Below are 72,089 nucleotides of genomic sequence, written 5' to 3' on the forward strand. Positions count from 1 at the left end.
CAGCAATGAAAAGACATTGGCGTTCAACATTAACTTGGTAGTAGGGTTGTTGTAATGGGTGACTTTAACTTTCCCAATATTGATTGGAACCTCCTTCGAGCAGAAGATTTGAATGGAGCTGTTTTTGTAAGGTGTGTTCAGGAGGGTTTCCTAACTCAGTACGTTGACAGGCCAACGAGGGGAGAGGCCATTCTAGACTTGGTGCTCGGAAACGAGCCAGGGCAGGTATCAGATCTTGTGGTGGGAGAGCATTTTGGTGATAGTGACCACAACAGCCTCACATTCTACATAGCTATGGAGAAGGAGAGGATTAGGCAAAATGGGAGGATATTTAATTGGGGAAAAGGAAACTATGATGCGATTAGACACGAGTTAGGAAGCATGGACTGGGAGCAATTGTTCCATGGTAAAGGCACTATAGACATGTGAAGACTGTTTAAGGAACAGTTGTTGCAAGTGATGAATAAATATGTCCCTCTGAGACAGGCAAGAAGTGATAAGATAAAGGAACCTTAGATGATGAGAGCGGTGGAGCTTCTCGTCAAAAGGAAGAAGGTAGCTTACATAAGGTGGAAGAAGCTAGGGTCAAGCTCAGCTCTAGAGGATTGCAGGCAGGTGAGGAAGGAGCTCAAAAATGGTCTGACGAGAGCCAGGAGGGGCCACGAGAAAGGCTTGGCAGAATGCATTAGGGAGAACACAAAGGCATTTTACACTTACGTGAGGAATAAGAGAATGGTCAAAGAAAGAGTAGGGCCGATCAGCGATAGCATAGGGAACTTGTGTGTGGAGTCTGAGGAGGTAGGGGAAGCCCTAAATGAGTTTTTTGCTTTTGTCTTTACGAAAGAAACGAACTTTGTAGTGAATGAAACCTTTGAAGAGCAGGTGTGCATGCTGAAATGGATAGAGATAGAGGAAGCTGATGTGCTGAAAATTTTGTCAAACATTAAGATTGACAAGTCGCCAGGCCCAGACCAGATTTGTCCTCGGCTGCTTTGGGAAACGAGAAATGCGATTGCTTTGCCACTTGCAAAGATCTTTGCATCCTCGCTCTCCACTGGAGTCGTACCTGAGGACTGGAGGGAGGCAAATGTAAATCCTCTCTTCAAAAAAGGAAATAGGGAAATAGCCGGCAAGTACAGACGTGTAAGTCTCATGTTTGTCATCTGCAAGGTGTTAGAAAGGATTCTGAGGGATAGGATTTATGACCATCTGGAAGAGCATGGCTTGATTAAATGCAGTCAACATGACTTTGTGAGGGGCAGGTCTTGCCTCACAAATCTTATGGAGTTCTTTGAGGATGTGACTAGAACTGTTGATGAGGGTCGAGCTGTGGATGTGGTGTATATGGACTTCAGCAAGGCATTTGATCAGGTTCCCCATGGTAGGCTCATTCAGAAGGTCAGGAGGAATGGGATATAGGGGAACTTAGCTGTCTGGATACAGAATTGGCTGGCCAACAGAAGACAGTGAGTGGTAGTAGAAGGAAAATATTCTCAGCCTGTTCAACCTCTCCCTATAGCTCAAATCCTCCAACCTTGGCAACATCTTTGTAAATCTTTTCTGAACCCTTTCAAGTTTCACAACATCCTTTCGATAGGAAGGAGACCAGAATTCCATAAGTGGCCTCATCAATGTCGTGTACAACCTCAACATGACCTCCCATCTCCTGTACTCAATAATCTGACCAATAAAGGAAAGCATACCAAACACCACCTTCACTATCCTATCTACCTGCGACTCTACTTTCATGGAGCAATGAACCTGCACTCCAAGGACTCGTTGTTCAGCAACACCCCCTAGGACCTTACCATTAAGTGTATAAGTCCTGCTAAGACTTGCTTTCGCAAAATGCAGCACCTCGCATTTTTCTAAATTAAACTCCATCTGCCACTCCTCAGACCATTGGCCCATCTGGCCAAGTCATAATCTGAAGTAACCTTCTTCGCTGTCCACAACACCTCCAATTTTGGTGTCATCTGCAAACTTACTAACTGTACCTCTTATGCTCACATCCAAATCATTTATATAAATGACCCAGCACCGATCCTTGTGGCACTCCACTGGTCACAGGCCTCCAGTCTGAAAACCAACCCTCCACCAACACCCTCTGTCATTTGTGCCAGTTCTGTATCCAAATGACTAGTTCTCCCTGTATTCCATGAGATCTAACCTTACTAACCAGTCTCCCATGGGGAACCTTGTCGAATGTCTTACTAAAGTCCATATAGATCACATCTACCGCTCTGCCCTCATCAATCGTCTTTGTCACTTCTTCAAAAAAACTCAATCAAGTTTGTGAGACCTGATTTCTCATGCACAAAGCCATGTTGACTATCCCTAATCAGTCCTTGCCTTTCTAAATATATGTACATCCTATCCCTCAGGGTTCCCTCCAACAACTTGCCCACAACTGATGTCAGGCTCACCGGTCTATAGTTCCTTGGCTTGTCCTTACCACCTTCTTAAACTGTGGCACAACGTTTGCCAACCTCCAGTCTTTCGGCACCTCACCTGTGACTCTCGATGATACAAATATCTCAGCAAGCGGTCCAGCAATCACTTCCCTGGCTTCCCACAGATCACTGGGTATATACAATCAGGTCCTGGGGATTTATCCACTTTTTTGTGTTTAAAGACCCCCAGCACATCCTCCTCTGTAACATAAACATTTTGCAAGATGTTACCATGTATTTCCCTACATTCTATATCTTTCATGTCCTTTTCCATAGGAAATACTGATACAAAGTACTTGTTTAATAGCTCCCCCATCTCCTGTGGCTCCACACAAAGGCAGCCTTGCTGATCTTTGAGTACTCTAGTCTAGACTCTGATCTCCAGCATCTGCAGTCCTCACTTTTACCTCATTGATTTTAACCTTACTGTGAATCCTCTTGCAAGGATGCCTAACTTGAAGAAGTTCTCCTCCTCTCTCCACAAGAATCTCAGGGAGTCTCTCTCTCTCGCTGCAACCCCCAGGTCATTTCCTCTGCCCTGAAGCTCTTCAACCAGGCCTCATTTCCTCTCCCCCACCTTACCCCAGTTCCAACCTTCTAGCTCGGCACTGTCCCCATAACCTGTCCTACCTATCCACTCCACCCTCCCCATGACCTATCACTTCCATCTCCATTCACCTACTGTACTCTTTGCTACCTTCCTCCACCCTCCTCTTTGACCTATCACCTCCATCCCCAGCTCCATCCATCTATTGTACTCTTTGCTACCTTCTCCCCACCCCCACCCCCTCCCATTTATCTCTCCACCCTGGAGGCTCCCTGCCTTCATTCCTGATGAAGGGCTTTTGCCCAAAACATTGATTTTCCTGCTCCTCAGAAGCTGCCTGACCTGCTGTGCTTTTCCAGCACCACTCTAATCTAATCTGATGAAGGAACGACACTCTGAAAGCTAGTGTGCTTCCAATTAAACCTGTTGGACTATAACCTGGTGTTGTGTAATTTTTAACTTTGTACACTCTAATCTAGACTCTGATTTCCAGCATCTGCAGTCCTCACGTTTGCCTGATCTTTGAGGGACCCTATTCTCTTCCTAGTTACCCTTTTGTCCGTAATGTATTTGTAAAAACCCTTTTGTTAGAAAGAAACTTAACAAAATTAGCCAAGACCATCAAAACTGGAAATAAGACAATTTATTTTACGATCTTGCAAGAAAGGGCGACAATTGCTAAAGCAAATGAGCAATGAGCATTGAGACAAGTATACAGTTATACTTTTGAGCTGCGTGAGGTCACCTCTCCCGACTCCTACAGTACCCAATCACCCTAGTTCTCTGCCTAACTTGTGACCTGACTGCCCCTACGTGACTTCTCCTTATCTTGAGTAGATTTTTTTTAGATTAGATTACTTACAGTGTGGAAACAGGCCCTTCGGCCCAACAAGTCCACACCGACCCGCCGAAGTGCAACCCACCCATACCCCTACATTTACCCCTTACCTAACACTACGGGCAATTTAGCATGGCCAATTCACCTGACCCGCACATCTTTGGACTGTGGGAGGAAACCGAAGCACCCGGAGGAAACCCACGCAGACACAGGGAGAACGTGCAACCTCCACACAGACAGTCACCTGAGGCTGGATTCTACTTCTATCTCCTTGGACCGTTAGCTGCAACCGTTTTGTAACTATATTAACACTTGCTGTGCTAGTGTTTTCTATTGTTCTGCTTTTCTGCCTGCACAAACTTGTTTTTCCCAGAAGTTTGCTAACCTGATCTTTGCCTGCAGCTGCCCTTTATACTTGTTTGGCAGCGCGATGCTTAAGCTTATGATCACTACCCTTTTTGCTACATCTGCGAAAACAACACCCTTCCCCATTTCTCACAACTCCCCCATTTCTTTTCTTTTGCAACTTGTTGTTTTTGCAATTTCTGCCCTCTTTACACCCTAAGGTGCAGAGATTCACAATCTCATACACGGTATCACGTTACCCCTTTCGTCTCTCGAATTCTAGGAGCATTCTTTGACTTTCCCTCTGTTGCACATCACCTGTTGATTGTAAAAGCATCTGATGATGTATTTGAGTCCCCTCCCCAAGGGACGTCATCAATCGGCTCATTATCCCCTTGAGGACATTGAACCCTACTACCAGACCCACTAATATCAATAATCCATAGATAGCTAGATTGACTAACCGCTTTTCCCAACCCATCAGTCTCCAGTCACCCCATCCCCATCCTGTTCCTTTATCTTTCCGAAGTTCATCCCCAATTTCTCTTATATCTTTTATCTTTTTCCTTATTATCTCTGCCTTTTCTTCCACCGTGGGAGAGGTGTCTGGGATGAAAGTGCAGCATTCTTTACCGCTTAAAGCTCAGTTTCCCCCTTTTTCGGCCAAGGTATAGACTAAAGCCATTCACTGTTAGTCTCGTGGCCATCATTTCGGTGGTTATGGCCACTATTTGGGACTCAGTTTCTCTAAATGAGTCAGCGGTATCATTAGGAGAAAGTGAGGACTGCAGATGCTGGAGATCAGCCCTGAAGAAGGGCTTATGCCCGAAATGTCGGTTCTCCTGCTCCTTGGATGCTGCCTGACCTGCTGCGCTTTTCCAGCAACACATTTTCAGCGGTATCATTAACCAATTTTTCAAGGGTTACCGCCAGTTTCTGTATTTCTCTCCCCGCCATTGCAGTGCCGTAATCTGGGAATAATGTCCACCAGAAACGGTCCCATTCAGAGACCTCTCGGATTTTACAGCTTATTGCCTTTTCTTTTTTCAGGGTGTCATGTGGAGGTGGGGGACTTTATCAGCGGGGTATCAGCAGCCACTCCAGCTTTTTTTTGTTTATGTGGTAATGTCTGAGTTTTTACTGGATTGTCCCAACATTTACTGCCAGCGCAACCACCCGTCCACACGTACTTTTTGCCCGGCATATAGGGATATGCCTTGGACCCACATATCCAATAGGTCCCGTTTAATAATGGGGGAATGTTCATGGCCGTGGCTCGGTTAGTGTAGATGCAAGATGATTTTCCTAATTGGAAGGGGGCAGTATCATTCTGATTACCGAAACAAGTGGTGTTTCCTGTTCCTGTTGGCAGATGAACGCTAAGTCCATTAGTAGGACCCAGGGTTTCAGAGGCAGGTCACATTGGGAAAGCTTCCACCCACCCGGTTAAGTGGTCTACTAGGACTAATAAGTACTTTTGTTTCCCTACCAGGGGTAATTCTGTATAGCCGACCTGTTTGCCCTGAAAAGGTCTTACCCCGGGATTCCTTCCCCCTTTTTGCCCTCCTCTTGTTACCATTTTATTAATCTTTTGGCAAATTGGGCATCCTGAGCATACCTGCTTGGCTAATGTGTATATCCCTTTACATCCGTACTTCCTTAACACTATTTCACACATTGCTTGAGAGCCCCAATGACTGCCCTGGTGCAGGGTATTTAGAATGTTTCTCATGACTGGTTTACTCAACATTTCCCTCCCATCCAGGAGAATCCATCTTCCTTCACTTGTCTTAGTGGCTCCAAGCTCCTGGAATTCTTTTTCCTCTTCCTTTGTGTACACGGGGTTCACGGAAGGAGACTCCACTAGGGGTGTGAGAACCCGTATTTTTGTTATTGTAAGGTTCATAGCTGCCTCTTTGGCTGCTCCATCTGCTAGCCTATTTCCTCTTGCTTCTAGAATGTTCCCCTTTTGGTGCCCCGGTACATGAACTATTGCTATTTCTCGTGGTAATTCCAAACTTTTCAACACTTGTCCTATTAACTCTTCCTGTACTAATTCCTTTCCCCGGCTATTGAGCAGTCCATGTTCTTGCCATATTTTTCCGAAGGTATGGACCACCCCATAGGCATACTTAGAGTCGGTGTAAATTGTCCCATCCTGATTTTCTAGTTGTTTTAAAGCTTGGTTTAATGCATACAACTCACAAGTTTGGGCCGACCACATGTTAGGCAACCGGTCAGCCTTACAGCGCCTGAGACCCGGGTTCAATTCCCGACTCAGGCGACTGACTGTGTGGAGTTTGCACATTCTCCCCGTGTCTGCGTGGGTTTCCTCCGGGTGCTCCGGTTTCCTCCCACAGTCCAAAGATGTGTGGGTCAGGTGAATTGGCCATGCTAAATTGCCCGTAGTGTTAGGTAAGGGGTAAATGTAGGGGTATGGGTGGGTTGCACTTCGGCGGGTCAGTGTGGACTTGTTGGGCCGAAGGGCCTGTTTCCACACTGTAAGTAATCTAATCTAAAAAAAACTGTTTGGTTCTTTTTACCGTCCACTACTGCATATCCATTGTGTCTTTTTCCTTGTACGACTCTTGATGACCCGTCTATAAACAGTCTGTCCCCATCATGCAAGGGAATATCTTTTAGATCTGGTCCAACCTTAGTCTGATACTCAATGATGTCTAAACAATCATGTTCTAATTCTCATTTGTCCAGAGGTTCTCCCTTCCATAAGTAGGTAGCTGGGTTTAGACAGGTATCTGTTGCTAACACAAGGTCATCTCTCTCCATCAGGATGGCTTCATATTTCAAGATTTGTGAGTCTGTCAACCATCTCCCTGCCTTTTGGTTTAGCACAGTTCTGACTTGATGGGGGTACTAACGACTAGTGCCCCTCCAAAAGTAAGTTTACGGCTCACCTCTACCAGTATGGCAGTGACTGCCACTGCCTGTATACATTCAGGCCATCGTCTCGAGACAGGGTCCAAGATCTTGGACAGGAAGGCTATGGGCTGCCTCCTTCCCCCTCCCTTCTGGGTTAACACTCCTAAGGCTGCTCCATCATTTACTGTCAGAAAAAGGTGAAATGGTTTCTCTAGGGAAGGAAGGGCCAGCACCGGAGCTCATATTAGACTATGCTTTAACTCATGTAACCCTTCCTTTTCCTCTTCTATCCAGTGTAGTCTTTCATGTTCAGATTCTGTCAATTTATAATATAACCCCTTCGTTTTCTGGGCATATGCTTTTATCCATGATCTACAATAGCCCACCAGCCCCAAGAACTTCCATAATTCTCGTTTGATGGTCAGGAGGGGTAGTTCTACTATCCCTTTAATTCTCTCGGGGTTAATTCGCCGAGTACCCTCACTAACAAGGTGCCCTAAATATTTCACTTCTTTCTCTACATATTGCAATTTATTCCTAGATACTCTTAAACCTTGTTGCCCGAGGAAATTTAACAGCCTATTGGTGGCCAAGCTCAAGTCATCTCTCTTTCGTCCTGACACAAGTAGGTTGTCCACAAATTGTAACAGTGACATCCCTTTAGGCATCTCAAGTTGTTCCAGGACCTGTTCCAGTACTTGCCCGAATAGCTTAGGCGATTCTGTGAATCCCTGAGGAAGTACCCTCCATCGGAATTGTTGCTTTCTACCAGCGTATGGGATTTCCCACCCAAAGGCAAACATGTCACAGCTTTCTGGAGCCAGAGGGCAAGCCCAGAATGCATTCTTTAAATCTATGACACTAAACCAGCGGTGGTCACACGGTATCTTGCCTAGCAAGGTGTACGGATTGGGGACTACCAGGTGTCGTGTTCGAACCAATCGGTTCAATGCTCTGAGATCCTGCACTAATTGAAAAGGTCTTGGTTTGCGGACTGGCAGTATTGGGGTATTAAAGGGTGACACACAGGGTTCTAACAATCCAGTTTTTAACAAAGGATCTATAACTGGTTGCAGACCTTTACGACCTTCCAGTGAAATGGGGTATTGTCTAACCCGAACTGTCTTATTCTCCTGAATCAACATAATTACCATCGGGGTAATAGTTAGATGCCCTGTATCTATATCAGGGCTGATTTGTTTTTCATCGTTAGGTGTTAACATGGCCATCGTTACGGTCACTGTACTATTTTCCACCCCAATTTTTAAGCCTAACAAGATAATCAAATCCCTACCTAATAGATTACTTCCAATGTCGGGAATATACAATAATTGTCCTGTCACTTCCTCATTATTTACTCTCATTAGCGTTGGCTCAAAAATAGGCACTAAGAATTCTTCGCCTTTTACTCCAGAAATTCTGAGATTCTTATTGGTCAATTTAACACCGGTAGGTCTAAACCTTAGGGATGATCGTGCCGCTCCCGTGTCCACCAAAAACACTGCCTCATCCCCTTCAGGTCCCACCTTTAAATTTATCAAGGGTTCCCGGTGGGTCTCAGGAGGAAAGAACCCTTGATTCCCCTATTCCTCATCAAATGTCATTAGGGAAACAGTTTCCCTTTCCCGCGTTAGTCCAGGGCATTCTCATTTAAAATGCCCCACTTTTCCACAATGGTAACATCCCGCCTGTTGCCTCCTTCCCCGGACGTCCGACCTTTGTCTTTCGTGTCCTCCTCTATCCTTATCCTTTCTATTATTTCCCGATCCTAATCTCCTCTTTATTATTTCATCTACTGCTGCCACCATCATTTTAGCTTTCTGCTTCTGCTTCTCATCCTCTCTCTTCACATACACTTTTTGTGCCTCACGTAACAACTCTTCCATCTGTTTTTCACTTCATCCATCTATTTTCTGCAATTTCTTTTGTATATCCGGCCATGACTTTGTCACAAACTGGACCTTCAAAAGTCCTTGTGCCACCGGGTCATCAGGATTCATTCCCGAATATTTCCTTGTGGCTTCTTCGAGCCTTTGAAGAAACGCTGAAGGGATCTTGTCTTTCTCCTGCCTTATTTCAAAAGCCTTCACAAAGTTTTGTGATCTTGGCGCTGCTTCCTTAATTCCCAAGATCACAATTTCCCGAAGGTCTCTCATGCTTCCCCTATCATGAGCACTCATGCCCTCCCATCGGGAATCTGTATTCGGGAATTTTTGTTCAGCCGGAGTTACCTCTTCACCCGGAGGGTATCTCTTTTCCCATTCCCTCAGAGCAGCCCTTCTGATCATACCCCTTTCTTTTCCTGAGAATAACGTCCCCAATATTGCCATCATTTCCCCCCAGGTATACCAATTTGGCCCCCAAAACTGGTCTAACTGCTCCCCCAATCCCTCGGGATCCTCAATTAGATTTTTCATTTCCTTTTTAAAAGCTCTGACCTCCCCACTGGTCAGCGGCATATTAACATATCCAATTTCGCCGTTTCCGATGGGGACCTCTCTGAGGGGATATACCTGTGTTGCCCCGCTTTGTTCCCTTTCTCCTCTCCTTACTGCTGACCTAGTCTTAACCTGACTCACAGTGGAGTCCTCCTCTGGGCCTTTTTCAGATTCCTCTTCCGGGGGTCCCTCTGCTGGGAGGGGGGCAGAGGGCTGGGACGACGGTCGACTGTCGCTGGGGGATGGCGGACTGTCATTTCTATTGTAATAAGGGGGAGGTAAATTTGACAAAGGGTCCCAACGGGGCATTTTGGGTTTTTCATCCTTTTCCTCCCTTTCTTTCTTCTTTAAGACGAACATATTTTGGCTCCCTATCCAACAGGCTGCATAATCAGCCTCTTCTCGGCTTTGTTTCTCTTTGCTATTAACATATATATTTAAGTCTTGGCCCAGTCAATCTTCATCGGACCCATAGTTGGGCCAAAAGATATCAGGTTCCTTAATACTTTCTTGAGTCCAGACAAAACAACAATACCTTATCATTATAACTTTATCTTTCCCCCGGGTCTGGGAGTTGTGTTCCCAATTTCCCAACATTTTCCCCAAGGAACTGTCAGATGAAATTTCTTCAAGTTTAACATTATCTGTAGATCGATCTTAATAGAGACAACTTCCCTTGCCTCCCATTTTTTTTATGAATTTAATTGATCTTTTCGAGGTCCGGTGTCACCTTCCTCCACATCCACTTCAGGTTCCTGACCTTCACATGGGGGATTTCCCTTCTTAACAACCGGTCTAAGGCTGGCTGCTAGAATCAGGTTGACACCCTTTCCCGTTTGATCAATCTGGCTGATTATATGTTATTTTTAGACATCGCCAATTCCCCGTACTTCTCATACGTCCCTGACCACCAAGGCAATACTTAAAGGTCCTTTGCTTACCTTGGTCTGTGCACAGAGTTACCTGATCGTGTCAATTTGGCCGTTACCCGCGCGGCAATTCCCGCAACAGCTACTGTTGCAAATCCCCGGTCGCCCGGATATATCTCGAGAGACCTTTCCTTACCCGGGTCTTGTGCAGAAGAGTTACCTGACCGAACCCGCCGCATCTTCCCGTCTTGTTTCCAGGGTCTTTCCATCCAGATCACGCTCACCCATAGCTGCCGTGGCAACAAGGGGAAACTAGAGATCGCCGAAATCAGCGAGGTGCAGCTTCTCCATTTTTCCAAGAATGCCGAGCGACCGGAGCTTGGGATCCCAGATGAGCCCCCAAATCTGTAAGAAGCAAACTTAACAAAATTAACCAAGACCACCAAAACTGGAAACAAGACAATTTATTTTACGATCTTGCAAGAAAGGGCATCAAATGCTAAAGCAAATGAGCAATGAGCATTGAAACAAGTATACAGTTATACCTTTGAGCTGCGTGAGGTCACCTCTCCCGACTCCTACATTACCCAATCACCCTAGTTCTCTGCCTAACTTGTGACCTGACTGCCCCTACGTGATTTCTCCTTATCTTGATTAGATTCTAATTCTATCTCCTTGGGCCGTTAGCTGCAACCGTTTTGTAACTATATTAACACTTGCTGTGCTAGTGTTTTCTATTGTTCTGCTTTGCTGCCCGCACAAACTTGTTTTTCCCAGAAGTTTGCTAACCTGATCTTTGCCTGCAGCTGCTCTCTATATTTGTTTGTCAGCGCGATGCTTAAGCTTATGATCACAACCCTTTTTGCTACATCTGCGAAAGCAACACCCTTCCCCATTTCTCACACTTTGGACTCTCCTTAACTCTATTTGCCAAAGCTATCTCGTGTCCCCTTTTTGCCCTCCTGAGTTCTCTCTTTATACTCTTCTCATGGAAACTGAATATCCTTGAATATGTTTGAACACATTGTGTGGCTGGCATGTGATTCAGAAGAGATACAGTGACGTTGTGTCAGGTGGATGTTTTTAACAGAAATCATCCTATTGGGATATCTTATGGTACACCTCTGTGACGAATAGGACTTGAACTGGAATTTTCCAGCCCAGAGATAGGGACACTGAAATAACTCCAAAGAGGCTGGTATCCCATCACAAATTCACCCTTTATTTGCATGTGGAGAGTCCTTGACACTGATCCAGCTCCCTCCCTAAAACCAACTCTCAGAGTGAACGGGATGTCTGACACTCCTGTTCTTATCCATCAGCCAGGGCTCCCTGATTGGGACTAGATTGGGGCGGCATAGTGGCTTAGTGGTTATCACTGCTGTCTCACAGCATCACGGTCCCAAGTTCGATTCCAGCCTCGGGCGACTGTCTGTGTGGAGTTTGTACATTCTCCCCGTGTCTGCGTGGGTTTCCTCTGGGTGCTCCGGTTTCCTCTCACAGTCCAAAGATGTGCAAGTCAGATGAATTGGCCATGCTAAATTGCCCATAGTGTCAGGTACTTTAATCAGAGGGTCTGGGTGGGTTACACTTCGGAGGGTCAGTGTGGATTGGTTGGGCCGAAGGGTCTGCTTCCACACTGTAGGGAATCTAATCTAATATAATCAGATTAACAGTACCAACCAGGGAACTCATACTCTGTGAGGTCGACCTGGCTAACCTCATTATAATCACTGCATCCTTCCCCCTGGGAGTCTGAGGACGTAGCGCCTCCTGGGCATTATAACACCGGGTCAGATTCCTCTGACTCTGCCTCGGATCTGGGCAATATGTAAAGCGCAGTAGCTCACCCCTTGTACTCAGAGCACCTCGGAAGAAAATCATTCTCCTCTTCAGGTGGCAAGGCTGCGACACCTGGTGTTTCCATCTCGGATTCCAAGGTTTCCTCAAAGCTTGAGGGTGAGGGGGATCCCATGGGTTCCAAAAGCCTTTCTGACTGTTCTGAGGACAGGGCACATTTTGCTCTCACACTGTTTTGGAGTTTGCAGCCTTCACATGGTCCATGTACTTGTTCAGGGCCATCGCACCAACCCGAAGTTTTTATGTCACCGGAACAGACTTTGCGTAGACCATAACTGTTATCCGTGGAGGGCCATTCCTGTGGTTCCGACACCAAACTTCCTCCCCTGAAGTATACCGTCCCTCTCACTTAGTGGTGCCTGGGGCTTGGCATTGGTGTTCCTGCTGCTATTTCACCTCTCCCCCCAGCTCGGGGAAGATCAGGTTTAACCTTGTGTGGGCTCGTCTCTGCATTAGCAACTCTGCTGGAGCTAGCCCTGTAGTTGCATGAGGGCTGACTTTATCAAGGTTTATAAAGTCCCGAGGGGCATGGACAGGGTGAATAGCCAAGGTCTCTTTCCTAGAGTGGAGTGGGGGAGTCCAAAACTAGAGGGCATAGGTTTGAGGTGAGAGGAGAAGGATTTAAAAAGGACCTGAGGGGTAATTTTGCCAAGCAGAGGGTGGTAAGTAAATGAATTGAGCTGCCAGAGGAAGTGGTGGAGACGGGTGCAATTACAGCAGTTAAACAACATCTGGATGGGCATATAAATGGGAAAGGTTTAGAGAGATATGGAGAAAGTGAGGACTGCAGATGTTGGAAAGTCAGAGTCGAAAAGTAAGGTGCCGGATAAAGCACAGCAGGTCAGGCAACATCCGAGGGGCAGGAGAGTCAATGTTTCAGACATGAGTCCACCAACAAGAATGTCAAATGCTGGCAAATGGAACTAGGTCAGATTGGGATGCCTGGTTGGCACAAATGAGTTGGACCAAAGAGTCTGTTTCCACGCTGTATGTCTCTATGGCTGAACTGCCTACTCCCTCACCCAGTTCTTATGCAACATAGGAGAAAGGGGAGGTAGGCCATTCAGCCCTTCAGCTTCAGTAATATCGCAGCTGAAATTCTATTTCAATTTTGATTTGATTTATTATTGTCACATGTACAAGGTACCTACGTACAGTGAGAAGTTTTGTTTTGCATGGAGTACAGGCAGATTATATCATACAAAGTGTGCTAAGGTAATAGAACAGAGCGAGGAATACAATGTGACAGCTGCAGAGAAGATGCACAAAGAGCAAGCTCAGCATTAGACTTAAAATTTGAGAGGTCCATTCCCGAAGTCTAACAATAGCAGGGAAGAAGCTGTTCTTGAAACTGTTGGTACATGTGTATAACCTTTTGTATCTCCGCCTGACGGAAGAGGTCGGAAGAGATTACAACCGGGGTGGGAGGGATCTTTGATGATATTGGCTGCCTTTCAGAGGCAATGAGAAGCATAGGCTGAATCGACCATCGCGAAGTTGGCTTGCGTGATGGGCTGGGGTCACAGCTTTGTATAGTTTCTTACAGTCCTCGGCAGAGCAGTTGTCCTACCAAGCTGTGATGCATCTGGGTAGAATGTTTTCTGTGGTGTATGTGTAAAAATTAGTAAGAGTCCTTTGGACATGTTCAACTTCCTTAGCCTCCTGAGGAAGCAGAGGCGTTGTGGTGCTTTCTTGGCTGCAGCATCAACATGGTTGGACCAGGAGAGATTGTTGGTGAACATCACTCCCAGCAACTTTACGCTTTTGACCATCTCCACCTCAGCACCATTGATGCAGCCAGGGCATGTCCTCCACAATGCTTCCTGAAGTCAATGACCAGCTCCTCCATCTTGCTGACATTGAAGGAGAGTTTCTTATCTTTACACCCTGCCACCAAGCACTCTATCGCTTTCCTGTGTTCTGTCTCATCATTGCTTGAGATCCAACCGACAGCTGGTTAGGTGAATTGGCCATGCCAAATTGCCCATAGTGTTCAGGGATGTGTAGGTTAGTCAGGGGTAAATGTAGAGAAATAGGAGAATGGGTCTGGGCGGGTTGCTCTTCAGAGGGTCATTGTGGACCTGCTGGGCCGAAGGGCCTGTTTCCACATTGTCAAGATTCTATTCTATCAAAAGGATTTGGCCAAGCAGTCATGAGTATGTAGGGATTATAGTAGGGGGCTGAGTGCATAGGCTTGTGGGGTTCTGGTGTTGAGGAATCCCCCATTTCATAGAATCCCAATCAGCCCATCGAGTTCACTCCACCCCTCCAAAGAGCAGCCATCCCCATTATCCTATTACCTGTAACCCTGCACGTCCCATGGCTAATCCACCTAGCCTGCACATCCCTGGACACCATGGGCAACTTAATATGACCAATCCACCCTAACCTGTATGCCTTTGGACTGTGGGAGGAAACTGAAAGAAACCCACACAAACATGGGGGAAAATGTGCAAACTCCTCAGACAATAACCAAGGATGGAATTAAACCCAGGGCCTGGCGCCATGAGGCAGCAGTGCGAACCCTGAGCCACCATGCCACCCTGACTTTGCTTGCTCCTTTAATTTGCTTCGCACCCAAAGATCACCTTGATTTGAATTTACTCAACAACTGAATATCCACAGCTCCTTGTAGCAGAGAAAGCCAAAAACGCTCAATCTTGTGAATGAAGAAAGCTCTCCCCATGACAGTATGGAATGGTTACTCTAATCATGTAATCATATGCCTTCATTCTACATTTTTTCACCCAGAGGAATCAGCCTCTCAGCATCTAACTTATCAAGATTTCTAAGAATGTGGTGTACTACCATGACATCGCTTCTTATCCTTCTATATTCCATGTAATATTGGCCCATTCTACTCAGCCTTCTTATTAGACGAGTCTCTGGTCACAGGGATCAGTCAAGTGAAGCCATCACTAAGACCATTATATCTTTAATAAGTGTGGAGACCAAAACTGTACAGGATTCCAAGTGTGGTCTCACAAAAAGCACACACAAAACTGCAGTAATTGCTTTGATTAATTCATGGAATGTGGATTTCACTGGCTGTCCCATCCCTAATTGCCCTTGAAATGGTAGTGGGAAGTTGTCTTCTTGAATCTCTGCAATCTATTTGATACAGGGTAACCCACAATACCCTTAGGGAGGGAATTCCAGGATTTTGACCCCATGACAGTGAAGGAATGGCAATATCTTTCCAAGTCAGGATGGTGAGTGGTCTGAAGGGGATCTTGCAGCTGGTGTTCCCATGTATCTGCTGCCCTTCTGGATGGCAATGGTTGCGAGTTGGAAAGGTACTGTCTAAGGAACCTTGTTGATAGATAGCACACACTGCTGCAACTGACTGGCGATGATGGAGGGACAGGATGTTTTTGGGATGCAATGCCAATTAAATGGGCTGCTTTGTCTTGACTGGTGTTAAGCTTGTTGAGTGTTGTTGGAGCTGCAAGAATCCAGGCCAATGGGGAGTATTCCATCCCACTCCTGACTTGTGCCTTGTAGATGGAGAACAGGCTTTCGGGAGTCAGGGGGTGAGTAACTTGCTGCAGGATTCCTTACAGGGGACGCGGTTGTGTAATGGTGATATCAAAGAACAAAGAACATTACAGCGCAGGAGCAGGCCCTTCAGCCCTCCAAGCCTACGCCAATCTGTATCCTCTATCTAAACCTGTCACCTATTTTCTAAGGATCTGTATCCCTTTGCTCCCTACCCATTCATGTACCTGTCTAGATAATCTTAAATGATGCTATCGTTCCCGCCCCTACCACCTCCACTGGCAATGCATTCCAGGCCTCCACCACTCTCTGAACTTTCCACGCATATCTCCCCTAAACTTTTCCCCTCTCACTTTGAACTCCTGACCCAGAGTAATTGAGTCCTCCACTCTGTGTCAGCATTTCACTGGATGAGCAATTGATTGATTCATTGTCATGTGTGCCGAAGTACAGTGAAATGCTGAATTTACGAGCAATACAGACACATCATCGTAAGCAAGGACATACAGATCAAAAAGCCTTAGACAGAGGCATACAGGTTACATTGCTCAGGGCATATGCTAGACAAAAGCAATGTTAACAAGATCAGCATTATTTGAGGCTAAGAATGTCCATTCATCAATCTAATAAAGCTGGGAAGAAGCTGTTCTGTTGGTGCATGTGTTCAGGCTTCTGTATCTTCCGCCTGATGAAAGAAGATGAAAGAGATCAATAACAGGGTGGGAGGGGTCTTTGATGATATTGGCAATCTCTCCATGGCAGTGAGCTGTGTAAATGGAGACCATTGATGGGAGGTTGGCTTCTGTGATGGTCTGGGCTGTGCACACCACCTTCTGTGGTTTCTTATGGTCCCAGACAGAGCAGTTTCCGTACCAGGCCGTTATGCACCCGGACAGTATGCTTCCGATGACGCATCTGTAGAAGTTGGTGTGGGTCTTTATGGACACGCTGAATTCCTGAGCTGCCTGAGGAAGAAGAGGTGTTGTTCTGCCTTCTTGACCGTTGTATCGACGTGGGAAGTCCAGGGCAAGTTGTCGGTTATTGTCACTCCAAGGAACTTGATGAGCTTCACCCTCTCCACCTCAATTTTGTTGATGCAGTTGGGGATATGTTCTCCTCCTTTGTCCCTGAAGTCAATGATCAGTTCTTTAATTTGCTGACATTGAGAGAGAGATTGTTCTCATTACATCACGTCACCATATCTCCTTTCTGCATTCTGACTCATTGTTAGATATCTGTCCAACCACGGCGGTATTGTCAGTGAATTTATGGGTGGCATTTGTTCAGAATTTGGCAACACAGTAGTGGGTGTACAGGGAGTACAGGAGGAATCATCCTTGGAGGGTTCCAGTGTTCAGTGTCTTGGAGGAGGTCTGTCTTCACTGACTGCGGTCTGTGGGTCAAGAAGCGCACAGAGAGGATGGAGCCAAGACCAAGGTTACGGAATTTTGAGATCAATCTGAAAGGGATAATGGTGTTGAAGGTAGAGCTGTAGTCACTGAGCAGGAGTCTGACGTAGGTGTCCTTGCTGTCCAAGTGTTCCAGGGATGAGTGTGGGGCTAGGGAAATGACACCCAATGTGGACATGTTGTGTCAGTACACAGATTGAAGGGGTTCGAGGCAGGCTGGGAGACTGGAGTTGATGGGAGCCATGAGCAGCCTCTTGAAGTACTTCATGATTATAGAGGTCACAGCCACTGGGCAGTAGTCATTCAGAAGTCCAGGCTAGTGCACGGGGACTGGGTTTACATGGGAGATAGTGAAATTGTTGAAAAAAACTAGCCTATTGTCAATCAAAATTACCACAGTCATAAGTCATAAAAACCTAACTGGTACACTCATGCCTTTTAGGGAAGTAAATTTGTCATCCTTACCTGGTCTGATCTACATATGACTCCAGACCTACAACAGTGTGGTTGACTGTTAATCGCCCTCTGACTAATTAGGGATGAGCAGTAAATGTTGGCTTAGCCAGCATCCCCACATCTTGGGAATTATTCTTTTTAAAGAAGTCTCTGATGTACTCCTGTAGTGACAGTGTTTGTATGGCATCAACCCAGGATGCTGATGCTGATGTGGACTCAGTGATGGCAATGCCATCAAGGCTGTCAAGGTGGATGGTTCGATTTATTCTTGTTGGAGATGGTCATCATGTCGCACTTGTGTGACGTGAATGTTATTTGAACAAAAACAAAGAATTATGCACGCAGGAAATCTAAAACAAAAACAGAAAGTACTGAAGAACCTCAGCAGGTCTGTCACCATCTCAGGAGACGCTGCCAGGTTTGTTGAGTTTCTCCAGCACTTTCTGTTTTTTTTCTTGTGACGATGCTGCTCCTTTAACAAGGTTATGTTGTCTTTCGTTTTTTTTTAGAAAGGAGTTGTGAATGGCAGAGGTTCTGATTTGTCTGGGGTAAGGCACGTTGATTAAGGCTAACTAATACTGCCTAAGGCAACAATCAGGGCAAAGGCTTTTAGGTTTTTTTTAAAAAATCAGTAGTACAAAGAAAGGGGAGTGGCCAGTTCTCCCAGTTCAGAGATTGTTTTCTAGTTTGGTTTAGTTTTAGCTGGGGTCCCCGAGATACTGCTAGGGACCGAGAAGCAGTCTGTTCAAAGCTGCTGGTAAATGAAACAGCTACAGTAAAAAGATGTTCCTTGCTGATTTTCTCTCTCTCTCTCTCTCTCTCTCTCTCTCTCTCTCTCTCTCTCTCCTGTAAGAACTTGTGTTTGAACTTACCTTTCGGTCAATGGGTGTGTTCATGGGATGGTATAGGTAATCAGAACAGCTCTTTGTTAAGTTGTGGGGGATATCATGTCATTCTTAATAAAAGAAAATCTGGTATTAAGGGTCTAGTGATGATGAAGCAATTATCAGAAAAGACCATCTGGTTCACTAATGCCTTTTAAGGAATGGAATTTACTGACCATGTCACAAAATAGCTAACCTGGTTATTATCACTGCTGTTTGTGGAGCGTTACTGAGTACAAATTAGCTGCCCCCATTTCCTATGTTACAACGATGACTCCAAGGTAACACAAAATTGTGACTGATCAAAATGGAGAAGGTTCATTTCTGGGATACAGAGAGACTTCAGGAGCACACAAAAAACCGATGGCAAAGGATAAGACCATTTAACCCACAGCAAGTACCGTCCATTCTAATACCATCTTCCAGGACTTGGACTATCATTACCTGGTCTGGCCTACATGTGACTCCAGACACACAGCAACTTGCCCTCTGGGTAATTAGGGGTGGGCAATAAATAATGGCCTAGCCTTCCACATCCTCATCCCGTGAATGAGTAATAATAAAAAAGAGTTCCCCGATTGGGACTGTTAATCTGATCCAGTCAGGGAGCCCTGGCTGACATAAAAGGATGACTATCAGGGGTATTGGGGTAAAAAAATGAGGTCTGCAGATGCTGGAGATCACAGTTGAGAATGTGTTGCTGGTTAAAGCACAGCAGGTCAGGCAGCATCCAAGGAATAGGAAATTCGACGTTTCGGGCACAAGGGCTTGTGCCCGAAACGTCGAATTTCCTATTCCTTGGATGCTGCCTGACCTGCTGTGCTTTAACCAGCAACACATTCTCAACTATCAGGGGTATTGGGCCTGGAATGCCTGACTCAGTGAGAGGCAGGTCAAAGGCTATGCATTTACAAATAAAGGTGATTGGTGATGGGGTGCTGGCCTCTAAAGATCATGTAACCATCAGCAAGCATCCGGTGGAACAATCAATAGAAGATGTCCAGGGCCCAAGCTTACTCATGCATTAAGATCTGAGTGATAACGGGTAATAATACATTTTCTTTCATTAGTGCTTGTGTATTATTCCATATCCCACACTCCAACTTCAGTCCTACCATCTTGAAAACAATCCATTTACTGATACCGTACACCTCTGTCTTCTTTCCGTTAATGAATCCTAATGTATTACCAGCAGTCCTTAATCTGTGTGATACCCAATCTTCTGAAATACAAATGCCCCACATCCACTGGTTTTATTGTTATTACCTGGGATACGGGTGTCACTGGCAAGACTAGCATTTGTTAACCGTCCTGAATTGCCCTTGAATCAAGAGACTAACTAGTCCATTTCAGAGGGCAGTTAAGAACTACGTTGCTGTGGGTCTGGAGTCGCATATAGATCAAACCTGGTAAGAAAGGCAGATTACCTTCCCTAAGGGATTGTTAGTTAATCCGATGGGCTTTTATGACAACGGATACAGGGTCACCATTACTTATCATATTTCAATTCCAGATTTTATTCACCAAATTCACCTTGCACCAGCTGCCCTGGTGGATTTTTAACCCACTCCAGTGCCTCCAGGTTGTGAGTCCAATATCACCACAGTACCAGCTCCCTATTATCTATTCTCTGAGTTGTAGATGACAGAACTCTAATGTTTGTCATATATGATTTCCCTTTCATATAATCTTTTTGACTCTACCATAATGCATTTTCGTTTTCTAATCGCGTTATAGATTAATGATCTGAATAAGGGACTGAGGGCATTGAGACTAAGTTTGCAGATGGCACAAAAATAGTTGGAGGGCCAGGTGGTGTTGAGGAAGCAGGGAGGCTGCAGAAGGACTTGGATAGGGTAGGAGAGTGGGCAAAGAAATGACAGATGGAATACGATGTGGGAAGGCGTGAGGTTATGCACTTTGGTCAGAAGAATAGAGACGCAGACTATTTTTTGAATGGAGAAAGATTTTGGAAATGTGAAGCACTCAGGGACTTAAAGTCCCAGTTCAGAATTCTCCTGAGGTTAAAATGCAGGTTCAGTCAGCAGTAAGGATGGCTAATGCAATGTTAGCATTCATTTTAAGGGAACCAGAATGCAAGAGCAGAGATGTACTGCTGAGGCTGTATAAGGCTCTAGTCAAACAGCATTTGGAATATTGTGAGCAGTTTTAGGCCCTGGATGTAAGTGCTGGCATTGGAGGGGATCTCTGGAATGAAGGGCTTGTTATAGGAGCAAATGAGGATTCAGGGTCTGTACTCAATGGAGTTTAGGAGGATATGGGGGGGCAATCTCATTGAAACTAACAGAATACTGACAGACCTGGATAGAGTGGAGATGGTGAAGATGCTTCCGCTCGTATGGACAGCATGGCGGCTCAGTGGTTAGCACTGATGCCTCAAACCGGGGACATGGGTTTGATTCCACCCTCGGGCAACTGTGTGGCATTTGCACATTCTCCCCGTGTCTGCGTGGGCTTGCTTTATGTGCTCTGGTTTCCTCCCACAGTCCAAAGATGTGCAGGTTAGGTGGATTCGCCATGCTAAATTGCTCATAATGTCCATGGATATGCAGGTCATGTGGATTAGTTATGTGAAATGCAGGGTTGCAGGGATAGGAAAGGAGTGTGGATCTGAATGGAGTGCTGGTTGGAGGAGTGGTGTGGATTTGATGGGCTGAGTGGCCTGCTTCCACACTGTAGGGATTGCACATTTCTAGAAAGAGACAAGGGCACAAACTAAGAGTAAAGGGATCCTTTTGAACTGAGGTGAGGAGGACTTTCTCCCACCAGAGGGTGGTAAATCTGTGGAACCCATTGTTACAGAGGACTGTGAAGGTAGACAAGCAGGAGGCTGGAAGAACACAGCAAGCCAGGCAGCATCAAGAGGTGGGGAAGTTAATGTTTCGATGTAACCTTACACTGAAAACATCCACCTTCTGATGCTGCCTGGCTTGCTGTGTTCATCCAGCCTCCTGCTCATCTACTTCGGATTCCCATATCTGCAGTTTTTTTTGTCTCTAATCAAAAGGGCTGTGGAGGCCAAGTCATTGAGTGCATTTAGGACAGAGATAGATAGGTTATTGATTAGTAAGGGGATTGAGGGTTACAGGGAGAAGGCAGGAGAATGGGGTTGAGAAGCATATCATCCATGATCGAATGGCAGAACAGATGGGCTGAATGGCCTAATTGTGCTCCTGCATCTTATGGCCCTATGTCCATATAATGTGGCCTGAATCATTGGTTCTCACATTTCCCTGCAATCCAGGTGGGCAGTCTGTCCTGTAGTTCCCAGGTTTCTGTCTCCTCTCTTGAATGTGGCGTTACATTTGGTCCATTCCAATTCGCAGGCATTATTCTGGAATCCAGAGGTGGATACAATGCAGACTCCCTACCTGCAGCCACCACTTTTAAAATGGAGTCCACCAAGTTCATGTGATTGGGTGAATTTTCATCCTGTTCACTTCACCATTGTTCTTCATTAACTAATTACTGCCGTTTCTCGGTTGGTTCAGTATCAGACAAACATAAAATATTTGATTCGTATCTTTGCCATTTCCTTATTGCCTCTGATCATTTTGACTGGCTCCACCATTAAAGAATTCACATCTGATTTCGCTGATCTCTTTATTTTTACAAACTTCTAAACTCTCTTGCAATTTATTTTTATATTTCTTGCTGGTTTGCTCTAACAGCCGCCTTCTAGTGCTTGCTTGCTTGCTGAATTTTAAAAGTCTCCCCCTCTTTAGCTTTACTAATTATTTCGCAAACGTGATAAGCTCTTTGTTTTAAAAGCCTGATACTGCCCCTGAACATCTCTAGCCAGACACAGTTGTCTTACCTTTCTGATCAAGTTTGTATTCCCGGAGGGATTTTATGTTCATTGTGATGTTGGGGCCTTGAAGATCAGCAGAGTTCCTCACCTGTGCTGGTGACAGCCATTGAGTGCTTGGCTGAGAGCTTAGAGAAGATGGTTCCATCAGTATTTATCAGTGTGGTTTCTTTCAGCCTTCAGCCCAGCCCTGCATTCAGGCATATCCTCTGTTGCTGGAATGCACACCATATGTTCGAGATCATCTGGAATGCTGCTCAAGCCTCCTTAACCACAGCTCCAAATAAGACATAGAACATAGAAAATAGGAACAAGAGTAGGCCATTATCTTCAAACCTGTCCCACTATTCGATATGATCCTGGCTGAGCATCCAACTCAGTCCCCTGTTCCCACTTCCTCCTCATACCCTTTAGCCCTAAGAATTCTATCTAACCCCTTCTTAAAAATATTCACTGATTTGCCTCAACCACTTTCTGTGGCAGAGAATTCCCCAGGCTCCCCACTCTCTGGATGAAGATATTTCTCCTCATCTCAGTCCTAAATGGCCGGCCCCAAATCCTAACACTGCGACCTCCTGATTCTGGACTCCCCGGTCAGCAGGGACATCTTTCCAGTGGTTACTCTGTGTATTCCTGCTGGAATTGTATTGATTTCTGTGAGATGTATTCTTCTGAACTCCAGTGAACATAATCCAAACTGATCCAGTCTCTTCATTTGTCAGTCATCGAGTCATGGAGATACACAGCTTGGAAACAGATCATTCAGTCCAACTCGTCCATGCTGACCATGTATCCTAAATAAATCTAGTTCCTTTTGTCAGCATTTGACCCATATCCCTCTAAATCCTTCCTAATCATATACTGATCCGGATGCCTTTTATAGGATTCTGGGTAATCCAAGATGGAGGACGGGAAAAATTTCTGGCTGTAACAGCTGCTCCTTTATTGAGGTGTTTGATGTGCTGAAGGTGATTTCCTCAAATTCTAGGAGCAGCATTTACAATTTTACATGCTGTTACATGGTTTGGAACTTGAGAGAAAAAAAAAGTCAAAACAACAGCAGTTTTAAAAGGGAGAAGAACAGACAAAGGCAGCACATGGTGAGGACAGTGCAGGAGAGAGAGAGAGAGTAAGAAATCCACATTGCTAACTGACAGAGTTAGCAGTTACTATCCTTGCCGTTGAATTCATGTATCGCTGGACACCGGAGTGCATCTGGGAAAATTAAACAGTGAAATTCAACTTTTTCACGCAGAGGGTGGTAAATGTATGGAATGAGCTGCCAGAGGATGTGGTGGAGGCTGGTACAATTGCAACATTTAAAAGGGATATGGATGAAGAGGAAGGGTTTGGAGGGATATGAGTCGGGTGCTGGCAGGTGGGACTAGATTAGGTTGGGATATCTGGTGGGCATGGACAGGTTGGACCGAATGGTCTGTTTCTGTGCTGTACATCTCTATGACTCTAACTGTTATAATTGCACCAGCCTCTGCCTGGCAGCTCATTCCACCCACGAAACACCCTCTTTGTGAAAACTTTGCCTCTTACATCCCTTTTAAATCTTTCCCCTCTCACCCTAAACTTACATCTTTTAGTTTTGGACTCCCCACCCTAGGGAAAAGACCCTGTCTATTTACCCTCTCCATGCACCTCATGATTTTATAAGGTTACCCCTCAGTCTCCAAAGATCCAGTGAAAATAATCCCAGCCTATTCAGCCTCTCCCTTCAGCGCAAACCCTCCAACCCTTTTCTGAACCCTTTCAAGTTTCACAACATAATTCCATGAATCAGTCTGGTAGACCTTTGCTGTGCTCCCTCCATCGCCAGAACAACCTTTCTCAAATAAGGCGATCACAACGTGTGCACAATGTGTGGCCTCACCAAGGCCTTGGATAGCTACAGCAACAGGGAGAAAGTGAGGACTGCCAATACTGGAGTGTTAGAGTCGCAAAGTGAGGTGCTGGAAAAGCACAGCAGGTAAGGCAGCATCTGAGGAGCAGGAGAGTCGACGTTTCAGGCATAAGGCCTTCTTCAGGAATGTGGGGCAGGGGAAAGGTGGGGAAGGGGGCTGAGAGATAAATAGGAGGGCAGGGATGGCAGTGAAGGGATGAAGTAGCTGCAAGACAATAGGTAGATGCAGGTGGGAGGTGGGGGAAGTCCTGTGCTCGAATACCCTCACTATGAAGGCCAACATACCCTGTCTCCTCCTGTTACAATTCTATGAGAATACCCCTTAATTCTTCTGAACTGCAGCAAAACCAATCCAATGTCTTATCAGTCTTGCCACCACAAGATTCTCCCAAACATTAGGCAATGGGCAATGAATACAGTAACAACTCTCAAGCGTTTTGCAGAATGCTTTTTGTTTTATTGTTCACTACAGTTACTTCTTAGTACAGGTTAGCGAGGAGGAGGCTGAGCAGCTCATTGCTCAGTGCTGGATTCGGCGGATAGACTGGAGCTGATTGGTATGGGCCTGGGTGCTGTATTCATTGTAGTTCTTGAACTCACCATTGTGTCTGTCTCTCTCAAAGATGTACTGGTAGCCCCTGTATCCTGGGTACTGGTAGCCAACCCACCTGTAACGATGACGTGCACTTATGTAGAACTTGTTACACCATGGAACCAGATCAAGTTCTCTTGAAGAAGTGTCATCAAGCAAAAAAACATATTGACGCTGAGCCACGCAACACGATATTGATCTCAGTCAAAGGTGGGGTCAGAATGGCAGGATATGAGAAAGAGTGGAGAGGTTTATTTAGGGTCAGGCTCAAGATACCTGATGTCATGATCGCCGGTGGGTGAGTAATGGAAATCAGGAGCTGTGCAGGCGGCCAGACTCAGCAGGAATACAGGCATCTCAGAGGACTGAAGGGCCGGGCAGATCACAGAAACAAGGAAGGGTGTGGAGATCAATGTGTAATTGGTGAGTGTGCCAAGACCACACTGTTTCCGACTCTGATTTCATACTCTGAACAGTATCTGTTTTAGCACGTAACAGATATACTCAGGGTGGGGGGGTCAAAATTGTGGAGGTACTTGTCCAGTGGGACAATGGGCTAACCAACTGATATCAAAAGGGAAAAACTCTTCCGGGGGGGGGGGGGTCGGGGATTGGGGAGAAGGGGTTTTGGGGATGAGGGGGGGGTGAACATTTAACCGCATGATAAAACATCAGTGTCGACGTGACCCAATGAGTACTTACGCTCCAGAGTTCACCTTGATGGAAGCAACCTCCTTGTTACACCAACCCATGGCCTGCAGGGAGGGGTAGTCATCACACAACTCAAACTTACGGCCCTGGAAGTTCTCATTTTCATAAAGAGTGATCTTGCTGTCACTGTGATTCTGGAAACAGAGAGAAAGGGTGCAAGTGGCTGCATTATAAATATATACAGCACCTCGAGCCCCTGTGAGGGCACCAAGTGCATGCTAACCTGAAACATTGAGTCCGTGGTTAAGAAAGCAAATGTAATGTTGTCATTTATCTCAAGAGAGTTGGAATATAAAAGCAGCGATGTGCTACTGAGACTTTATAAAGCCCTGGTTAGACCCCATTTAGAATACTGTGTCCAGTTTTGGGCCCCACACCTCAGGAAGGACATACTGGCACTGGAGTGTGTCCAGTGGAAATTTACACGGATGATCCCTGGAATGGTAGGCCTAACATAAGAGGATCCTGGGATTGTGTTTGTTAGAGTTTAGAAGGTTGAGGGGAGTAAAAAATGAGGTCTGCAGATGCTGGAGATCACAGCTGAAAATGTGTTGCTGGTTAAAGTACAGCAGGTTAGGCAGCATCCCAAGGAACAGGAATTTCGACGCTTCGGGCATAAGCCCTTCATCAGGAATGAGGAGAGTGTGCCAGGCAGGCTAAGATGGTTGAGGGGAGATCTAATAGAAACTTACAAGATAATGCATGGCTTAGAAAGGCGCTGGGAATTTGTTTCCGTTAGGAGGAGAGACTAGGGCCCGTGGGCACAGCCTTAGAATTAGAGACAGTCAGTTTACAATGGAAATGAGGAGACATGTCTTCGGCCAGAGATTGATGAGCCTGTGAAACTCATTGCCATGGAGCACAGTGGAGGCTGGGACATTAAATGTCTTCAAGGCAGAGATTGATAAATTCTTAATCTTGTAAGGAATTAATGGCTACAGGGAGAGTGCAGGTAAGTGGCATTGAAACGCCCATTAGCCATGATTGAATGGCAGAGTGGACTCGATGGGCCGAATGGCCTTACTTCCACTTCTATTTCTTATGTTCTTATGGTCATTCTTGGTATAGGCGATTCACTGACTGATTAAAGACCTATCTATCTCAGTCTTAAATTTACGAAGGACTCTGCCCCACACAGCTCTCTCTAGCAATAAGTTGCAAAGACTCCAACCCTCTGAGAGGAATAACTCCTCCTCATCCCAGAGTTAAATTAACATCCCTTTATACTAAGACTATGCCCTCGGGTCCTAGACTCTCCCATGATGGGAATCATCTTCCCAACATTCACCTGTCAAGCCTCTATATGTTTCAATGTGATCACTTCTAAACTCCAGTGAGTGCAGTCCCAACGTGTTTAGTCTTTGTTCATAAGACCATCCCTCCAGACTGGGGATCATCCAAGTGAACCATCTCTGATCTGCCTCCAATGAAATAATATCTTTGCTTATATAAGGGAACAAAAACTACTGACTCTATTCCAGATTTGGTCTCACCAGCACTTCAGAGATAGTTGATTTTACTAACTAACCTGCTCTGAGATTTTATTACACACCTCTACAAAAGGTAGGGCTTGAACCCAGACCTCTTGCTTCAAAGGCAGGGACACTACCATTGCATCATGTAAGTTGCAGGAAGACTTCCATATCCTTACATTCCAACTCCCTTGAAATAAAGGCCAGCATTCCGTTCACCCTCCTGATTACCTGCTGCTCCAGTGTCTGGTGCACGAGTCTCCTCCAACTCCCTTTGTGTTGCAGCATTCTGCAGTTTTGCTCCATTTAAATAATATTCTCCCTTTGACAGTGAATGTCACATTGCTCCACATTATGCTCCACTTGCCAACACTTTGTCCGTTCACTAAACCTATTGCTATCTCTCCATAAACTGTTTGCCTCCCTCTCGCAACCTGCCTTTCCACCTGTTCTAGTGCCCTCTGTAAATCTGACAGCAGTACACTCACTTCCTTCCTCCAAGTCCTTCATGTATATTGTAAACGGCTGTGGTTAGTTTTGGTTACTGGGGTGGAAGGATATCCACATTAATTGTTCAGTAGGTGGGTGGCACAGTGGTTAGCACTGCTATCTCACAGTGCCAGAGACCCGGGTTCAATTCCCACCTCACGTGACTCTCCCTGTGTGGAGTTTGCACATTCTCCCTGTGTCTGCTCTGGTTTCCTCCCACAATCCAAAAAAAATATGTGTAGATTAGGTGAATTTGCCAGGCTAAATTGCCTGTAGTGTTAAATGTAGGGGGGAGGGTCGGTGCAGACTTCTTGGGCCGAAGGGCCTGCTTCCACACTGTATGTAATCTAGATGTTGCACTGCTGGGATTGCAAGATCCTCAGGCCTGCTAAGCTGGCCCTCTGCTCCCAGTTTCCTCAACACTTTCACCCACTTTTCCCATAGATGCCGGGATACATTTCCATAAGCACCGATTTCATTCCAAAGCCAATCCGAGAGGAGCTTCTCCCATCTGAAGTCTTCGCAGTGAATTTCAACCGGCAGTCTGACCACGTGGGGAATCACAGCCAAAACCAAAGCTGTCCACAACTTAACATCTGTGCACCAGTGGTGTAGTGTGGGATACGTCCCACTAAGGGGCAGAAGACCTCCCTTTTTATTCACTCATGGGATGAGGACACCATTGACTGGTCCAGCATTTATTGCCCATCCCTAATTGCCCAGAGGGCAGTTAAGAGTCAACTACATTGCTGTGGTTCTGGAGTCACATGTAGGCCAGACCAGGTAAGGATGGCAGTTTCCTTCCCTAAAAGACATTAGTGAGCCAGATGGGGTTTTTCCAACAACATTACACGGTCATCATTAACTCTTTGTTTCAGATTTTACTCAGTTCAAAGTACACCATCTGCCGTAGTGGGATTTGAACCGGATCCCTGGAACATTACCTGGGTCTTTGGATTAACAGTCTAATGATAATACCACGCCGCCATCACTGTTTCCCTCCCTTCCCCATTATCTAATGGCTGTAAGACAGGGTTCTTTCTGGTGGGACAGCTGCCAAACAATATTTCTTCCTGCGGGGTGGGGGTCTTGCCTGGTCAAAACCCCACTTCTCTACCCCACCAACCACCCACCTCCTTACTCCTACACTTCCCATCCACCATCACAGAAGTCAGTCTCGAATGCAGCATATTCCAGACTGTGTATTATTGGATTTATTCCAATCCACCAAACATATTCCAGATTATATCATGTCATACCATGTGACACATCCTACCCCATGTATTCTCTCACGTGTCACACCTTTCACTCAGTGTTATCATAGAGTCATACAAACAAACAGCATAGAAACAGGCCCTTCAGCCCACCATGTCTGTGCTGACCAACAGACACCAAACTAAGCTAATCCCATTTACTTGCACTTGGTCCACAGCCTATTAAACCCTGGCAATTTGGTCTTAGATATGCCAGCCATGGGGAAGAGATTCTCACAATCTACACTGTCCGTGCCTCTCATAGTTTTGTACATGTCAGTCAGAACCCCCTCAGGCTTCTCTGCTCCAGGGAAAACAAATCCAGCCTATCCAGTCTCTCCTCATAACTGAGACTTTCCATTCCAGGCAACATCCTGGTGAATCTCCTCTGTATCCCCTCCAGTTCAGTCACATTCTTCCTATAGTATGGTGACCAGAACTGTGCTCTGTAGCCGAACCAATGTCTTATAAAACTGTAACAAGACGTCCTTGCTCCTATATCCCATTCCCCAGCTAAACAAGGCCTTCATCCCATTTGCCTTCTTTATGTAAGACTCCAAAGCCCAGGTACACAGTTAGTTGGTGATAAACATTGAAACACAGAAAATAGGGACAGGGGTAGGGTCTTCAGCCCTTTTGAGCCGGGTCCCTGTTTTAATACAATCGTGGCTGACCATCCAACTCAGTGCCCTGTTCCCAATTTCTTCCCATACCCTTTAATCCCTTTAGCCCTAAGAACTATATTTAACTCCTTCTTAAAAATAGCCAATGTTTTGGCCTCAACTACTTTCTGTGGCAGAGAATTCCACAGGCTCCTCACTCTCTGGGTGAAGACATGTCTCCTCATCTCAGTCTGAAATGGCCTGCCCCATACCTTTAAACTGTGACCCCACCCCCACCCATTCTGATCTCCCTTGTCATCGGGAACATTCTGAGTTTTTGATTTGATTTGATTTATTACTATCATGTGTACCAGCGTACAGTGAAACGTGTTGTCTTAAGTGTTTTATAGGCAGATTGTACTATACAAGTACATCAGGGCAACAGAACAGAGGGCAGGACACAATGTTACAGCTAGGTAGACTGGACGCCTCCTAGCAGCGCGCTTTAGGGAACATCTCAGAGACACCCGCACCAATCAACCACACCGCCCTGTGGCCCAACATTTCAACTCCCCCTCCCACTCTGCCGAGGACATGGAGGTTCTGGGCCCCCTTCACCGCCGCTCCCTCACCACCAGACGCCTGGAGGAAGTACACCTCATCTTCCGCCTCGGAACACTCCAACCACAAGGCATCAATGTGGACTTCAACAGTTTCCTCATTTCCCCTTCCCCCACCTCATCCTAGTTTCAAACTTTCAGCTCAGCACTGTCCCCATGACTTGTCCGGACTTGTCCGACCTGCCTAGCTCCTTTTCCACCTATCCACTCCACCCTCTCCTCCCTGACCTATCACCTTCATCTCCTCCCCCACTCACACATTGTACTCTCTGCTACTCTCTCCCCACCCCCACCCTCCTCTAGCTTATCTCTCCACGCTTCAGTCTCTCTGCCTTTATTCCTGATGAAGGGCTTTTGCCCGAAATGTCGATTTCGCTGCTCTTTGGATGCTGCCTGAACTGCTGTGCTCTTCCAGCACCACTAATCCAGAACAATGTTACAGCTGCCAAGAAGGTGCAGAGAGAGATCAACTTGTGCAGTCCTATTAGAATCTTCTTGGTTTGTATGCGATTCCCCCTCATTCTTCTCAACTCCAGTGAACATATCCCCAACCAATTCAATCCCTCTTCACACATTAGCCCTGCCAGCCCAGGAATCAGCCTGGTAAATCTTCGCTGCACTCCCTCCATTGCCGGAGCTTCCTTCCTCTGTTAAGTTGGGGAATTATGCTGTAGCCACTGAGTAACCGGTAACCTGATACTTTACAAAGGTAGTTGAGATTGAATTACAAGAGGATATTGTCCCTCACTATTGTCTCGTTTTGACTATTATAGGTTTGGGGGATTAGGGAACTGAGAGAGGCAGTCAAAGGTTATGATGGACTCACAGCACACTTGATGGGGCGAAAGGAGAGCATGTGCTCTGTTCTGTAGCCACTGTTTCCACTCCAAGCATCCCAGTGTGGGTAGTCACCTTTCTCCAGGATGAACTGCTGGCCCTGAAATTCTGGATACTCATATCCCACCCAGCTGCAAGGCAGAGCAGAAGAGAAGATAGTCAGTCAGATTTCCACATGAACAGACAACCTTTCATGAAACTGACATGGAGTCAGAGCTCTATAGCATGGAAACAGACCCTTCGGTCCAACTCGTCCATGCCAACCAGATATCCTAAATTAAGTCAGCACAACATCGAGGGCTGAATGGCCTGTACTGCGCTGTAATGTTCTATATTCTAATCTAGCCCCATTTGCCAGCATTTGGTCTATAGCCCTCAAAACCCTTCATATTTGTGTACCCATCCAGATGCCTTTTAAATGTTGTACCGGCCCCCACCCACCCTCTGGCAGCTTACCAATAACCTTGATCTATGTCCAGTTTCCTCACCACTCTCACCCATTTTTCCCAAAGATGCCAACTCATGCCAGGATACATTTCCATAGGCACGGCATTCATTCCAAAGCCAATCCAATTCCGAAGTCTGCACAGTGAATTTCAACAGGCAGTTTGACCACGTGTGGAATCACAGCCCAAGCCCAAAGGTGTCCAACTTAAAGTCTGTGCACTCGCTCCTCCTGGGAGTTCATCAGCAGACAGTCAGGTACCTGACCAACCATTCCCCTCTCCCCCTTCATTAAACTCCGTCCCCAGATACTGTCACATGTCTTGCACACTACAAGAGAAATCTGAACATAGGAGCATAACCAATTAGTCACAGCAATAGACCACACAGCCGCTTAAACTCCTCAGCCCTTCGAAAAGATCATGACTACACTACAACCCCATCTACTCCTGATAAATCTTTGCCATCTTACTTATCCAGAATCTATCTGCCTCAGCCTTAAAACTACTTGGACTCTGTTTCCACTGCCCTTTGAGGAAGACTGAATATGAGACAATAATTCTTGTTATCCCTGTTTTTATTTCCTTTAATTTGAAGCAGTGACCTCTAGTCCTAGATTTTCCCACTAAAGGAAATATCCTTTCCAAATCCACCTTGTCAACACCACTCTAGATCTTCAATCCCTTCACATTTCCTTCTTCTTAACTCCACCAGCCACAAGCCTAGTCTGCTCATTCCTGCCTCGTCAGACAACCTGCCCATTCCAGTTGTTAGTCCTGTAGTTGCTTCCACTATTTTTACATCCTTCATTAAATATTGAGACCAACACTGTGCAAAGTACCTCAGATGTGGTGTCATCAATGTCCTATACAGCCGAGGCATAATCTCCCTGCTTTGTTCAATTCACTTGGCAATAAACAACATCTCGTAATTATGTTGCACCCTGACCTACCACTTTTCCACAATTACCGATATTTTCAATCGATCTGTCCCGAGATCTTAGAGCAAATGGGACGTGAACCCAGGTCTCCTTACTCTGAGGTAGGGACATTACCACTGTGCTACAAGAGGCTCTGTTTTGCAACTGTTTTTAGATTTAATAGAATCTTTAAGTTTGCAGGGGCCAGGGTGACGTTGAATACTTACGGTCCGCATTCCACCTTAATGGATCGTATCTTGTTGAATCCTCGTTCCATGATGTTAGGACATTCCAGCATAAACTCACAATGTTTTCCCTGGAAGTTTTGCTCTTCCCAGACGGTGATCTTCCACTGGCCCATGATGTCCATTGGTTGGGTCGTCATCTTGAAATATCACCCTGTAACTTGTGTAGCTGCGGGCGGAAGGATATATTGTCAGCGGTAGAAACAACAAGCTCTGTCTCCCCAGCTGTTTCTGTTAGATGCACCGTCCTGTTCATTTTGGTGGTGCTGCCTATTGATTCTGCAGTTGGGAACATCCTCACTCAAGTCCCATCCACTTATCTCACTGACATCAAAGTGAGATATTAAGCTGTGCCCATCACCATCCAAAAGGGCAAGGCCAGTGGGTTCACAGAGGCACCCTCACCTCCATAGTGTCCTCAAAGTGGCACACCAACCCAACTTGGGCATCACTCCATCATAGAATCTGGCTCATAACCTGAGACCACCTTCCCCAACAAGCACCTGGGGAAAATCCTCACCAGCAGACTGCTCCAGTAGAAGTATTGTTATTCTGATCACTTTATTTTTATATATTTCTAATTTATTACTATGATGTTGTACTTTTGAAGGTCTGTAATGCTGGATTTTTAAAAGTTCCTTTATTTTTCTAAATCTTTCCCCACAGAATTTGTACTCAAGAATCTGTACTTAGGTACCTAAGATGGTGCCAGAAGGGGCGACTTGTAAACTTTTCACTATACTCAGGTGATTATATGTGACAATAAAGTTGATTCAAATCAATTCAAGAAGAAACCCCATTGCCTTCTTCTTAGAGGCAACTAGAACGGGAAATAAATTCCAGCCTTGCCAGCAATGCCCATAACCCAAGAATGAATTAACATGAAATGGTTTGGCCTACATTTGAATTGAGTTAATTGATTTCCCCAGTTCCTCTGAAGCAGGAGCTGGCTTCTTTAACAGCCCCGAATTGGGACAGGGTAAAAAACTGAGTGGACAAGGGGTCATCCAATCCATTCCACTTTATTTCTGTTGCCTTGCAAATGTATCCCTCTCAGGTGACTGTCCAGTTTCATTTTGAAATCATCTGACTCTGGGGTACGGTGGCTCAGTGGTTAGCACCGCTGCCTCACAGTGCCAAGGATCTGGAGTTTGTATCTTCTCCCTGTGTCTGTGTAGGTTTCCTGCCACAGCCCAAAGATGTGCAGGTTAGGGTGAATAGGTCATGCTAAATTGCCCATAGTGTCCAGGGATGTGCAGGCTGGGTGAGTTAGCCATGGGAAATGCAGGGATAGGGTGGGGGTGTCAGTCTATGTGGGATGCTGGTTGGAGTGTTGGTGTGGACTTGGGCTGAACAGCCATGGTAGGGATTTTATATCCACTATCAATACTGTGCATTGCAGAATCAGCTTGGGCGTAGACTGGTTGGCTGAGTGGCCTCCCCCTGTGCTGTCATCACACTATAACAAGCTCCACAGTAACAACACTCTACATAAAATATTTTCCCAACATCAGCGTACAGTTTCCTCCTGAAGTAATTGTAAATCTGTCTTCTGGTGACTGATCCTCTGGTCAGTCTTTTCCTTTCAAAGCACCTTTTCCTCTGATTTCACCGCCCTCCTCTCCTCCCTTACTCTCTCTGTCCGGATTTACTGTCATGCCTCAAACCTGCCATTTCTGGTGACCTCTGACCCCGCCCTCTTCCTAACCAGACTCGCTGACTTGAGAGGCCTCATGGTGAAGTGGATGATGTCCCTATTTCTACCGCAGCAGCTCCAGGTTCCAGTCCTACCTGAAAAGTGTATCATTCTGCAGCAAAAAAAACCACAGCTGGTTATCCATCTGCAAATCCTTCTGATACAACCAACGGCTGTCAATGAGATCAAGAGCGTCCTGAGCAGTCCAAATCACATAGTAACAGCTGCGTAACAGTCTCCATATGTCAAGGACACCGTGCGCAGGACCTTGCCTTGAGAATGTTTTATTTGATGCTTTGTAACCCCTCTATCCCCCTCATAATGCTACTCCCTTTTTTGTCTCCCTCCCTCTTATACACTCTGTCTTTATTGGCACCAGGCAAAAGTGAGGACTGCAGATGCTGGAAATCAGAGTCTAAATTGGAGTGGTGCTGGAAAAGCACAGCAGGTCAGGCAGCATCCGAGGGGTAGGAAAATCGAGGGGCAGAAGCCCTTCATCAGGACCAACTCTATCTGAATGATACTGTGCTTGCTTGTCTAAGGAGAATGTCCCTTAACCGTATGCACACCTTGGAACAAAGAGATTTGAGGAAGACCAATCAGTGAAGGACATGATTCTGACACATTTTGATAAGAGAGAGTAAGAAAAACCATCCCATTAGTTGATTGTACAAGGACCAGGGGACTCCAATTAGTGATTTTTGGCAAGATATGCTTAGGGGAATGTCAATCATGGACTCATAAAGATCTACAGCTCAAAAACACCTTCCCGCCCATCGAGTATGCACTAGTTCTATCCCTTGTGCCAATTTCCTGCCTTTTTCCCCATAGCCTTATGCAACATTTCTATCCAAGTAACCATCTACTGTCCCTCTTGAATACCTCCATTGAACCTGCCCTGCCACATGTCCAGGCAGTACATTCCGTATCCCAAATACCCACTGAGTGAAAAAGGTATTTTTTTTCTAACTTTTCTCTTATTTTGTTTCACTTTTGCTTCACTTGCCTGTTGCTTTAAATCTATGCCCTCTCATTCCATGTTCTTTTACAAATGGAAACAGTTTCTCCCTAACTACTCCAACCGGCCCACTGATTTTGCAAACTTCTAACTGTTCTCTCTCCAAGGAGAACGCTGTCAACTTCTTCAATCAATCCACATCGCTGAAGTTCCTCACAGCTGGAATGATTCTTGTTAATCATTTCTGCACTCCCTCTCAAAGGCACCTACATCTTTCTTGTAATGTGGCACCCACATTTTTTTTTTCTCTTTTCAGCATTTTGTCTCTGACTCTCTTTCTTAACCAAATCCCTCATTCCCTCTCTGGAGTTCCGGGTAGCTAGCTTGACATGGAATTCATTATTTCGAACTTACGCTGCACCACTCAGTGTTAGTGCAGTATGGTTCAAGACACTCTAGACTGCTTCAGGAGATGTACAAATGTTCATGCCCCATCTAGATCCCTCACAGAGTCATAGAGACATACAGCACTGAATTAGATTACTTACAGTGTGGAAACAGGCTCTTCGGCCCAACAAGTCCACACCGACCCGCCGAAGCGCAACCCACCCATACCCCTACATTTACCCCTTACCTAACACTACGGGCAATTTAGCGTGACCAATTCACCTGACCCCCACATCTTTGGACTGTGGGAGGAAACCGGAGCACCCGGAGGAAACCCACGCAGACACGGGGAGAACGTGCAGACTCCACACAGTCAGTCGCCTGAGAAGGGAATTGAACCCGGGTCTCTGGCGCTGTGAGGCAGCAGTGCTAACCACTGTGCCACCTTCAATCTGACTCATCCATGCCAAACAGATATCCTAAATTAATGCAGTCTCATTTGCCAGCATTTTGCCCATATCCCTCGAAATCCTTCCCATTGATATACCCATCCACATGCCTTTTAAATGTTGCAATTGTACCAGCCTCCACCACTTCATTCCACTCATTCCATACACACACCACCCTCTGCGTGAAAAAATTGCCCCTCAGGTCCCTTTTTAGTCTTTCTCTTCTTACCTTAAACCAGTGACCCCTAGTTTTGAACCCCCCTATCCTGGGGAAAAGACCGTGACTATTCACCCTATCCATGACCCTCATGATTTTATAAACTTCTATAAGGTCACCTCTGACGCTCCAGGGAAAACAGCCCTAGCCTGTTCAGCCTCTCCCTATAGCTGAAATCCTCCAACCCTGGCAACATCCGTGTAAATCTTTTCTGAACCCTTTCAAGTTTCACAGCATTTTTTTTTCTATAACAGGGAGACCAGAATTAAATGAGTATACTAAAATTGGCCTAACCAAGGGACTGTACAGTCTCAACATGACCTCCCAACTCCTATACTCAATGCACTGACCAATGAAAGCAAACGCACCAGTAGCCTTCCTCACCACCCTGTCTATCTGCGACTCTACTTTGAAGGAACCTACATCCCTGGGTGTCTTTGTTTGGAAAAAATCCCCAGGGCCCCACTAGTAACTGTTTAACTCCTGCCTTGTTTCTCTTACCAAAATGCAACACCACATATTTCTCTGAATTAAACTCCATCTGCTACTCCTGCCTATCTGATCAAGGTCCCATTGTACTCTAAGATAACCTTCTTCACTGCCCACTAATTTTGGTGCCATCTGCAAACATACTATTTCTCCTACATTTACATCGAAATCATTTACACGTAGAGGACACAGTTGTGGTCACCCACTGATATCAAGCTCTATTGCAAGACTCATGGAACGTAAACAGGCAAGAAGTAATTTCATTGACTGCCTCCAATACATCTTTTTTCCCTCTAACTTTTGTCTAAACTCTGAAGCGACTCACCTTGAGATGGATGAGCAGAGCACTTGCTGGTGTTTGCAGTGGGAAGGTTGAACAAGGAGGCTGCAGTTGTCCTGGTCAGAGAGGCAGCTCCACTTTTATACTGCTGCCTCTTGGCCAGTGTAGGTGCAGAATGAGCACAATCCCTGCAAGCTCAGCAACACGCAGCCTTGGAAGGGTCCACGTGAGACCGAAAGCTTTTGTGCGGAGGCTTGGTGGCCATTGTGGGAAGGATCAGCTTCGCCTTTCTCTTCAAAAGCTTGCCACAATAGAAAATGCTGTTTTCACTTTTGACCTGCAGCCAGATGACAAGAAAAACAGACTGACACAACACTCTAGCCTGACTGCCAGCACAATTAGTTACATGCCACTTTGCAAGTACAATGAGCTGGATACGCAGCTGTGATTTAGTGAGATTATATTGGTGGGAAGTCGTTCTCTCGGTCTTGCTTAGTTCTCAGGCATCACTTCTGCTCAGCAGAGTAACACCCCAGATGCATATTTTCATCCAAACCCTTCACCTTCTCTGTAATTTGGGTCCCAAGTTTATGACCAAAGGCCAAAAGACAAGGAGTGGCACAGTGGCTCAGTGCTGTCCCAAAGGGCCATGGGTTCAATTCCTGCCTGGGGCGACTGTCTGTGTGGAGTTTGCACATTCTCCCTTTGTCTGTGTGTGTTAACATTGGGTGCTCCGGTTTCTTCCCACAGTCCAAAGATGTGCAGGTTGGGTGGATTGACCATGTCCCATGTTGCCCCATGTTGTCCAGGGGTGTATAACTTCAGCAGATTAGCCATTGGAAATGTGGGGTTACAGGTATAGGACTGGGATGGAGGTGATGCTTTTCGGAGAGGTAGAGTGAACTACTTGGGCCGAATGGCCTGTTTCCACATTATAGGGATTCAATGAAGATGTGACAGATGGTATTTAAGTGCAAGGTGATGCACTTTAAAAGGAGAAACAAGATGACGAAGTATTTGATGAATGACAAGATACTGGGTAGCTTAGAGGGATCTCAGGGTAATTATTCGCAGATTCCTGAACTTGGAGCATGTGAATAGAGGACATATGGGACATTTGCTTTCATCCGTTGTGGCATAAAGTGTAAGAGCAAGGAGGTAATGTTGAAGTTGTACAGAGCATTGGTTAGGCCTCAGCTGGAGTATTGAGTGCAGTTCTGGTCACCTGACCATGGGAAGATTGTGATAGCATTAGAGGGGGTACAGAGGAGGTTCACCAGGATGTTGCCAGGGATGGAGACTTTGAGCTATAAGCAGAGACTAAATAGGCTTGGATTGTTTTCTTTAAAGCTAAGAAGACTGAAGGGGGACATGATTGATATGGATAAGATTGAAGGGTATGGATGGGGTGAGTGGGAAGCAACTGTTCCCCTTGGTTGAGGGGTCGATCATGAGAGGGCATAGTTTTAGGGGAAGGAGCAGGTGGTGAGAATCTAGAATGCACTGCCCAGGAAGGTAGTGGAGAATGGAAACCTTACAATCTTTAAAACATACTTGGGTGTGCACTTGGAATAACGTAACATTCAAGGATATGGGACAAGGGCAGGATTAGCGCACCTTTAGTGGTAGTTATTGTCAGTGCAGAGTTGATGGGCTGAAGGGCCTTTTCAGCACTGCGTGAATCTCTGACTCTCAGATTGGAGCCTCATCTTTTTACTTGTAATGAAACAGTTTAAGGCTCTTGTATGAGACACCATCGAAACGCAAAGATTAATGGAAGACAAAACTAATTTTTGAAAAACAAATTGCATTTATAAAAAGCTCTCCACACCCTGTGAATATCTCAAAGTGCCTTATATCTAATTAGTTGTTTTTGGTTAAAGTTATAGAGTCATAGAGGGCGATAGTGTGGAATCAGGCCCTTCGGCCCAACTTGTCCATGCTGTCCAGTTTTCACAATTTAAGCTAGTCCCATTTGCCTGTGTTTGGTCCCTATCCCTCCATACCTAACCCATCCATACACCTGTCTAAACGTTCCTTAAATGATGGAATTATGCTCCCTTCCATCACTACCTCTGGCGGCCGATTCCAGACACCCACCATCCTCTGGGTGAAATAACTGTTCCTCTGGACACTTTAATATCTCTCCCCTTTCACTTGAAACCTATACCCTCTAGTTTTAGACTCCCCTACCGTGAGGAAAAGCTGTTGACTATCTGTGTTATCTCTGCCTCTCATAGGGGTTGCTGTATTAGTAAGAAATGAAATTAAATCAATTGTAAGGAACAAAGTAGGGTCAGATGATGTAGAATCTGTGTGGGTAGAATTGAGGAACCACATAGGTTTAAAAAAAAGCCATAGCTGGAATTCTGCCCAGGCCTCCAAACAGTAGTCAGGAGCTGGGGCGCAAGATACACCAGGAGATAGAAAGGATGTGTAGGAAAGGCAAAGTTACAGTGACCATGGGGGATTTCAATATGGGAAAATCTGGTTCGTAGCGGATTGCATTGAAAGGAATTTGAGGAAAGACTACGAGATGGTGTTTTGGAACAGCTTGTGGTGGAGCCAACTAGGGAACAGGCAATTTAGTGTTGTGCAATGAGTCAGATTTGGTAAGGGAGCTTAACATGAAGGAACCCTTAGGAGGCAGCAATCATAACATGATTGAATTTACTCTGCAATTTGAGAGAGAGTAGATAGAATCAGAGGCAACGGTCTTACAGCTGAGTAAAGGCAACTACTGAGGCATGAGGGAGGACCTGGGTAGAATTGACTGGGAGCCGGTCAGGAAAGACAGTGGAATAGCAATTGTTGGAGTTTCTGGGAGTAATTCAGGAGACATAGCAGAGATACATCCAGAGGTAAAGGAAGCATAATTAAGGGAGAATGAGGCAACCATGGCTGACTAGGGAAGCTATGGATAGCATAAAAGCAAAAGAGAAAGCATATAATGTGGCAAAGGGCAGTGGGAAACCAGAGAATTGGCAAGCTTACAAAGACCATCAGAGGCAACAAAGATTGAAATAAGGAGGGAGAAAATTAAATATGAGTGTAAGCTAGCTAGTAATATCAAGGAAGACTGTTAAGAGTTTCTTTGGATATATAAAGGGCAAAAGAGAGGCAAAGATGGACATTGGGCTGCTGGAAAATGACACTGGAGTGATAGTAGTGGGGAACAAGGAAATGGCTGAGGAACTGAATAATTACTTTGTGTCAATCTTCATGGTAAAAGACACGAGTAATATCCCAAAAATTCAAAAGATTGAGAGGGCAGAGCTGAGTATGGTGGCCATCACCACAGAGAAGGTGCTAGAAAAACTGAATGGCCTGAAGATGGATAAATCACCTGGATCAGATGGGCAACACCTTAGAGTTCTAAGGGAGATAGCTGAAGAGATAGGGGCGGCGTTAGTGGTGATCTTTCAGGAATCGCTAGAACCAGGGAGGGTTCCAGAGGACTAGAAAATCGCTAACGTGACACTCCTGTTTAAAAAGGGAGTAAGGCAAAAGATGGAAAATTACAGACCGATTAGCCTAACCTCAGTTGTGGGTAAGATCCTGGAATCCATTGTAAAGGATGAGATTTTTGAATATTTGGAAGTATATGGTAAAATAGGGCAAAGTCAGCATGGTTTCATCAAGGGGAGATCAGGCCTGACAAATCTGCTAGAATTCTTTGAGGAAGTAACGAGCATTTTAGACAAAGGAGACCCAATGGATGTTATCTACCTGGACCTCACGAAGGCCTTTGACAACGTGCCCTACAGGAGGCTACTAAGTTAGATAAGGGCCCATAGTGCTAGAGGCAAGGTGCTAGCATGGATAGAAGCCTGGCAGAAAGCAGAGAGTGAGAATAAAAAGGTCCTTCTCAGGATGGCAGCCGGTGATAACTGGTGTTCCACAAGGCTCAGCGTTTGGATGACAACTTTCCATGTTATACATTAACAATCTAGATGCAAGGACTGAGGGCATTCTGGTTAAGTTTGCATACAATACAAAGAAAGGCAGAGGGACAGCTAGCATTGAGGAGGCAAGGGAGGCTGCAGAAAAAATTGGAGAAAGTGAGGACTACAGATGCTGGACATCAGAGTCGAGAGCCTAGTGCTGGAAAAGCACAGCAGGTCAGGCAGCATCCGAGGAGCAGGAGAATCAATGTATCAGGCAAAAGCCCATCATCAGGAATGGCTTGAAGGGCTGAATAAGGGCTTATGCCCGAAATATCGATTCTCCTGCTCCTCGGATGTTGCCTAACCTGCTGTGCTTTTCCAGCACTACACTCTCAACTGCAGAAGGATTTGGACAGGTTAGGAGAGTGGACAAAGAAGTGGCAGATGGAGTACAACCTGGAGAAGTGGGAGCTCATGCACTTTGGTTGGAAGAATAGAGGCATGGACTATTTTCTAAATGGGGAAAAGATTCAGAAATCTGAAGTGCAAAGAGGCTTGGGCGTCCTGGTCCAGAATTCTCTCAAGGTAAACTTGCAGGTTGAGTCAATAGTTAAGACGGCAAGTGCAATGATGGCATTTATTTTGAGAGGATTTGAATATAAAAGCCGGGATGTACTTCTGAAGCTCTATAAGGCTCTGGTCAGACCACATTTGGTCTTCTTAAGAAGAATCTACTGGTCTTGGAGCATGTTCAGAGGAGAATGGTCCCAGGAACGCAAAGCTTAACATGTGAGGAACGTTTGAGGACTCTGGGTCTATACTCAGTGGAGTTTAGAAGGATGAGGGGAGATCTAATTGAAACATAGAGAATACTGAATGACCTGGACAGAGTGGATATTGGGAAGATGTTTCCATTGGTAGGAGAGATTAGGACCTGAGGGCACAGCCTTAGAGTAAAGGGAAGACCCTTTAGAACAGAGATAAGGAGAAACTTCTTCAGCCAGAGAGTGGGGAATCTGTGGAATTCACTGCCACAGAAGGCTGTAGAGGCCAGTTCATTGAGTATATTTAAAACTGAGATAGATAGATAGGTTCTTAGTGGGCGGCACGGTGGCACAGTGGTTAGCACTGCTGCCTCACAGCGCCTGTAGACCCGGGTTCAATTCCCGACTCAGGCGACTGACTGTGTGGAGTTTGCACGTTCTCCCCGTGTCTGCGTGGGTTTCCTCCGGGTGCTCCGGTTTCCTCCCACAGTCCAAAGATGTGTGGGTCAGGTGAATTGGCCAAGCTAAATTGCCCGTAGTGTTAGGTAAGGGGTAAATGTAGGGGTATGGGTGGGTTGCGCTTCGGCGGGTCGGTGTGGACTTGTTGGGCCGAAGGGCCTGTTTCCACACTGTAAGTCTAATATAATAATAATAATATAATATTGTGCATCAACAGAATCAAGGGTTACGGGGAGAAAGCGGGAGAATGGGGTTGAGAAATGTATCAGCCCCATTGAAAGGTGGAGCACACTTGATGGGCTGATTGGCCTATTTTCTGCTCCTAGGTCTTATGGTCCATTTCCATAAGGTCACTCCTCAGTCTCCTACCCTCCAGGGCTAAAAAGACCCAGTCTATCCAACCTCTCCTTATAACTCAACCATATAACTGAAGTGTGATTGCTCTTATAATGTGCTCTTATAATAGAATTCTCTATTCCTGAGATGCTGCCTAACCTGCTGTGCTTTGACCAGCAACACATTTGCAGCTGTGATCTCCAGCATCTGCGGACCTCATTTTTTACTTATAATGTGGTACCCACAGAGGCACAGAAAGGTCTGACAAATATCAATGCAATAATGACAAGATGATTTTTTTGCTGATGATTTCCCATTTGCCCAGTGGGGACTAGTGCACTGGAAATCAAACCCACTATTTCATGAGTGTTCACAACTATGTCAATGACCAATTGAATCACTAGGGTGGTTAGTTTGCCTGACTGGGACCAGCTTCTACTCGTTTATTATAAACAAACACATCATTTAACAAGTGGCAAACTGAATTATTAATTACTGATATTCGGACTCAAATTTCCCCTTTAAATCACAACACATCCACACACACACCCCCACATCTATGCTCACACACACATATGCATACACACACATATACATACACATGCACACCCACACACATCCACACACATCCAGCCACACATCTACACACACGCATACGTACATACACACATGCACACACACACACACACCCTCACATACATGCACACACATATACCCACGCCCACACATGATTTAAAGTGGCAAACTGAATTATTATTTACTGATGTTCAAACTCAAACATTTCCGCATTTAAATCACAACATATTCACACACACACACCCACATCTATGCACACCCACGCATATACACACACACATATGCATACACACACACACACCCACATCTATGCACACAAATGTATTCGTACACACAAATGTATACACACATGCACGTGCACACACACATATACATACACACACACTCACAGATACACACACATGCATACATACACACACACACATGCACGTACACACACACACCCATGCAGACACGCACACACATACACATACCCTCAAGCACACGCACAGACACACACACACTCACACACACTCCACATGCACACACGTACGCACCCATGCACGCGCGCACATATACACACACACAAAGGTAAACTGCCACTTCAGACAAAATATGTGTGGTTACTTATGCAAAAAAGATCAAATTCTGTGGATCAAGAGTTCAAACCAGACAGGTACAATGAGGTGACTTTCCCACAACTCTTCTAGCTTCTGGCAATGATAACACTTTGTAGTTTACTGCAGAAAATCCTCAATTTAGTCACCAGTCAGCTTGACCGAGGTTTGAGTTGGAAATTCCTCTCTGCAAAGGCTTTGAATACTGAGAGAGAGATAGAGATAGAGGTAGAGATAGAAACAGAGGTAGAAACAGAGACAGAGACCTGTTGTAGTTTGCAAGCTTTTCAGAGATTTGTTGTCACTACCTTCCGTTCTGTGCTGAATCAAATCTATAAGCTGTTGCTGGTAAATGCATTTCAATCCACAAGAGCCTGGCACCAGATAATCTCACAAAATTATCACATCCCGTTTCTCCAAAAGATACATGAGCTTGTGTAATCAATAAATAAACATCACACAGTTCCGCCTTTCCCTTCAAGTTGTAAAGAAATATAAATAACTTTGCAATATCTGCAACATACTAATGTCCAAACCTCAACGTTTCCAGTTCCAAATAAAAAAATGAGTCCTTGATCGGAGCTGAAGTAACATTTCTGAATGCATTTCAGTACAAGGTAAATATGACAATGATACAATGCAGCTCAGGATAATTATACTCCTTCACCCTCATTCATGGAAGATTTGTGCAATTTCTTATAACTGTTTCCTCTCAAATTGAATTGGGAAGCTCAGATGAAATAACCTGACATTTTAAGTTTTGCATTTCTCGCCTCAGGCCCGGGAACTATGGTCAGTGGGTGTTAGTGTGTTCTTTTGGTCACATTGGGCATAAACTTCAAAATGGTAGCAGCCTACAACAATCCCAGAGTCTCCTTTATTTATTTATTGCAGAGAGAGATGCTTATTCTGATACTGCTTCAATTTGTTGGGTAGCCCCCAGATTCTAATTTCCCAATTCATCATCTTGTGATAAGACTCCACCACCCCCCAGTCATTGGCATTATTTGCCATGTTAAAATGTTGACTAAAGTCAGGGGCAGTGACAACAATCCATTTTCTGAGATTACTTTGGCTTCTTGAAAGCTATTGGCGCATTTTGACCAGATTACCCCTTGCCTGTTTTCACAATAAATCTGATAAAGGTACAACTGCAGTGCTGAAGTTAGGCATGAACTCCCAATATAAACAACACAGCAATGGAAATTTCTGAGGAACAGGGAAATGTGTGTTTGCATGGGATATATATGTGTGTGTGTGTGTGTAGGTGTGTGTAGGTGTGTGTACATATGCATGTGTGTGTAGGTGTGTATGTGTGTGTGTGCGTGTATGTGTGTACGTATGCATGTGTGTGTAGGTGTGTGTGTGGGTGTGTGTGAGGGGGTGGGTGTGTGTGTGTGTGCATGTATGTGTGTGTGGGTGTGTATGTGTGCGTGTGCGTGTATGTGTGTGTGTATGTAGGTGCGGGTATATGTCTATCTGAGCGGAAACCTTCACGGCAATTCTCAACACTTGTCCTTTCCTTACAATGTGTCCTATGTAAATTACCCTAACTTTCACAAACTCACTCTTGGCAAGATTTATTGCAAAGCCAGCTAACAGAAACTGTTTGAATAAGTCTAATTGTTTGACACAGTCTTCCCAGGTGTCACTGTATATCAAGAAAATAAAGTACATAGGAAGATACATGAACTGAAACTTGATTCTTAAATCTTGGGAATGCTGCTGGGGTGTTTTTCAGTCTGAATTGTATGACTCAATATTAATATAAGGCATTTGGTGTAACAAAGGCAGCTATTGCTGTTAATGGTATTTGTCTTTCATTCAATCAGTCTTAGTAAAGACTTTAGCATTGTCAACACAATCCATAGTCTTTTAACCCAGGAATTGGGTTTGAATTTGCTTTTGTTACGATCAATTTTTCTGTAGTCTGTGCAGAATCTCAAAGACTGACTGGCTAACAGGAAGCAGAGAGTATCATAAGTGGGTCTTTTTCAGGCTGGTAAGATATGATAAGTCATGTACCACAATGATTGGGGCTAGGACTTCAACTATTTAGAACTTACATAAAAAGATTTAAACGATGGTTGGTGAATTTGCTGATGATACAAAGACAGATGGGAAGGTAAGTGAGGAGGACATAAGGAGCCAACGAAAAGACATAGATAGGTTGCACAAGTTGGCAAAGACTTGGTAAATTGAGTAGAGTGTGATAAAAAGTGAAATTGTCTATTTGGGCAGAGAGAATAAAAAAACAAGTATGTTATCAAATTAGGGAGGAAATACAGAACTCTGAGATTCATGCATGAATCACAAAACATTAGCGTGCAGCTGCAGTAAGCAATTAAGAATTAGCAGCATTTTATCAAAGTGAAATTAATATAGATATAAGGAGGTGGTGTGACTGCAGGGCAATACTATTCAGTTTTAGCCACTTTACTTAAGGAAGGAGGTGAATGCATTTGGAGAAGGTTTATTGGACTAATGGGCAAATTAATTGGCACATTGTCTTTTAAGAGGTATTGGGCAGATCAGGCCTGTATCTGATGGAGTTTAGAAGAGTAGTCAGTGACTTGGTTAAAACACATCCTGAGAAGTCTAGACAGGGTGGTGTAATGTTAGGCTGGAAAAGCCTGACAGGTTCTTTAACGTCAAAGTGAAGTTATATAATATGTTTAAACAATGGATTACACGTCGGCATCAGGTCAGAAAATTTAAGTCCCACATCGAGAGACTTGAGGTTCAAATCTAGGAGGTCACTTCAGTGAGATGCCGAGGGAGTGCAGCGCAGTCAGTTCTGCAGCTTTTTGGATTAAACAGAGGCCCAATCTGCGCTCTGAGTTAGCTATAAACCATTCCGAGGTATTGGTTTGAAAAGCCAGATGGTGATCCCAGTTTCCAAGTTTTGTTCCTAAACCAAGAGCTCAGGATAACATTCTAACCACACTGCGGCTTCTGGGAATATGCTTCACTGCTACAATTCCCACATCACAACCACATTTACAGGCACAACCTTCCAGCAAGCTTGATGGCAGGAATTGCATCGAATTAGGTCCCAAAGACTGTATTCCCTTCTCAATGTAATCAGACTTAAGCCCATGATCAACCTTCCTGTCCCTGATTAAGATCCTAGGAGGTCACTCCCTCTGGGATTCCCCCAGCAACAGGAAGACCTGGCACTGGGCTGAATTGCTGAGAGCTGCAATGCATTGAGCAGCTTATCGCTGGGGTGTGAGGGGGTGCAGAGGAGAGATTCCCCTCATTGACAGGTGATCACAGAATTATAACTGACGCATCGTGTCTGCACCAGCTCCATTTCTTAGTGCACATTTCCTGTCTTTTTCCCACATTCCTGCTCACCTAAAGAAAATCCTTAAGAAATTGCTATCTAAAGAAAATCCAATGCCCTCTTCAATGCCTCCATTATCGCTCCCAAAACCACATTTCCAGGAAGTGTACTCTCGTTATGTGAAAACCTTTGCTTCTCACATCATCCTTGCTTCAATTGCATATAGAGCCATAGAGATGTACAGCACGGAAACAGACCCTTCGGTCCAACTTGTCCATGCCGACTAGATATCCCAACACAATCTAGTCCCACCTGCCAGTACCTGGCCCCATATCCCTCCAATCCTATTCATATACCCATCTAAATGCCTCTTAAATGTCGTAATTGTTCGAGCCTCCACCACTTCCTCTGGCAGCTCATTCCATACACGGACCACCCTCTGCGTGAAAATGTTGCCCCTTAGGTTCCTTTTATATCTTTCCCCTCTCACCCTAAACCTATGCCATCCAATTCTGTACTCCCTGACCTCAGGGAAAAGTCTATTTATCCTATCCGTGCCCCTCATAATTTTGTAAACCTTCATAAGGTCACCCCTCAGCCTCCAACGCTCCAGGGAAAACAGCCCCAGCCTGTTCAGCCTCTCCCTATAGCTCAAATCCTCCAACCCTGGCAACATCTTTGTAAATCTTTTCTGAACCCTTTCAAGTTTCACAACATCTTTTCAATAGGAAGGAGACTAGAATTGCACGCAATATTCCAACATTGGCCTAACCAATGTCCTGTAGAGCCACAACATGACCTCCCAACTCCCGTACTCAATACTCTGACCAATAAAGGAAAGCAGACCAAACGCCTTCTTCACTATCCTATCTACCTGCGACTCCACTTTCAAGGAGCTACGAACCTGCACTCCAAGGTCTCTTCGTTCAGCACCACTCCCTAAGACCTTACCATTAGCTGTATAGGTCCTGCTTTCCCAAAATGCAGCACCTCACAATTATCTAAATTAAACTCCATCTGCCACTTCTCAACTCATCGGCCCATCATAAGACATAGGAGCATAAATTAGGCCATTCAGTCAATTGCATCTGCTCCACCATTCAGTCATGGCTGATAAGTTTCTCAACCTCATTCTCCCACTTTCTCCCCATAACCCATAATCCCCTTGATACTGAAGAACCTATCTATCTCAGTCTTAAATATACTCAATGGCCTGGCCTCCAAGGATTTAGTGGCAACGAATCCTATAGATTCACCACTCTCTGGCTGAAGCAGTTTCTCCTTATCTCCATTCTAAAAGGTCATCCCTTTACTCTAAGGCTGTGCCCTACGGTCCTCGTCTTTCCCGAATGGAAACATCTTCCCAACATCTACTCTGTCCAGGTCATTCAGTATTCTCTATGTTTCAATTAGATCTCCCCTCATCCTTCTAAACTCCATTGAGTATAGACCCAGAGTCCTCAAACGTTCCTCACATGTTAAGCTTTTCATTCCTGGGACCATTCTCTTGAACCTCCTCTGAACATACTCCAGGGCCAGTACATCCTTCCTGAGATATGGGGCCCAAAACTGGGCACAACATTCCAAATGTAGTCTGACCAGAGTCTTATAGAGCCTCAGATGTACATCCTTGCTTTTATATTCAAGTCCTCTCAAAGTAAATGTCACTTTAATATCACTTTAAATCTTTAAATTTTTGCCCTCTCATTCTCATTTGTTTTACAAGCAGACCTCTATCCAGCTCACTGATGCAAACTTCACTGAGATCATCGTCTGCTGGAGAGCAGTCCCAACTCCACCAATCTAACCTCAAAGCTGAAGTTTCACATTCCTGGAAGCGTTCTTGTAAATGACTTCTGCACTCTGTCTCCAATGCATTCACAACTTCCCTCTACTGTGGTGCCCACGACTGTACACAATGATCAGGCTGAGTCTGAACATGTGCCTTGTACAAGGTCAACATCATCTCCTTGCTCTTGTACTCTTCCATTCCTGATGAAGGGCTTATGCTCGAAACGTCGAATTCTCTATTCCTGAGATGCTGCCTAACCTGCTGTGCTTTGACCAGCAACACATTTGCAGCTTTTTACTCTTATTAATAAAGCCAAGGACACTGCCACCTTTGCTTACTGCTCTCTCCACCTGTCCTGTCACCTTCAATGATCCTTGATCATATGCCATTGAGAGTTCTACCTTCATTTTATCAAGCCACTCAATGTTCTGCCAACTAAACTGCAAACGTTGGGGGTAGTCTATGGTATTCTATGGTATAAACTGCAAAAGTGCACAATCGAGTAATTAGAAGTTTGGCTGGCAAGTGTGCATCTCCCCCATACCCTCCATGGTCTTGCTTTTAGGGGAAATCTTGTTGGTAGCCATGCCTCTGCCTGTTTGAGAGCTAGCTTTCCAGCCTGATATCTCAGCAGGATCATGTCCCAGCTTCCAAAACCATTGGATGGAAAGGACACATGTCACAAGGTCTTCAAAGGTGTAAGATAAATACAAGTCTTTCCTGTCAGACGATTGGCGTTTCTTACAAACCCTCAGCACCCAGGTGTTTGCCAGTCAGATTTATACATCAAAAATTCAGCCAATTTGTCAGAGAAATGAGATGGCAAATTGCATTGAGAGTGATATCTGGAGCGGTGGATCGGTGGCACAGTGGCTCAGTGGTTAACACTGCTGCCTCGCAGCACTAAGGACGTGGTTACAATTCCTGCCTCGGGCCACTGTCTGTGTTGAGTTTGCACATTCTCCCTGTGTCCATGTGGGTTTCCTCCCACAGTGCAAAGATGTGCAGGATAGGTGAATTGGCCATGCTAAATTGCCCATAGTGTTAGGTGCATTAATCAGGGGTAAGTATAGGGGAGTGAGTTACTCTTCAGAGGGTTGGTCTGGACTTGTTGGGTCACATAGCCTGTTTCCACAATTTAGGGAATCTAATCTAATCAAGGGTTGTTCTGTCATGTCTCTGGATGTGGCAATGAGTGCTATTTTACTGCAGATGGCGCCAGTGTTCTGTTGATGCTTGTTGCAATTAGTTTAGATTTGCAGAAAAAATTTTGACCGACATTCCACATAAACAAAGCGGCTACAAGTGCAGGTCAGATGCTAGGAGTACTGCGCTGAGTAACTCCACTCCTGACTCCCCAAGGCCTGTCCACCATCTACAAACCACAATACGGGATTGCAATGGAATACTCCCCACTCAGGGTTATGTGTCAGAGAGATGTACAACACAGAAGCAGACACTATAGTCCGACTAGTCCATGCTGACCAAATATCCTAAATTAATCTAGTCCTATTTGCCAGTAATTGGCCCATATCTCTCTAAACCTTTCCTATTCATATACCCATCCAGATGCCTTTTAAATGTTGTAATTGTGCCAGACTCCACCACTTCCTCTGGCAGCTCATTCCATACACGCACCACCCTCTGTGTAAAATGTTGCCCCTTAGGTACCTTTTAACTCTTTCCCTTCTCACCTTAAGCCTATGCCCTCTAGTTCTGGATTCCTCCCCCAACCCAGGCAAAAGACCATGTCTGTTTACCCTATCCATGCCCCTTGTGATTTTATAAACCTTTTGTCTGCAGGGTAGAAAGACCCTAATGGGAGTTACCTACAGGCCCTCAAACAGTAACCTGGATGTAGTGTGTAAGTTGAATAAGGAGCTGAAATTGGCCTGTCGCAAAGATATTACTACAGTTGTTGTGGGGGATTTCAACATGCAGGTAGACTGGGAGAATCAGGATGGTACTGGACCCCAAGAAAGGGTGTTTGAGGCTGACGAGGGAAGTTAAGGACCATATAAAGACAAAAGGGAAAAAGTATAACATAGCAAAGATGAGTGGGAAATCGGAGGACTAGGAAGCTTTTAAAGAACAACAGAGGATAACTAAAAAGGAAATACACAAAGAAAAAATAAGGTACGAAGGTAAACTGGCCAAAAATATAAAGGAGGAGAGTATAGGCTTTTTTAGGTGTTTGAAAAGAAAAAAAATGGTTCAGACTAAAATTGGGCCCTCGAAGTCAGAAACGGGTAAATTTATTACGAGGAACAAAGAAATGGCAGAAGAGTTGAATTGGTACTTCAGATCTGTCTTCACTGGGGAAGACACGAGCAATCTCCCTGAGGCAATCGTGGATGAAGGACCTGAACTGAAGGGAATTTATATTAGGCAGGAAATGGTGTTGGAGAGACTGTTAGGTCTGAAGGTTGATAAGTCCCCGGGGCCTGATGGTCTACATCCCAGGGTACTGAAGGAGGTGGCTCCTGAAATCGTGGATGCATTGGTGATTATTTTCCAATGTTCTACGATTCAGGATCAGTTCCTGCGGATTGGAGGGTGGCTAATGTTGTCCCACTTTTTAAGAAAGGAGAGAGAGAGAAAACAGAGAATTATAGACCAGTTAGTCTGACCTCAGTGGTGGGAAAGATGCTGCAGTCAATTATAAAGGATGAAATTATGACACATCTGTATAGCAGTAACATGATAGGTCAGAGTCAGCATGGATTTATGAAGGGGAAATCATGCTTGACTAATCTTCTGGAATTTTTTGAGGATGTAACTCTGAAGATGGACAAGGGAGATCCAGTAGATGTAGCGTACCTGGATTTTCAGAAAACCTTTGATAAAGTCCCACATAGAAGGTTAGGGCACATGGTATCAGGGGCAAAATACCAACATGGATTGAAAATTGGTTGGCTGACAGGAAACAAACAGTGGTGATAAATGGCTCCCTTTTGGAAAGGCAGGCAGTGACCAGTGGTGTGCCACAGGGATCAGTGCTGGGACCTCAGCTTTTTACAATGTACATTAATGATATAGATGAAGCTACTAAAAGTAACATTAGCAAATTTGCTGATGACACAAAGCTGGGTGGCAGGGTGAAATGTGAGGAGGATGTTAGGAGAATACAGGGTAGCTTGGACAGGCTAGGTGAGTGGCAGATGTAGTTTAATGTGAATAATTGTGAGGTTATCCACTTTGGTGGCAAGAACAGGAAGGCAGATTATTACCTAAATGGAGTAGGCAAAAACAATGACTGCAGATGCTGGATTAGTGGTGCTGGAAAAGCACAGCAGTTCAGGCAGCATCCGAGGAGCAGCAAAATCGACACTTCGGGCAAAAGCCCTTCATCAGGAATAAAGGCAGTGAGCCTGAAGCATGGAGAGATAAGCTAGAGGAGGGTGGGGGTGGGGAGAAAGTAGCATTGAGTGCAATAGGTGAGTGGGGGAGGGGATGAAGGCGATAGGTCAGGGAGGAGGGTGGAGTGAATAGGTGGAAAAGAAGATAGGCAGGTAGGGCAAGTCATGGGGATGGTGCTGAGCTGGAAGTTTGGAACTGGGGTGAGGTGGGGGAAGGGGAAATGAGGAAACTGTTGAAGTCCACATCGATGCCCTGGGGTTGAAGTGTTCCGAGGCGGAAGATGAGGCGTTCTTCCTCCAGGCGTCTGGTGGTGAGGGAGCTGTGGTGAAGGAGGCCCAGGACCTCCATGTCCTTGGCAGAGTGGGAGGGGGAATTGAAATGTTGGGCCACAGGGCGGTGTGGTTGATTGGTGCGGGTGTCCCAGAGATGTTCCCTAAAGCATTCTGATAGGAAGCGTCCAGTCTCCCCAATGTAAAGGAGACTGCATCGGGAGCAATGGATACAATAAATGATATTAGTGGATGTGCAGGTAAAACTTTGATGAATATGGAAGACTCCTTTCGGGCCTTGGATGGATGGAGTCCAGTTAGGTAAAGGGACAGTACAACGTGATCTAGGTATTCTTGTATATCAGTCAATGAAAGCAAACATGCAGGTACAGCAAGTAGTGAAGAAGTCTAATAGCATGCTGGCCTTCATAACAAGAGGAAATGAGTATAGAAGCAAAGAGGTCCTTCTGCAGCTGTACAGGGCCCCGGTGAGACTGCACCTGGAATATTGTGCACAGTTTTGGTCTCCAAATTTGAGGAAAGTCATTCTGACTATTGAGAGAGTGAAGCGTAAGTTCACGAGATCAATTCCTGGAATGGCAGGACTATCTTACGCTGAAAGACTGGAGTGACTGGGCTTGTATACCCTTGAGTTTAGAAGGCTGAGAGGGGATCTGATTGAAACTTATAAGATTAATAAAGGATTGAACACTCTGGGGGCAGGAAGCATGTTTCCGCTGATGGGTGAGTCCCGAACCAGTGGACACAGTTTAAAAATAAGGGGTAGGCCACTTAGAACAGAGTTGAGGAGAAACTTCTTCACCCAGAAAATGGTGGGTGTATGGAATGCTCTGCCCCAGAAGGTTGTGGAGGTCAAGTCTCTGGATACTTTCAAGAAAGCAATGGATAGACCTCTTAAGGATAGTGGAATCAAGGGTTATGGGGATAAGGCAGGAACAGGATACTGATTGAGGATGATCAGCCATGATCATAATGAATGGTGGTGTGGGCTCGAAGGGCAGAATAACCTACTCCTGCACCTATTGTCTATTGCAGCTCCAACAATAATTAAGAAGCTTGACACAATCCTGGAAAAAGAAGTCAACTTGATCGATCCTGCTCTGACTATCATGAACATCCACCCCTCCATTCCTGAAGCTCAGTAGCAGAGTGTGTACCGTTTACAAGAAGCACTGCAGAAATTCACCAAAGTTCCTGCAACTAATCTCACAACCTCTACAACCTCCAAGGACCTGTCAGGGTGAAAGGGAAGGCTGGTGGGTGTAGGGAATGCTGGATGACTAGAGAAGTTGAGGTTTTGGTTAAGAAAAAGAAGGAAGCATATGTCAGGTATAAACAGGATAGATCAAGTGAATCCTTAGAAGAGTATAAAGGCAGTAGTAGTACACTTAAGAGGGAAATCAGGAGGGCAAAAAGGGGACATGAGATAGCTTTGGCAAATAGAGTTAAGGAGAATCCAAAAGGCTTTGATAAATACATTGAAGACAAAAGGGTAACTAGGGAGAGAATAGGACCCCTCAAAGATCAGCAAGGCGGCCTTTGTGTGGAGCCACAGGAGATGAGGGAGATACTAAACGAGTATTTTGCATCAGTGTTTACTGTGAAGAAGGACATGGAAGATATAGAATATAGGGAAATGGATGGTGACATATTGAAAAATGCCCATATTACAGAGGAGGAAGTGCTGGTTGTTTTGTAACACAGAAAAGTGAATAATTCCCCAGGACCTGATCAGGTGTACCCTAGAACTCTGTGGGAAGCTAGAGAAGTAATTGCTGGGCCTCTTACTGAGATATTTGTATCATCAATAGGCACAGGTGAAGTGCCAAAAAACTGGAGATTGACTAACGTGGTGCTACTATATAAAAAAGGTGGTAAGGACAAGCCAGGGAACTATAGGCCAGAGAGCCTGACATCAGTGGTGGGCAAGTTGTTGGAGGGAACCCAGAGAGACAGGATTTACACGTATTTGGAAAGGCAAGGACTGATTAGGGATAGTCAACATGGTTTTGTACGTGGGAAATCATGCCTGTCGAACTTGATTGAGTTTTTTGAAGAAGTAACAAAGAAGGTTGAGGAGGGCAGAGTTGTCCATGACCTATATGGACTTCAGTAAGGCGTTTGGCATGGGAGACAGGTTAGCAAGGTTAAATCTCATACAGAGGAGAATACTGAGAGAACTAGCCATTTAAATACAGAACTGGATCGAAGGTAGAAGACAGAGGGTAGTGGTGGAGGGTTGCTTTTCAGATTGGAGACTTGTGACCAATAGAGTGCCACAAGGATCAGTGCTGGGTTTACTACTTTTCGTCATTTATATAAATGACTTGCATGTGAACATAGGAGCAACAGCTAATAAGTTTGCAGATGATGCAAAAATTGGAGGTGTAGTGGATAGCAAAGAAGGTTACCTCAGAGTACAATAGGATCTTGATCAGATAGGTCAATGGGTTGAGGAGTGGCAGATGGAGTTTAATTTAGATAAACATGAGGTGCAGTATTTGGGAACGGCAAATCAGGATTGGACTTATACACTTAATAGTAAGGTCCTAGGGAGTGTTGCTGAACAAAACAATCTTGGAGTGCAGGTTCATAGCTCCTTGAAAGTGGAGTCACAGGTAGCTATGATAGTGAAGAAGGCGTTTGGTATGTTTTTTTATTGGTCAGAGTATTGAGTACAGGAATTGGGAGATCATGTTGAGGCTGTACAGGACATTGGTTAGGCCACTGTTGGAATATTACTTGCAATTCTGGTTTCCTTCCTATTGGAAAAAGATGTTTTTCCCAACCAAACCATCAATTTCTTTAGTCATCCAACATTCCCAAAAACCACCAGCCTTTCCTATACCCTGACAGGAATATACTTTCTCTGATTCTTGTTATCTCATTTCTGAAGGCTTCCCATTTTCCAGCTGTCCCTTTACCTGTGAACATTTGCCTCCAATCTGCTTTCGAAAGTTCTTGCCTAATACCATCAAAATTGGCCTTTCTCCAATTTAGAACTTCGACTTTTAGATCTAGTCTATCCTTTTCCATCATTATTTTAAAACTATTAGAATTATGATCGCTGGCGCCAAAGTGCTCCCCCACTGACACCTCAGTCACCTGCCCTGCCTTATTTCCCAAGAGTAGGTCAAGTTTTGCACCTTCTCTAGTAGGTACATCCACATACTGAATCAGAAAATTGTCTTGTACACACTTAACAAATTCCTTTCCATCTAAACCTTTAACACTATGGCAGTCCCAATCAATGTTTGGAAATTTAAAATCCCTGACCATAACCACCCTATTATTCTTACAGATAGCTGAGATCTCCTTACAAGTTTGTTTCTCAATTTCCCTCTGACTAATAGGGGGTCTGTAATACAATCCCAATAAGGTTATCATCCCTTTCTTATTTGTCAGTTCCACCTTAATACAGTGATGACCCGGAATCCGAACACCCTATTGTTCGAACAAATTGGAATCTGATCAGTTATTTCGAGAAAATTTTGCCTTAAAATCTGAACATGTTTTCAGAATCTGAACACCACGTACCGTTCAGGTCACACATTGTTTGTTCAGTTCGTCCCGGGAAGTAGTCGTGAAAGCACCTCTCGTGCGTCCACCACTAGTTTACCTCGTGTTTTCACCTTGATTTGTGCTGGGTTTTTTAAAATTATCACCCCTGTGCATTCACCGTGGTACCCAAGAAGAGCAGTGAAGCAAATAAGTGCATTCACCATTAGCACTCCTCACTAAGGTAAATGAAGTTATTTTCATGTTAGTACATTTATTTCTTGCTTTTATTATTATTACTTGATATTTAGGTCATTTACTCATCTTATTTTACCTTAACCATGTGTGCTTGCAGTTAAAAGTGTCTTGAAAATTTTTTTGGGGGTCCAGAAATGGATTAATTCACTTTCCATTATTTCTCATGGGGAAAATAGTTTCGGAATTTGAACTTTTCGCAATCCGAACAGCCTCCTAGAACGAATTAAAGTCGGATTCCAAAGCACCACTGTAACTTTGCTGGATGTATTTCCGGGAATATCCTCCCTCAGCACAGCTGTAATGCTATCCCTTAGCAAAAATGCTATACCCTCTCCTCTCTTGCCTCCCTTTCTATCCTTCCTGTAGCATTTGTATCCGGGAACATTAAACTGCCAGTCCTGCCCATCCCTGAGCTATGTTTCTGTAATTGCTATGATATCCCAGTCCCATGTTCCTAACCATGCCCTGAGTTCATCTACCTTCCCTGTTAGGCCCCTTGCATTGGAATAAATGCAGTTTGATTTATTAGTCCTACCTTGTCCCTGCCTGCCCTGACTGTTTGACTCACTTCTGTTCTCAGCTGTAGCCGTCTCAGATTGATCTATTTCCTCACTATCTCCCTGGGTCCCACCTCCCCACTCCCCCAACCTAACTAGTTTAGATCCTCCCAAGCAGTTCTAGCAAATCTCTCTGCCAGTATATTAGTCCCCTTCCAATTTAGGTGCAATCCATCCTTCTTGTACAGGTTATTTCAAACCCAAAAGAGATTCCAATGATCCAAAAATGTGATTCCTTTCCCCATACACCAGATCCTCAGCCCTCAGCCATGCATTCATCTGCTCTATCTTCCTATTCCTGCCCTCACTAGCTCGGAGCATCGGGAGTAATCCAAATATTACTACTCTCGAGGACCTCCTTTTTAAATTTCTGCCCAGGTCTCTATAATCTCCTTTCAGAATCTCAACCTGTTCCCTTCCAATGTCATTGTATCCAATGTGGATAATGACCTCCTGCTGGCCCCTCTCCCCTGTGAGAACATTCTGTAACCTCTCTGAGACATCCTGGATCCTGGCACCAGGGAAACAACACACCATTCTGCTTTTTCACTGCTGGCCACAGAAACATCTGTCTGTACCTCGAACTGGAGAATCTCCTAACACAATTGATCTCTTGGAATCCAACGTACCCGTCCTTGCATTAGAGCCAGATTCAATACCAGAAACTTGTCTGTTCATGCTATGTCCCCCTGAGAATCTATCACTCCCTACATTTTCAAAAACAGCATACCTGTTTGAAATGGGTATATCCACAAAAGAACCTGCCTTAGGTGCCTAGCTCTCTTACCTTTCCAGGAGTTAACCCGTCTATGTGACTGTATCTGAGACTTCCCCCCGCCCCTCCTATAACTGCCATCCATCACATACTGTTGCTATTGCAAATTCCTCATTGCTTCTAACTGTCTCTCCAACCGATCCATTCGATCTGATAAAATTCGCAGCCAGCAGCATTTATGGCAGATATAATCTGCAGTAACCCTTAAACTCTCTTTAAACTCCCACATCTGACAAGAAGTACATATCACTCTACTAAAGGCCATTTTTGCTCCTTCACAATCTACAGACCCAGAAAATAACACCATCTTATTCCTCTACAAAACACTGCCCCAGGTTAAATTAATAGTTATGGCTTATATTTTAAGTTTAATCAAGAGACAAATCTCCAAAAACATATAATCAAGAAAGAACCTACTCTACTTACAACTGCAGATTCTCTGTAGGCCACACTTAAAACAACGATTAACTTATCTGATTCTGTGCTGTGAACTTCGCCCAACAGTTTCTCCAAGATCAGTTGTGAATTTCATTGTTTGATAATTTTCCCAGACGCATTCTGATGTCCATCGATACATGAATTCAAAACAGCAAAGGCGGTAACTGTGCAGGTTCTCTCTCACTCTCTCTTTCTCTCTCTCTCTCTCTCTCTCTCTGCCTCTCTCTCTCTCTCTCTCCCCTGCAATGACCTCACCATGTGCTTCCTTTGTCTGCTCTTCTCCCTTTTAGAACTGCTGTTGTTTTGACTTTTCTTTTCCAAAGTTCCAAAACAATGCAACAGCATATGAAACATTGCTGATCCTAGAATTCAAGGAAATCACCTCCAGCACCTCAAAAAAAAGTAACAGCTGTTACTAGGAGTAGCTATCAGGAGAGGCTGAACAGGCTGGGGCTGTTTTCCCTGGAGCATCGGAGGCTGAGGGGTGACAGTATAGAGGTTTACAAAATTATGAGGGGCAATGATAGGATAAATAGACAAGGTCTTTACCCTGGGGTGATGGAGTCCGGAATTAGAGGGCATAGATTTAGGGAGCGAGGGGAAAGATATAAAAGCGACCTTCGGGGCAACTTTTTCACGCAGAGGGTAGTATGTGTATGGAATGAGCTGCCAGAGGAAGTGGTGGAGGCTGGTACAATTGCAACATTTAAAAGACATTTGAATGGGTATAAGAATAGGAAGGGTTTGGAGGGATATGGGCCAGGTGCTGGCAGGTGGGACTAGATTGGGTTGGGATATCTGGTCGGCATGGACAGGTTGGACCGAAGGGTCTGTTTCCGTGCTATACATCTCTGACTCTATGACTCTATAGAGTCATAGAGATGTACATAGTGAATTATTTGAAAAAGGAAACATTTGCAAGATGTGTAGAAAGATAGTTCATTATCATTTTTAAGATTACTTTTTAACAAGTTAAAAATCTGTCCTTTTGGCCTACTACATTAAGCATAACAGCTGATCTTTAGAAAATACCTTCATTTACAATCCTGTAGCAGCAACTCACATTTGCATTAGTGTTTTTATTGTATTAAAATGTCCTAAAGCGCTTCACAGACACAGTCTCAAATGTTAATGTTCTGGCTCCCAGTTTGGATTAGTCATCCAGCAACCATGGAAAAGGGTTAAAGGTGAGGAGGAAGGGAGGAACTAGAAGATGGAGAACAGTTAACAATGGAGATGCAGAGAAATCTTTCTCTCTGGCAGTCATTTCTTCCCCTCTCCTCCCCTCCCCTCCTCTGAGGAATGGGATATTGGAGCTTAGCCATAGAATCATAGGTCTTTCAATCAAACTTATCCATATCAATCGGATATCCTAAATTAATCAGCATTTGGGCCATATTCATCTAAACCCTTCCTATTCATATATCCATCCAAATGCCTTTTGAATGTTGTAATTGTACCAGCCTCCATCACTTCCTCTGGCAGCTCATTCAACACACGCACCACCCTCTGTGTGAAAAAGTTGCTCCTTTGGAACTTATAAAATCTTTGCATTCACAAACCTATACCTAAACCTATACACTCTAGTTCTGGACTCCCCCAGTCCAGGGAAACGATCTTGTCTATTTATCCTATCCTAACGGAAGAGACAGAGAGAGGACCTGAGTGAGGGGTATAAAATAGTGTAGATGGAAAAGAGCCTTCCCTCTTGGTGGTGGGGTCAATGAATGGGGAGGCATGGTTTTTAAGGTAAGGGGACATAAGTTTTAGAGGGGATGTGAGAAAAAAATGGTTTTATCTAGAGGGTGGTGAGCATGTGGAACTCACTGCCTGTAAGGGTAGCAGAGTCAGAAACCTTCATAACATTTACGTGCACGTGTGATGTCAAAGCATACAAATGTGTCCTTTTGGCATATTATGGCATGATTTTATAAACCTCTTTAAGGTCAATGCTCAGCTTCCTTCACCGAAGGGTAAAAGGTCCCAGCCAATCTAGCCTCTCCCTATCCAGGTTCGTCCTGTAATTCGAAAGAAGAACATTTCTCTGAAACCTTGCATAAGCCAAAAAGGCGCAAAGTGAAGAAGCAATTGCCATTAATTCATTGAGATTATGCCGTTTCTTGTAAAAGTGGAAACGCCTCGTTGGATTTCGTTTGTTTAGCGAAAACAGGTACTAATGGCGGTCTTTCGTAAAAGCAAAGTGGTGTAAAGCAAACTTTCGAAAAGTGGGGGATATCTGTAACTCCAGTCCCAGTAATATCCTGGTAATTTTTTTCCACACCCTTTTTAATTCTCAGGCAGTAGTGGGTAGGTTCTTGACTAACACTGAGAGTTGGAGGTTAGAGTCACACATTTAAAGAGGTTCGAGATCTACAGAACAGAAAAAGGCCATTTAACCCATCGGGTTTCGGCTGATCAAAAACAAGTCCCTAAATATTCCAATCCCATGTTCCTGCACTTTGCTCATAGACTTGTATGCCTTGACATCACACGGGCATATCTGAATGCTGCTTCAGTGTTATAAAGGTTTCTGACTCTGCTATCCTTACAGGCAGTGAGTTCCACATCCCCACCATCCTCAGGATGAAACCATTTTTTTCTCTCATCCCCTCTAAACCTTATGCCCCTCACCTTAAAACACTGCCCCCCAAATTCATTGATTCCCCCCCCCCCACCAAAGGGAAAAGCTCTTTCCCGCCTACACTGTCTATGCCCCTCCCCATTTATCCATCTCATTCAGGTCCCCTCTCTGCCTGTTCTGCTCCAAGGGATACAACCCCCAATCCGTCCAATCTCTCTTCATAACTGAAACTGTCCAGCCTAAGGTTAGCAGGGATAGACAGGAAAATGGAGTCAAGGCCAGTATCAGATCAGCCATTGTCTTACTGAATGATGGAGCAGGTCTGAAGGGGCTGAATGGCCTCTTCTGTTCTGCATCTATTCTCTCGGCTCCTGGAGCATTCCCTTTACATGTCAGAGAAATGCAAAGCAGCACCTGCTTCCAAATGGAGCTCAGAGCCTAAGGCTGCGAAACACAGAAACAAAACCTGCCTCATTATTTAATTATGAGACAGAGTAAACGCAAGAACTTTACCATAAAGCAGCTACAGCAGCCACTGCACAAAAGAAACATCCTTCCGGCAATAACTGGCTGATCTAATCTGAATAGCAACCTGTTGTAACAGGAGCAGTAGCACGGTGAATGGTGGGGGCTGCTGCTCTCAGTGTATCTAACCAGACACCAAGTTTTTCACTGACACAGTACAGTACCACTCCTGCCGCTCACGGTTGGTCATGTGACATGAGCAGCTTTGTTCAAACCATTGCGGCCTGTGTAAGATTCTCGGGCACTCTGGAAACCAGGGTCACCGAAGGTGCCTCCTGAATTCACCCCTGAATAGTCCAGGCCTCTACCCCGCCCCAACCATACCCCAAGCCATATGAGGTGAGAATCACCTCACTCCCAAACCCTCTCTGGGTCTAATAGAGCATGGTGATGGCGCCTTTTATGATGGCTCAGTGGATGGTACTGCTGCCTCACAGCGCCAGGGATCTGGGTTTGATCCCAGCCTCGGACATCTCTCTGTGTGAAGTTTGCACATTTTCCCTTTGTCTGCGTGGGTTTCCTCCCACAGTCCAAAGACGTGCAGGTTAGGTGGATTGGCCATTGGAAATTGACTGTAGTGTTCTTTCTTTGCTGCAGGGATTCTATTTCCTCCCTCCACACCATCCCAGGCCCCAAACACACCTTCAAGGTGAAGCACTGTTTTATCCACACTTCACACAATTTAGTCTCATTGCTGCTCATAATGTGGTCTCCTCTACAGTGGGGAAACAAAGCTTTTACTGGGCGACGGCTTTGCAGAACATCTACACTCTGTTCACAAAAGTAACCCTGAGCTTCCAGTTGCCTGTCACTTTAACACCCCACCCTGTTCCCTGGCCAACATCCCGGTCTCATGCTTGCTGCAGTGCTCCAGTGAAGCTCAGCACAGGACGGAAGTATAGCACCTCATTTTCCTCCCCAGAACTCTGCAATCTTCTGGAGTCAATATTGAGTTCGACAATTTAGTGACTTCAGAGCATGTCTTTACCCTAGTCCCACACACCAGGCCTGGTCATCACATAGGCTGCTACCACATACAGCCCATTGTCAGCTACCAGTAGTCCCCATCAGCAGCCAGTCATTCTCCCAGGCTGATCTTTAACCACTCCTTTGCCTGTCCAACTGTTCTTTTCTCTCTTTAGGCTGCCTCTCCACCTATCATTTACTCCTCCCACCACCCTATCTTCCACACTAAAACCATCCCTTTCCTAGCTACCATTGGTTCTGAGGAAGGGTCACTGGACCTGAAATGTTAACTCTCAAATCTCTCCACAGACCTCTTGAGTTTCTCCAGCAATTGCTGTTCTTGTGCCTGATTTCCAGCATCCACAGTTCCTTTGGTTTTTTTTTGACTATACGTAATCTCCCAGGGAACATTATCTTCACATCATCTCATCTTCAAGTAAAGAGCTCATGTTACTGATTCACCAACCCCAGCATTTGATTGGTGCATTTACAGAATTGCAGAATGGCTACAGCAAAGAAGGAGACCGTTCAGCCCATCATGCCTGTGCCAGTTCTGTGACCTAGAGCCAGTCTCCTGCCTTTTCCCCATATCCCCTCTGACCATTTCTATCCAAATAACCATCCAACACACTCTTGAATACCCCAATTGCACCTGCCTCCACCACGTTCCCAGGATGCGCATTCCATACCCTAACATCACTCACTGAGTGAGAAAGCTTCTTTGCACATTACCTTTGCTTCATTTGCACGTCACTTTATGTCTAACAGTGTAAGAATCCATTCTTAAGTTAGGGCCCATCCCAACGCCTGAAGTCTTTGACTTACAGTTCCTTTCGAGGTGAGTACCAGTCCCTGGTAATAATCCTTGGAGAAAGTGAGGACTGCAGATCAGAGTCAAAACGTGTGGCGCTGGAAAAGCACAGCAGGTCAGGCAGCATCCGAGGAGCAGGAGACTTGATGTTTGAAGCTTATGCTCAAAATGTCGACCCTCCTGCTCCTCGGATGCTACCTGACTGGCTGTGCTTTTCAAGCGCCATACTTTTTGACCCTGGTAATGATCCTGTCCATCCAGGCCCGATCATTCATCTAGACTGACTGGACAGATGTCGAAATGATATATCAGGCTGAATTTTGGATGGTGAATATGTCTTTTTTGCAACACTACCCTCCCAGAGATGGAGGGTCAGAAACAAGTACAACATGCATTGGTGCGCTGTCGGTAAATGCTCTGAGCTCCTCACATAACAAGATTAATGATGGTCAATGGTAGGATATTTAAATACTGAAGGAGGCCATTCCCTGAAATTAAAGAACATAGCATTCACCAGCTTCCAAATCTGCAACCCCACCTCATCCCAGGCCCAATGCTCCCTCTTCAACCCGTCCCCTTAAGCCCTGCCGACCCTACCTGTCCATCTTCTTCCCACCCTTCCCACTGACCAATCTCAGCCACCTCTGATCTGCATCTACCTATCACCATCCTACTCATCTTTCCCTCGGTCCCAGCCCCCTCCCTCTGTTTATCTCTCAGTCCTCTTCCTCTCCCCAGTCCTGACGAAAGGTTCCGAACTGAAACTTCAACTCTCCTGCTACTCTGATGGGCTTGACCCCAGTGTGCTTTTTCCAGCTCCACGCATTACCCACTCTCTTAAAGAGCTATCTCATTTGTTGGTAAGGTAAATTAGGCCAGGACTTATACACTTAATGGTAAGGTCCTGGGGAGTGTTGCTGAACAAAGAGACCTTGGGGTGCAGTTTCATAGCTCCTTGAAAGTGGAGTTGCAGGTAGATAGGATAATGAAGAAGACATTTGGTATGCTTTCCTTTATTGGTCAGATCATTGAGTACAGGAGTTTGGAGGTCATGTTGCGGCTGTACAGGATATTAATTACACCACTTTTCGAATATTGCATATAATTCTGGTCTCCCTGCCTCCCTATAGGAAATACCTTGTGAAATTTTAAAGGGTTCAGAAAAGATTTACAAGAAAGTTGTCAGGATTGGAACCTATAGGGAGAGGCTGAATAGGCTGGGACCATTTTCCCTAGAGTGTCGAAGGCTGAGGGGTGGCCATATAGATGTTTATAAAATCATGAGGGGCATGGATAGGGTGAATAGTCAATGTCTTTTCCTGGGATGGGGGAACTAGAGGACATAGGTTTAGGGTGAGAGGGGAAAGATTTAAAAGGGACCTAAGGGGCAAACTTTTCACGCAGAGGCTGGTGCATGTATGGAAAGAGCTGCCAGACAAAGTGGTGGATGCTGGTACAATTACAACATTGAAGAGGCATCTGGCTGGGTATATGAATAGGAAGGGTTTGGGGGGATAGAACATAGAACATAGAAAGATACAGCGCAGTACAGGCCCTTAGGCCCTCGACGTTGTGCCGACCAAATCCTACCTAACCTACACTAGCCCAATAACTTCCAAATGCCTATCCAATGCCCGCTTAAATGACCATAAAGAAGGAGAGTTCACCACTGCTACTGGCAGGGCATTCCATGAACTCACAACCCGCTGTGTAAAGAATCTGCCCCTAACATCTGTCCTATACCTACCACCCCTTAATTTAAAGCTGTGTCCCCTAGTAACACCTGACTCCATTAGCGGTAAAAGGTTCTCACTGTCAACCCTATCTAAACCCCTAATCATCTTATACACCTCTATCAAATCTCCCCTAAACCTTCTCTTCTCCAATGAGAACAGCCCCAAGTGCCTCAGCCTTTCCTCATAAGATTTTCCTACCATTCCAGGCAACATCCTGGATGTGGGCCAAGTGCTTGCAAATGGCACTGGATTAGTTTAGAATATCTGGATGGCATGGATGAGTTGGAACAATGGTCTGTTTCCATACATCTCTATGACTGTATGACTCCAGTCTCACTCCCCTGCTCTTTCCCCCAGTGCCCACAATCTCTGGTTTTTGAAGTCTTTTTACAAATTGCAATGAAAGGTCACCATTGTGACTGCTCCCATTGTCTCTTCAGACAGTGCATCCCTGAGCCTGCCTGCAGTGTAAAACATTTCTCCTGGGTATTGCAAGGAGGTGCAATCTATACAGCGCCTCCAAACACACATGGGAATGCTCCAAGAATGTTACACAACAAAATATGCTGCAGAGCCGCATAAGGGGACACTAGTGCCCAATATCCAGGAACCTTTCCCCTTGTCTGATATATTTGCAGTAGGGTTAGAGTTAATGCCACCATTATATATTTCTGATTATCACAGTTATAAATATTTCACTATAACGCTCCAGACACTACAACCGAGAACTGCAGACATTAAAGCCTCTTTATTCAACCAAATGAGTTCTCACCTGTGGTTAATATGTAATGTCAGGGAGTCACTGTGAAAATTTCATCCCTTTATTCACTTTTCACTTGGCTACCTGTGGTCTCTGTCTAATACTGGAGTTACTTGTGTTCAGCAACAATTATTATATTCCACATTACACCGTGTGCTTTCTGAAGAGGCCACTGTTTAACCTCTCATATCGTTGATGTATCACAGACCAATGGTATCTATTTTTACTCAATGTTTCATCCAAAATCTTTCAGCCCATTCCTATGAAAATCTGCTCATTCACTACCCATTGACCCACTCTAGCACCCATTAAAGTATTTAAGATTGTTTTCAAATGGCTTCACCCCTCCCTACTGTTCTCTGTGACCTGCTCCAACTTTCCAAAACAACTGCACACCTCTCATTCTGAACTCTTCAGCTACCCCGGGGTTTAATTGCTCAAGCCACAGTGGCCATGTCTTCAGGGAGCTCAGGCCCAAGCACAGGAATTCCCTGCAGAAACCTCTCGAGCTTGTCTTCCTCCTTCAAGAGTTCCTGACAACCCAAGCCTCTTCGATGAAGCCTTTTGATTTGATTAGATTCCCTACAGTGTGGAAACAGGTCCTTCGGCCCAACCAGTCCACATCAACCCTCCGAAAAGCAACCCACCCAGACTCATTCCCCTACATTTACCCCTGACTAATGCACCTAACACTACAGACAATTTAGCATGGCTACTCCACCTGACCTGCACATCTTTGGTCTGCCAGAGGAAACCGACGCAGACACAGGGAGAATGTGCAAACTCCACACAGACAGTTGCCTAAGTCAGGAATTGAACGCGGGTCCCTGGCGCTGTGAAGTGGCAGTGCTAACCACTGAGCCACTGTGCCATCGTGTTTCAGTCATCTGTCTCAATGGCCTGGCTCCTCCGGGATCTGGATGGGGAAGGCGGTACAGCCCATTGGGGCACATCGAGGCCCTAGGACGTTCTGACACACCGAATGTCCAGGGAGTTTGAACTCCCGGTTGTTTGTTTCACTGGGACCTTTCATCAAAAATCATAAATTCCCAGAAGTGGAGATTGTGGACAGTTCTACATTCCACACCCTGATAGTTAGCCAGGAGATGTTAAACAGGATAAGGTCTCATCTAACCCCTAGATGCCTGTACAACCCTCCCACAGTCACTCACACAGTCCCCGGACTCCCTGCCTCATCCCCCACTGACTATCATCCCCACCAGACAGACTAATCCCCTCTGACACTGGGCACACCTAACTCCCCTGTCGTCAACCCTATCTGACGTCCAGCCCCACCCCACCACTCTTGCCCCCATCCTCCCAAACTCACTAGACTCCACCCCCGACCCCTCCCCCGACCACATCCTTGAACTGGCCTCTCACCAATTCGCTACCCACCACCACCTCACGGCGCTCCCACCAATCTGACCCTCAATACCCTGCCTCCTTCCACACATCTCCATCCCCATCCCTAAATGTTCCCACCGATGGACGTTTTCCCCTCCCCACCCCAAACTATAAGGTATCAGAGCAGAATTAAGCCATTCAGCCCATCGAGCTTGTTCTGCCATTCAGTCATGGCTGTTGGACATCCCTGTGATCCAATATGATTACTCCACCATCTCACTGCATCCTCAGACCAATGCCTCACCTTCCAATTCACAGATTCCACACCCACCCCCACCCCCACAATATCACCATCTCACATTAAATCCACCCAATGGGTACCCTGCCTGACAATCCTTCCTGATCCTACCCAGACTCACTCCCACACCCCTCCTCCCCGACAAACATACCAACCTTACCCACCTGACTCAGTAAATGTGTGGGAGTGAGGGGTGCGGGGTGCGTGTGGTTTTATCTCATCTATCCCCTCCTCCCCTAGCAAGATGAGGAGGAATTTTCTCAACTGGAGGGTGGTTAATCTCTGGAGCTCATTGTCACATAATGCTGTGGATGCAAATCTTTAAATGTGTTTCAGACAGAGATAGATGGGTTCCATCTATCTGAAAGAGCTGCAGATGCTGTAAATCAGGAACAAAAACCGAAACTGCTGAAACAGTTCAGCAGTTCTGGCAGCATCTGTGAAGTGAAATCAAAGTTACCGTTTCGGATCCAGGGACCCTTCCTCAGCACGAGATAGGTTATTGATTGGTGAGGGGATCAAGGCTTACAGGAAGAAATCAGAACAATGGCAATTGCCAGAGAAGACTTGATGGGCCAAATGGCCAACTTGTGCTTCTATTCTTTAACGTTCTTTATTATATAAGTACTGGTTTTGGATACAGCAGGAATTATATAAACACTGGCACTGCAGGAATTATAGACAGTTTAGAATCAAATATTTCGGGCAAGTTGTGAGACTGTGCTGGAGGAGGTGGGACTTGATCCCAGATCATCTAGCTCAGAGATATGGGCACTTAAGTGAGTTTTGAGAAGATCTGTAGCTCAGGTTGAGGTTCTGAATGTAGGTTTGCTCACAAACCCACCAACACACTAAAACAGCAGCTAATGAACTTGAAAGGCCACATACAGACAACAAACAAAACTAATGTCATTTACAAAATACCTTGCAAGAACTGTAACAAACCCTACATTGGACAAACAGGCAGAAAACTAGCCACCAGGATACATGAACACCAATTAGCCACTGAACGACATGACCCTCTCTCACTAGTATCCTCACATACTGATGAGGAAGGACACCACTTCAACTGGGACAACACATCCATCCTAGGACAAGCCAAACAGAGATACATGTGAGAATTCCTAGAAGCATGGCATTCCAATCGGAACTCAATCAACAAACGCATCGAGTTAGACCCCATCTACCACCCCCTGAGAAAAAGAACAGGAAGTGACTTCACCACAGGAAATTATATCACCACAGGAAATGATATCACAAACCCGAAGAGACCCAAAAAAAATAGAAAGCAGGATTATCAGCATTGCTTCGCCTGAGGCCCACTGAAGATGTTACCTAGGGGTAGCGAGCAGGCTACTCAAAGCCAGATTGCTCGCTACCTCTGTCTCAACTTTTCTTCATTTAAAAAATGACCAATCCACCTCTCACAGCCATAGCATCCTCATTTATAATGAATGGTGGAGCAGGCTTGAAGCGCCAAATGGCCTATTCCTGCTCGTATTTTCTATGTTTGTATGTTTCTAATCCAGAAGGTCAAGTCAGTCTATGCATGTGGTTATGCTAGACAATGGAGGGTGAAATGTAAACCTTCTATTAAAAACCATAGGGAATTGGATTTAGGAAATAAATGATAAAAAGCGGAATAACTGCAGATGCAGGAAATCAGAAACAAAAAATGGAATTGCTGGAAAAACTCAGCAGGTCTGGCAGCTCCTGTGCAGAGAAAGCAGAGTTAACATCTTGAGTCCAGTGACCCTTCTTCGGTTCTGCTTTCTCTCCACAGGTGCTGCCAGGCCTGCTGAGCTTTTTCCAGCAAGTTCAGTTTTTGCTAGGGAATATATGTGTATGCGCTGAGTTTTGAGTTGCAGTGAGTTCAGTTTGCAGTTTCCTTTAGGAATCTCAGGGAGGGTTACCAGCTGAAGTGAAATAACTGAGTAAATTCACAGAAACTCGGCAAAGTCAAATCAGCAGTAGCCTTCCTAGCCTCAATGAGAAGCTCTGATGTGGCGACAGTGATGACTCTTGGCTTGCAAGGCCTTGTGTTTTTTTTTTAAAGTTGGAACAATAGAAGCAGCGTGAATGGGTGGGGCCAAGCTCCCACAAAACCAGGATTTTCAATTTTACTTTTTTCAGTTGCAGTTGCTAAGATCTTGACACTGGATTTGGAAGCTGCAGCACGTCTCTCCCTGTGACTCTCTCTCTCTCTCAGAGCTTTCTCTCGATGTCATTCCTCCCAGATTGTAGAATTGCCTGTGAGTCAATTAATTTTACTGACTTTGCCTCTGCCAAGGGTGTGTTTATGGGATGCTACTATATTAGAAGAGTAACTGTTAAGTAGTTAAATAAGCTATTATTCTGTTAAGTTTTCCAATAGAGTTGTTATTCCAATTTCTTCTTTCTTATGCTGTATTTTAACAATAGCATATGAATAAAATGTGTCTTGCTTCAAGATTGTTAGTTTGACCAATGGAATTGCATCCTGAAGCCTGGCACTTGTCTTTAAAATAAGAAAACGTTAGGGTCCAGGCTATCTTCACAATATATTTTAAGGGGGTTGGTCTGGTCCATAACATATGATCATGACTGATTATCCAATCCAATGGCCTTTTCCTGCTTTTCCCCCATATCCTTTGATCCCTTTAGGCCCAGTGCTAGACCCAACACCTTCTTGAAATTGGACAATGTTTTACCCTTGACTGTTTTCTGTAGTAGCCTGTAACTCACTCTTATGTATCTGTTATTCTATATATAACTCCCTCAACCTCTCCTCAAATAGACTTCCACCTGTAATTCACTCACTGGTATACTCGATTATACATATATCCACTTGAATTCCTTGACTAGATTCCAGCCTGTAATACCAGTCTCAGATTCATGACCATTTCTAGATATTGGAAACACTGGGAGCATATGGTTTTACATGGAGCTGAGTCCTTGGGGAATTCTGAGCTGGAAAAAGCTTATGTTTGAACTCCAGGAGTCTCTAGCAATTAAAAGATAATGTTGTGGTTCTGTTCGCCGAGCTGGAAGTTTTTGTTGCAAACGTTTCGTCCCCTGGCTAGGCGACATCATCAGTGCTCTGGAGCCTCCTGCGAAGCACTTCTTTGATGTTTCTTCCGGTATTTATAGTGGTCTGTCCTTGCCACTTCCGGGTGTCAGTTTCAGCTGTCCGCTGTAGTGATTGGTATATTGGGTCCAGGTCAATGTGTTTGTTGATGGAGTTTGTGGATGAATGCCATGCCTCTAGGAATTCCCTGGCTGTTCTCTGTCTAGCTTGCCCTATGATAGTAGTGTTTTCCCAGTCGAATTCATGTTGCTTGTTGTCTGCGTGTGTGGTTACTAGGGATAGCTGGTCGTGTCGTTTTGTGGCTAGTTGATGTTCATGTATGCGGATTGTTAGCTGTCTTCCTGTTTGTCCTATATAGTGTTTTGTGCAGTCCTTGCATGGTATTTTGTAAACTACATTAGTTTTGCTCATGTTGGGTATCGGGTCGGCGAACAGAACCACAACAACGAGCACCCGAGCTACAAATCTTCGCACAAACCTTGATTAAAAGATAATCTCCAAATCAATGCTTTAAATGAAAGCTGGCAGAAAAAAATCATAAATAAAATAAACATTTCTTTACCTTTAGTTAATTAGTTATAGAGATGCCAGAAATGGGTAAAAGCCTAATGATCAGATGCCATCCAATCAGGTAACAGGAAGTCTGTCTCTAAATTTTAATTGGCTGTCAGAAGTCAGTGTGTCATGACAGGAGATCATGTGATGCAGCTTCTGAGGGATGTTGGTTCTGAATTGGCAACCCTACTTTATGAATTAATGTGTGACTATTGCAGTCTGTAGATGTGACTGTCACTTGGTTCCTTCCCACCCCTGTGCATTCGATGTTACCCTAAGAATCACTTTAGGGGTGTTTTGCATATCGGTTCAACATGGTTCAATGCAACAAGTGGAACTATTGTCCACAGACCCACAGGAGGCAAACTCCATCTCTTCTCTGGATATTGTGACCTTTCCCACAACCTATCACAGACATTGTTTCATTATTATTTCTTGAATAGTGTTGAAAAGAGAGAGCAATGTGTTTCAAGGTTGTAATGGAATTGAAATGTTAACTCTCTTTCTCTCTTCATAGATGCAACCAGACCTGCTGAGTTTCTCCAGCACTTTCTGTTATCATTTCTGGTATAGCTGGCTCTGGATCGCCACATGGTATTCATTGTTTTCAAAACTGGCCAATTAGAAATGGAAGCAAGGAGATTTTTTTTAACCCATTGGGAGCATCTTGGAATTGAGGTTTAGTATCCTGCAAGGTGGTGACGTAGTGATCACATCACTCAGCTGGGAACCCCAGGCTAATGTTCTGAGGAAAACAACAAATGCTGGAGATCACAGGGGGTCAGTCAGCGTCCATGGAGAAAGAGTAAGCTCTGATGAAGAGTCATCTAGATTTGAAACATTAGCTCACTCTATCTGCATGGACGCTGTCTAACCCCCTCTGATCTCCAGCATTTAATGTTCTCGGTACAGATTCCAGCATCTGCAGTAATTTGTTCATACATAATATTCTGAGGATATGGGTTGCAATCCCACATGGCAGATAGTGAAATTTGGATTCAATAACAATCTGGAACAAAATGCTAGCCTAACCATGTAACCTTAAGAAGGGCTCATGCCCGAAACGTCGATTCTCCTGCTCTTTGGATGCTGCCTGATCTGCTGCGTTTTTCCAGCAACACATTTTCAGCTCTGATCTCCAGTATCTGCAGTCCTCACTTTCTCTCCTAACCATGTAACCCGTCTGGTTTTCTAATGCCATTCTTACCTGGTCTGGCCTACATGTGATTCCAGACCCACAGCAATGTGACTGACTCTGAGCTGCCCTTTGGCAATTAGGGATGGGCAATAAATGCCCTCCCAGCCAGCAACACCATGAGTAAATAATCTTAAAAGAGCTGACTCTACAGAAAGCTTAATGCACTGACCTGCACCTATTTGCCTTAAAAGGGTCACAGAGGTCTACAGCACAAAGAAAAGGCTCTTCAGTCTGTGCTCATCAAAAACAACCAACTGACTATTCTAATTCCATTTTCCTGTGTTAACTTAGCAGCACTTTTTTCCAGACTCTACAATGTAGATCGGGCTATTTATACTCAGTGTGTTTCCAACAGTGAGAGAACAGAACGCATCTATGCGTACTGACTTGGCCAAAAGGGCTAAACTATAAGGACAATTTGCATGGATTAGGTGTGTATCCCCTCAAGTGTAAATCTAATTGTGGTGTTTAGGATGATTAAAGGATTTGACG

At 45.0% G+C, this 72,089-nt stretch overlaps 1 protein-coding gene across 1 annotated transcript; it reads right to left on the reverse strand.

The window, feature by feature from the left end:
- Positions 1–24,738: 24,738 nt before the first annotated feature.
- On the reverse strand, positions 24,739–57,757 carry LOC132817384 (beta-crystallin A2). The gene is made up of 5 exons (XM_060827804.1): positions 57,742–57,757; positions 32,385–32,571; positions 30,784–30,925; positions 25,513–25,655; positions 24,739–24,886 (listed from the first exon to the last, which is right to left on the reverse strand). Exons 2-5 carry the CDS (start codon positions 32,540–32,542, stop codon positions 24,739–24,741), a joined length of 591 nt encoding a protein of 196 aa, XP_060683787.1. The 5' UTR covers positions 32,543–32,571; positions 57,742–57,757.
- Between the last annotated feature and the right edge of the window lie 14,332 nt (positions 57,758–72,089).

The sequence above is a fragment of the Hemiscyllium ocellatum genome, chromosome 7 (genome assembly GCF_020745735.1).
Source record: "Hemiscyllium ocellatum isolate sHemOce1 chromosome 7, sHemOce1.pat.X.cur, whole genome shotgun sequence".
In the NCBI taxonomy this organism is placed as follows: Eukaryota; Metazoa; Chordata; class Chondrichthyes; order Orectolobiformes; family Hemiscylliidae; genus Hemiscyllium; species Hemiscyllium ocellatum.

What these genes read in the sequence shown, in the direction of transcription:
- LOC132817384 (XM_060827804.1), bottom strand. Translation starts at nt 32,542, where the DNA reads ATGACGACCCAACCAATGGACATCATGGGCCAGTGGAAGATCACCGTC. An exon ending in ATTAAGGTGGAATGCGGACC is followed by an intron (nt 30,926 to 32,384) that starts GTAAGTATTCAA and finishes TCTGCCTTGCAG; the next exon opens with CTGGGTGGGATATGAGTATC. An exon ending in TTCGCCCCATCAAGTGTGCT is followed by an intron (nt 25,656 to 30,783) that starts GTGAGTCCATCA and finishes CTCTGTTTCCAG; the next exon opens with AATCACAGTGACAGCAAGAT.